Raw genomic sequence first — 72,089 nt, forward strand, 5'->3', positions numbered from 1 at the left:
ATTCTTAAAGTTCATAACACGGACAGCTCCTGATCTAACAAATGAAAATATCTGCCTGATACTGGAAGAATCTGTCCTACTAGTTCATGGATTTTATTCAATCATCAATTCATACATTTTGTGTGTTCCTTTACCTTTCTTTTTTGTGAGGCAATTGGGGTTAAGTGACTTGTCCAGAGTCACACAGCTAGGGAGTGTTACATGTTTGAGGCTGGATTTGAACTCAGGTCCTCCTGACTACAGGGCCAGTGCTCTATCCACTATGCCACCTAGCTGCCTCTCTTTTACTTTTTGATACTGTGTTGGGTGAAATGTTTGTGAGGCTTTTTTTCTTTTGAATTAGTTTTCTATTATATTCCTTAACTAGATATTGGGAAAGATACAAAGATACACAAGATCCAGTTTCTTCCTTCAAGGATCTTATAGTCTAGTGGGAGAAATTACATGCCCATAACAGGCAAAGTTGATGTGGGGAAGGACTACATTTCCCAGGATGGACCAATGGGTCCAGAGTTCCAATACTATTACTTGGGAGGAAAAAGCACTACTTCCTATGATACTTCAAGAGTATCTTGATTACATCGGGGGATTGAGGAAAGAGAGTGATACACTGAAGAAAATGGAGCTTATTGTTAGGTCTATGACCATTTTTGTTGTTTGTTCTTTGCTCTGGAAGAAGACCAATGACATCACGAGGGTGATGTCTTGACTTGCAGGTAAATGCGATATGAGTGGGGCAGAGCTGCACAAAATCATCAGCCTTTCTCTCCTCCAGAGTCATCGAAGTCTGGTGGCAAGACAAAGGTCAAGACAACTGGTGATAGCCCAGGATGCAGTGGGGGGACCTTGGCTTTTTTAAATTAAGGTCGTTCCCAGGTCTCAGTTTGTCTGAGGCCACATCTGCATATGAAGCAAAGGAAGTTTTTGAAAATGAGCAGTAACAGTAATACATTTTTATATCATTTTATTGTTCAACACAAAACAAGGAGATGAGTGATCCTGGCTGCAATAAATAAAAATTTAAAGAAAAATTGACAAACTACATCTGGGATTGGGAGCTGCAAGTAGTTTCTAAGGCAACAACAATCCAGGAGCTATAATGGATACAGTAGTGCCCAGGAAGATTGTTGAATGACTCCACCTTTCTCCCTGAAGCACTACATCCTACATTGAGGTTAACCCATACAGGAGTATAATCAGAATGCTAGAACTTTTTTTTTTGCCAATACTTTTCCTATTAGATTGGCTAGAGCTTGACTTCTAAGTTATTCTGCAGGAAGAAAGGGGTAACATGGAAATAAAGGGGGTAGAAGAAAAAGGAATGCAAGTGGTGCTTGTTCAGGAATACATCTGAGATTATTTTCTGCCCTTATTGAATGCTGTACAGTTTCTAAGTCTGAGTTAAATTCAGAAATTCATCATTTTCTAACTGGGTAGGGTTAAAGTGAACCAAATATATAAACTACCATTAAAAATCCCTAGTATTTGAATCTATTTCCAAGGGGGTGCAGAGACACACTTGTGCTTCACACAAATTAGTGGAATACAAATAAAAGTCAATATAAAGCAAAATATGACAAATACATTTTTAAAAAACACAGCATACTAAAAGAAATCAGAGGAGGAAGAGGTCACTTCTGGCTGGGGAAAACTACAAAGTCTATATGGAGGAAGGGTATTTGAGCTAAGCCTTGAAGGATGGTTAGGATTTCAATAGGCAGAGATAGGAAGGGAGGGTATTTGAGCTGGAGGGAATCATGTGAGCAAAGGCAGGAAAGACTGGGATGTATTCAGGGGATAGTGAATAATCCAGTCCATTCTTTAGTCCTCTTTGCATTCCTGTGAGGTAGAGAAAGGAAATGCCATGCATACCTAAAGATCTTAATTTTAGTTTGGGAATGATGACTGAAGGAACTGGAGCACATAAAAATTATTGCTCCTTGCCTGGAATACCCTCATCCCCACATCTTTATTCGTCTTCTCAGTCCTTCAAATCTGCTTTCATTACTCCTTATGGAAAAATCATTTTAATTCTCTTTAAAAATTCAAGTTTCTACTGTAACAGTGACTAGCCTGGCCCCCAATGCCTGAAAGCCAGGGGTATTACTTTTTATTCCTTCTCAAAGTTTCTTCAGTACCCCTAAGAAAGATTGAGGTATCTACTCTCTGCTCTTGGCTCTAGCCACCACTAATTTGTGTTCCTCCCATTTTAGGGGTCCCCTGCAGACTAGTTCCAATATTCACTTAACAGAGTAGTTTTTACAAAGGAATATTTACTTCAAGAATAGACAAATATTACCTGCCCCCAACACTTGAGGGATATAATCTCCTCTTCTACCACCCTTGTACGCCTTAGGAGAAGGGAAGTAGATTAAATTCACAGCTTAGGTCAATTTTATATAACATGGTCCCACCAAGTTCCAAATTCAAAGCCTGCTTGGGCTTGCATCCTAGCACCCTGGCTTCTGAGGACTTTCCTGCTAGGCTGACAGCAATATCTCTCCTGGAATCCTGCCTCCAAGGCTCCAGAGTCGAGGGTCTCTACCATCTGCACCTAGAACTGAAAAAGACAAACAAAACAGACAAGGCCAAAACCTCGAGCCCAGTTCTCAGAGCTATAGGGTCAAAAAGGAGAGGGAGAAGAGGGTCTTTCACCACCCTTCCTTTGCTGTGAATGAACAAGACATTTTCTCATTCTTGTGAACAAGAACTTCTCCAGACAAAGGGAGGATGAGGTGGAGTAGGTGAGGAGGAGAAGAAGCTGTCCCAGGCTGGTAGTTTTCAAAGATACAGCCTGTTTTAGCTATGCAATCATTGGACAAAGCTATTCCACCCATGTGATAGGGGAACAAATAATATCTTCTCCCAGAAACAGGTCCCTGGTGTCTCCCAAATGGGTTCCCATCTTGGGTGATCTGGACATTCCTCAAAGTCCAGTTAAACTTTTAGTGCTGTTTTGTTTTTAATTGTTCATATTGGAAGAAGTACTTACCATTTCAGAATACAATATACAAACTGAAATGTTTGTAAATTCACTTTCTATGACAGAGGCAGGTGTGGTGCAGAGGATAGAGCAGTGGACCTAGAGCAGGTCTTCGAGGCCGCAGGTTCCCCACCCCTAACCTAGAGTCAGAAAAACCTGAGTTCAAATACAGCCATGTGGCCAAGTCACTTAACCTCTCTCTGCCTCCATTTTTCCTCAAATGTAAATGAAGGTAATAATACCACCTGCCTCCCAGGGTTGTTGTAAAAATAAAATGGGATGGTATTTGGAAAGTACTTAGCAAATTTTAAAGCCGTGTAAATGCTAGCTAGCTGTTGAAAGAGCTGATGCCATTAGAGTTGGTTGCTACAAATTCAAACTACATCAGAAGTGGGGAAGAAAGCTTGGATCAAAAGATATTGGATAGACAACCTATGACACTTGCCTATACAGCAAATGGACATAGAAGTGAATTCAGAAATGGACAGGAAAAAGAAAGTGGAGCGGATTGTTTTGGGGAAATTGCTAAGATCTTTTAACGACTGCAAGCTTCTCCCTGTACCAGAGACCTATCTTTTTAATCTTGAGTTTCTTCCTGGGACTCTTTGTGATTATAAGTCACAGAGCATGATTGTCTCCAAAAAAATCAAAGTTGAGGGTCCCACAAAGGCCAACCGAGATGACTGTGAGGAGGCTGCAACAACATATAACTCAGAAGAAACCATATAAAGGTTGTTATCGAAGAAATGTATGATTGAAAGAGATGACTCAGACATGAGTGAGAATCAACTGATCGATAGCCTCCATGTTTCATTCGCATCCTTGTGCTGTCAAGAGAACATGAATGATGGTTCATGTACTAAGCACATGAAGTATGCCTCGCACTGTACTAAGTGCTAGGAACACAAATATGGAAAGAGGGAAATCCTTACCCTCGGGATCATATATTCTAATAATAGGAGACAGCACATGGGAGATTGGTGGCCAGGAAGAGATGTTTTGATCTCCAGAAGCAATGGTGCTATTGATTTGTTTATCACATAACTTGAGCTCTGACCCACTCTTTCAGAGCCAAACAGGCTACTTCTGCCCCTCAGAATTTTAGATTACTCTAAGGTGTAGTATGTCTTGTCTCTCAGCTACTGGCTTATACTGTACCACTTATGTTTCTCCTATTTAGGGGATCAGTAACTAGCACCCCAGTGTTATCTAACCATTTAACACCAGGTAGTTTTTACTAAGGAATTTCTACTTCAAAGACATATCAAAAACAAATGTAGAAACCTTTTCCCTTCAGCACCTCAGAGGTATAATTCCTCCTTATACTACCTTAGTCTAGGTGTAGGGGTGGTGGGAATAGGTGAAAAGGATTTGGCTCCCAACTTAGCTCAGTTCCCACACACACCATCAAGTTCACATCCCATCCTAAGAAGACATTGCTGTGGGCATCTGCTGGGCTGGAGTCCCAAAGTGCACTCTAAATAATTCTGTCATGCTCCTTGAGATGTCATTGCTGGTCTGGTTGCAAAACCCAGACTGAATTCCTGAATTCCTGGATTCGTATGGCTCACATTTCCCATCCTTTAAACTTTCAAGGTTGGAGACTCAATCCCTGTACCTAGAAAAGAAAAAAACAATGAAAAGATCAAGAATGTCTCATTTGTTGGGGTCCACATGGTCTGAGTTTGGGGGAGGAAGGAGTTCCTAAGGCTCTTTCTCCTTACTACATGGTCTCATGGGCAATGAGACAGCAAAGGATTTACCTTGTTCCTCCAGGATTGAAAGCGGTAAAGGGCTACAGTTGGGAGATGATTCTGACCTTTTTGAAGACACTGAGAGTTCCATCTATGCAACCAATGGGGTGGGGAAAACCATGTCCTCCCAACCACATGGTAGGTAAACTGGAGTCAGTTCCACAGTGCCTATGCATGCTGCAGTCATCAAAATTCTCCTGGAAGCAGCTCTCTGGAGTCTTCCTCCATACAAAGACAGCCAGCCGATGGGTCTACACATGTTTCAGACTGTTGTTACAGCTGTGTCCAGAGAAAGAGATAGAAAAATTTGGGGAGAAGGCAGGGAGTGTGTGTGTGTGTGTGTGTGTGTGTGTGTGTGTGTGTGTGTGTGTGTGTAGGGTGGTACTGATAAGTGGAAACAAGTAAATGGTGGGATGATCTCTGTGGATGGAATGGATGTGAAGGTAAAGCATGATATGGGATATAGGGATAATTAGACACAGAAGGCTACTAAACTGGTGAGTTTGTACTTTCAACAGTGGAGATGGCTGATCTCCAGGGAAGTCCCAAAGATCAGAGGATTAACTTTCCCAAGGAGTAGGAGTATAGATTTTGGAGGTCTGTGGTACAGAGGTCCAGGCCCTTTAAGGAAGTTGCTGGTTCAGACAGGAAGTAGCACCCATGCCAGAATATTTAGTGGACCTCCTGTGGTGAATTTATAGAGAGGCATGAAAAAAGTCACTCAGGATGGGTGGTCATGGCTGGTTTGCATTCTGCATTGCAGGAGAGAATAGCTACATCATTGAGATCAAAAATTCACCAGAGCATAAAAAAATCAAGAATAAAAGGAATAAAGAGAAACATTCTTCTGACCAGAACAGAGAGATCACAGAGTTTCACACAGATAAGCAGCTTCATGCCACTATAACACATTGCTTTCTTTGGCTTCCAACCCATATAAAGCAAAAAGAGTTGGGAGCAAAAAAGATCAGAGAGTAAGGTCTTTGCTCTTGGCAAATCAGAAGAGGGAAAAGGAGACTTTCCTTCAGTCATGGATTTAAAACCATTGGCAGTGGTGGAAGAAAGATTACAGGGTTTCAATACAACAAGAAGTCAGGAGTCATCAAACTCTACACAAACCCTAGGAAGGGTTTTTGACTGTAACTTAAGAGAAGTGAGGTGATTAGATATAGATATAGATATAGATATAGATATAGATATAGATATAGATATAGATATAGATATAGATATATAAATATATAGATATATATATCTCTTACAGAAGTGAATGTTGAAAACTAAAAATAAATAAATTAATAAAATTGGGGAAAAAGAAATTAAAAAAAAGAAATCTGAAAACTTAAAAAGAAAAGAAAGAAAGAAAAAAGGAAAAAATGTTATCATGCATTAAGACAGGTTCCAGAGACTCAATCTCTCTGGCATTAAGCATTATGGATTCAACAATTAAAGGCTGGTGACAAAAGGTACCACGATACTTAGGTATTTTTAAAATTTTGTTCTATATACTATTTAAAGACTTGTTATTCTCTTATGCTGCTATTTTTAGATGTTTTAATAAGGAATTCCATTTATTACTTTCAAAAAAGGATAATTGAACGGACAAGTATTCTGATCTCTAAAGGGCACAATAAACAAGTCATAACCATTTACCTAGTGACAATTTGCCCTAATTTCATGCATATTATTCAGAAGAAAGTCAGCCTCTTGAATGTTGGATTCACAAACCTAATTATAGAGTGATAATAACATCATACCCCATTTTCAACACTTACGCATTCCAGCTGTTCCATACTTTGCATACACATTGCTTTATCTTTACATGGGTCTGTTTTGTTTCAACTTGATTTAAGTTCCTTAAGAGGCATGACTATGTTTTGAAGGCAGCTATTTGGCTCAGTGGATGGAGCTCAGGGCTTGGAGGCAGCAAGACTTGAGTTCAAATGTGGCCTCAGAAACTTACTGTCTGTGTGATCCCATACAAGTCACTTAAGCTGTATTTACCTCAATTTCCTCATCTGTAAAATAGGGATAACAATAACACCTACCTCCCAGTGTTGTAGTGAGTATAAAATGAGATAATATTTGTGAAGTGCTCAGTATAGTACCTGGCACATGGTAAGCACCATGTAAATGTTAGCTATTATTATGTTTTATGATTATCTTGTTCCTCCTCACTAAGTGCTGTTATTGTGCCTTGCACACAATAGGCACTCAGTAAATGTTTGTTAGTGAACTGACCAGACCATTTGTCCTTGGTAGCTGAATCCATAATGCTTAATGCCAGAGAGATTGAGTCTCTGGAACCTGTCTTAATGCATGATAACATTTTTTCCTTTTTTCTTTCTTTCTTTTCTTTTTAAGTTTTCAGATTTCTTTTTTTTTTAATTTCTTTTTTCCCAATTTTATTAATTTATTTATTTTTAGTTTTCAACATTCACTTCCGCAAGATTTTGAGTTCCAAATTTTCTCCCCATCTTGCTCCTCTCCCACCCCAAGATGGCGTATATTCTGAATACCCCTTCCCCTAGTCTACCCTCCCTTCTGTCTCTCCCCCCGCTCACTTCTCTTATTCCCTTCCTTTTCTATTTTCCTGTAGGGCAGGATAGATTTCTATGCCCCATTGCCTGTATATGTTATTTCCCAGTTGCATGTGAAAATAATTTTTAACTTTTGTTTTTAAAACTCTGTGTTCCAAATTTTCTCCCTTCCTCCCTTCCCACCCACCCTCATTGAGAAGCCAAGCAACTTGATACAGGTTATACATATGCCGACATGCAAAACACTTCCATAGTAGTCATGTTGTGAAAAACTAACTATATTTACCTTCATCCTATCCCATCCCCCATTTATTGTATTCTCTCTTTTGACCCTCTCCCTCCTTAGAAGTGTTTGTTTCTGATTACCCCCTTCCCCAATCTGCCCTCCCCTCTATCATTCTCCTGCTCTCTTATTCCCTTCCTCCCTATTTTCCTGTAGGGTAAGATAGATTTCTGTACCCAATTGTGTATATTATTCCTTCCTTAAGCCAAATCTGATGAGAATAAGATTCACTCATTCCCTCTCACCTTCTCTTATTTCCCCTCCACTGTAAAAGCCTTTTCTTGTCTGTATTATGTGAGATAATTTACCCCATTCTACCTCTCCCTTTCTCCTTCTCCTTCTCCCAGTATAATCCTCTCTCACCCCTTAATTTTATTCTCCAGATATCACTCCTTCATCTTTGACTCACCCTGTGCCCTCTGTGTCTGTCTGTCTGTCTGTCTGTCTGTCTGTCTGTCTATCTATCTATCTATCTATCTATCTATCTATCCATACATATAATTTTTTCCTTCCAACTACCCTAATGTTGACAAAGGTCTCACGAGTTACAAATATCATCTTTCCATGTAGGAATGTAAACAGTTCAACTTTAATAAGTCCCTTATGATTTCTCTTTCCTGTTTAGCTCTTTACGCTTCTCTTGAATCTTGTATTTGAAAGTCAAATTTACTATTCAGCTCTGGTCTTTTCATCAAGAATGCTTGAAAGTCCTCTATTTCACTGAACATCCTTTTTTCCCCCCCGAAGGATTATACTCAGTTTTCCTGGGTAAGTGATTCTTGATTGTAATCTTATCTCCTTTGACCTCCAGAATATTACATTCAAAGCCCTCTGGTCCCTTAATGTAGAAGCTGCTAAATCTTGTGTTATCCTGATTGTGTTTCCATAATACTTGAATTGTTTCTCTCTAGCTGCTTGCAATATATTTTCCTTAGCCTGGGAACTCTGGAATTTGGCTATAATACTCCTAGGAGTTTTCCTTTAGGGATCTCTTTCAGGAGGTGATTGATGGATTCTTTCAATTTCTATCTTGCCCTCTGGTTCTAGAATATCAGGGCAGTTTTCTTTGTTAATTTCTTGAAAGATGATATCTAGGCTCTTTTTTTGATCATGGCTTTCAGATAGTTCAATAATTTTTAAATTCTCTCTCCTGGCTCTATTTTCCAGGTCAGTTGTTTTTCCAGTGTGATATTTCACATTGTTTTCTATTTTTTCATTCTTTTGTTTTTGTTTTACAGATAATGTCTTTTTTATAAGGGGACATGAAGAGTTTCAGACACCAGCTGCCATATCCAAATCCCCCATTTGGTGTTTTAAGAGCAAACTATAATTCTGTAAATAAAAATTCTGGTACCTGAGGCCAGCATGACAAATTATCTCCAGGACAAACAGTATGAAATGTGCCCTCAAATAAACTTTTTTAAGACAAATTCAGGCAGAGGTGGGAAAGAATGCAAATTTTGAGACATAAGGCCATGTGGTAGGACAGATGCTGGGACACTATGGATATGGTACACACTGAGGTGAACAGGAAGAGATGAGATTAAAAAAAGGAGTTCACTTGGGGTATACTTATGGAGGAATAGCCATCTTATAGCTTCCTATTTTAACTAATTATTCTCACTCATTAAGTGCTTAACCCAGTTGGTTTTTTCCCCCTACTGAAAAAGTACAAGTGTTGCTAATTCCTTTGCACTTTAGGACTCTGGGAAAGAGGGTCCACTTGCCTTGCCCTAGTTATAGCTCTTGCAAATTCAGAACTTTACACAGTGTGGGTTTATGGAAAGTTTCTGAAGACTTTGTTGAATTTGTGTATAATTAACCAGGAAGGAGGAACCAGTGGTTAACTAATCTGCATGTGTTTCTTTCTTGGTCTCTGGTCCCTGTCACCAAAACTGGCCCTGTGGTTACAGTGGAAACTCTGCAGTTTTTCAGATCCAACCACCTAGAGGGAAAAAAAAAAAGCTGCCTCTGCCTCAGTAATCACAGATCTTCCAAGGTCATGATTAGCTCCAGAGATCAAAGAAGGCCTTTTTTGCCCCCAAAGCTCGACTAAATGCACCCACTTTCTTCACCTTTAATCATTTCATTGGTTCAGGGCTGAAAATGGCCACATCCTTCAGGGTCTCACTTCCCTATCTTGGGCTATTCAACCCAAAAGACTTCTCTCCATCTTGTCTTCACCAAACCATTTCCCCTTTAGCTCACTTGCTGTCGAGCAGCAGAGCAAACAGCTGCTATCTTTATAGCTACGTGGCTAGTTGTATTTTTTGCTTCTTGGTGGATAGATGACGATGCTTAGGAAGAATGCTCTGGTGTCTTTCTGCCTGCCTCACTACCCTTGCCAGACCAGAGAGTCTGTCACATAAAATCCTCAAGATCCCAGTCCTCTTCTGACCTTCCTGGTATTTTCCCAAAGTGTTGTTCCCCTTGAATTATGGACCACAAAGCAAGATAGATTTACCTCAAGCATGATTATAAACAGTTCATTCCCCTGCCCAATAACCTATTGTTTTTGTCATTTATATTAAAAATAACCTATACCCTAACATTAAAGGCCCTCTGTCAAATACTCCTATCTTAAATTCATTTCTTCTTATTCATTGTTACTTGTTCTAGTTTCCATTTAACTAAGTTTGCTTAATAATACTCACACACAGCTTCTTTATTCATCTCTTCTTACCTTTTTAATACTTTGTATTGGTATTTTGCATTTGTAAAATAAAATTTTGTCATCATATCCCTAGTGCCAGGCATTGTGCCTGGTACATAGTAGTTGCTTAAGAAAGGCTTGTTGATTAATGAGTTATTCCATGCTCAAAAACTTTTATTGATTCCCTGCCCCTCCCCATTCTTCTCATAGCCTATAGAATAAAGCAAAAATTCCTCACTTTTTTTTTTTTGGTGAGGAAATCAGGGTTAAGTGACTTGCCCAGAGTGGCACAGCTAATTAAGTGTTATGTATCTGAGTCCAGATTTGAACTCAGGTCCTCCTGACTCCAGGGCTGGTGCTTTACCCACTGTACCACCTAGCTGCCCCTGGAATTCCTCCCTTCTAAAAAGCACTCTCTTACTCCTCCTTTCCTTTCTATGACATTCCATTAATTAATTTGTCTTTAAAAAAGCCTTTGCTCTTGACTTCAATCACTACATTGCTCTGCCCCATATCTCTTCAGCCCTAGTGTTTTGTTTATAACATACAGTAACCCCTTCCGTACAGCGACTTTCCCCATGGAGGTTTCAATATATCTCTGGTCAGCATAAGAAATCGAATGGAAATTTTGGGATGTTTTGCTTCCGACATGTGAAGGATAGCAGACAACACAGAAAAAGTTTAGAAACTCAGAAATACATAAAATTTATGTATTGTGTAATGTCAACATATTTTATCTTTTGATGCCATAATAATTTAGACCTCTTCTCTGGTACAAAAGGAGTAAAGAATTTTGTTCGTAGTTGGGGATGCTGTGCTGCTAACCCCCAGGGTGTGGAAGGGATAACTGTATTTGCTCCTGTAAGCTACTCTTGCGTCTCTAACTTCTTACTGGACATTTCTACCACAAAAAAATTAAAATTCAATCTGACCGAAACCTAACCTAGCTTCTCCTTATTTCTAGAAGTTCTTGACCCCTCCATCCTGGCTGTTGTGCAAGTAGAAGATCTTGGAGTAGGTGAATAACATTGAGTCAGCAGCTAAGTGGAAAAGAATACTGAATTTGGAGTTATATGACCTGGTTTCAAATCCTATCTTTGCCGCTAACTTCCTGTGTGACCTTAAACCAATCACTTGACTTGCCTAGGTCTTGGTTTCCTCATTTATAAAACATAAGGATGGGCCTAGAAGACCCCTTCCAGATCTAAATCTATGGTGCTGTGTTTAAAATGGTGTTTGAGGAAGATGATTGGTGCTTTGTGTTCCAGGATCCATTGACTAAGGCAAAGGGGTCTTCATTTTGCGAATTACCAGAGTAACCAGTCAAGACCTACGTGAGTTCCCAGATGCTCTTATTCTCTGAGCTGGCAAGGGTGAGTTAAGGCATGTACTAGAGCATCCTGTCTCGGAAAACTCTTCTTCCGCCAAAAGGGGAAGGTGAAACTGACCAGAGAATTACAAAGGCAGCAGCTGTTTGCTCAGCTACTGAGCAGAAAGTAGGCTAAAGAGGAAACAATTTGGGGAAATCCAGAGGAGAGTCACCTTTGACTCCTCCCTTCCACCCCACAACCAAATCCTTTCAGTTTTACCTGCATGGTGTCTTTCAAATCCATTCTCTTCTTTCCCATGGCTATTCTCCTGGTTCATACCCCATCAGCTCTGCCTGGACTTCTGCAATAGCCTCTGATCTTAACTTCATGCTCATCCCAATTTACTCCCTTATCTTTAATCCATCCCAGACTTGACTTGCCAGATTAAAACACTGTTTCCTTCCATTTGTGCCCTCTGCAATGCTGTTCCTCACATAGGGCACCCCATCTCCCATCTTTGCATAGGTTATCTCCCATGTCTGGAAGGCATTCTTCTCTCCTATTTACTTCTTAGAATCCCTTACTTCCTTCACAGCTCATCTCCAATACAGCGTCTTACATGAGGTTTTTCCTGATCCCCCTCATCTGCGTCACTGTCCCCATTATCTTGAATTTATTTTGTATGTACAATAATTACATGTATACATGGTACCTCCCATGATAGAAGGTAAGCTCTTTGAGAGCAGGGATTGTTTCATTTTTGTCATCATATCCCTAGTGCCTGGCACATAGTAGGTGCTTAAGAAATGCTTGTTGATTAATAATATATCCCATGCTCAACAACCTTTATTGATTCCTTGCCCCTCCCCACTCTTCTCCCATAGCCTATAGCATAAAGTAAAAAGTCCTTAGCTTGTCAAAGTTTTCCACGAGTTAACCCTCACTTGGCTTTCCAACCTTATGCCTCATGGCTCACCTACACATACCTCCTACACTCAACAGGACAGAGCTTCTGGGTGTTCTCAGAACATGTGCTGAACTATCCCAGTACAACCTTGTTATGCTGTTCTTTCCACCAGGAAATTCTCCCAGCATTCCCCACCATCTCTACCTGTCTAAATCCTACCTGAACTCAGATATAAGTCTACATTCTCCATTTTGTTTCCCCTCACCCCCCCCCATGTGACCTACCCCTGCAGCTTTGCTATTCTGCTAATCTAATTGGTCTTTCAAGAATTGTTCTGTAGCCCCGGGGAAGTGGTCGAAGGCTTCAAAAGAACTTTCTAACATTTAGAACTGTCCTAAAATGGAATGGGCCACTGAGGGATGTAGTACTTCAATGTTACTGTGTCCTCTGTATTTCTCTCTTGTGACTGACAACTCTTTTATGAGAGACAGCACGGGACAGTGGGTAGGGAGCTGGCATTAGAATCAGGGAGGCTTGGGTTAAAGTCCGGCCTTTGACATATATGGGTAATATGGTCCTGGGCAAATCCCTTGACCTCTCTCTGGCCCTTCAGAATGGTGCTTGTTTGTACCTCTCTTGTGATGCTTACCATACTCTACCTTATATTGTTTTTTTTTTCTTTTAAGTCTCTGGGAGTAGAAATCAGATGACCTTGTTTGGAGTCCCAACTCTTCCATCAACTCACTGTGTGAGTGAATTCAATGGGATTGAGTTAAATTCAATCTATATTTTAAGTGCCTCCTGTAAGTGAGATACTATGTTACCTCAGATGTGAGGAATAAAAAGTTTTATTTTGGTTCAGTTTTAATTACCCAGTCATTGCCCTAAAGGAGCTTACATTCTATGCAGGGTGAGGGATGCATATGATACATACGTAGATAAACAAAATGCGGGGTAGAATATGATGGGACCTGCAGAGGGACCCAGGCCAAATGCTTCAGGAAAATTAGAGTAGGGAGAGATCCTTTCCATCTTGGTGGTGGAGAGTGGAATGAATAAGTCCAGGGAAGGCTGCACAGAGGAGGTGGCACATCACCTGAGCCTTGAAGGAAGAGGACTCTGACAAGTGGAGATGAGAAAGGAGGGCATTTCAGGCACGAAGCTTTAGTTTCCTCATCTATAAAAAGAGGAGGCTGGATTTCTGCCATGTCCCCTTGAGCCTCAGACTCATGAGGCTAGATTGTAAACTTCTTGAAGACAAGGCTTTTCAGACTCCAGAGAGTCTAGCACTGTGCCTGTTATTGTTGAACTAATTAATTAATTTCATAGAAGGGTTCTCAAGTCTTTTTTAACATATGGACGTGTTTTGTCTCTTCTTTTACCCAGAACCACCTCACCAGTTCCTTTTGAACCTCCCACAACCCCATGCAGACTGCCCAGAGCACACTGTTATTAACTGACTCATCCCTCAAGACCTCTATTTGCTTTGCCTTTCAGACTCTGGTGGCATAATGAATAGAGTGCTAGACTTGGAGGCAGGAACATCTGGGTTCAAATCTTCTCTCTGATATTTACTAGCTGTATGACTATGGGAAAGTCACTTCACCTCTCTAGGCCTCAGTTGCCTCATCTGTGAAATGGATTATACAAGATAGCCTCTGAGATCCCTCCAACTCTTAGTCTGTGATGGGTCAGTCATAGGGGTAGGGACCAGATCTGTGATTTCATTGGTATTGGGAACTCCCAGATGAGGAAACTCTGTCTATCAGTGAATATTGGCACCTTCCTCTGCCACCTATAATCTGCTGATATCATTGGTTTTCTTTGAGAATGAAGGCCAAACAACAACAATCTCAGAGAGTTGCTTAAGATGACAAGTGACTTGACCAGGGTCATATTGCTAGTATATGTCAAAGACAGCAATTGAACCTCAACCCAGGCTTTCCTAATTCCAAGGTCAGCTCTGTGTTTTTTGTTTCATGCTGCCCCTCATAACAGAGCTGTCAGTTGTAATAGAGTCATATAGACCCAGCCATGTTGAATCACTGATTCTCTGGGCAGCCCATTCCACTTTGGGACAGTTCTCCATGTCAGAAACTTTTTCCTTAGATGAAACCAAAATGTATCTCTGCAACCTTCAGTCAATGCTCCCAGACCTGCCCTCTGGGTTCAAGTAGAGGAAGTCATAAAAGACTAAGCAGACTTACAGAATAGTCAAGGTATGAGGGACTTTGGAGACTGATTAGCCTGAGGAAACTCAGGGACAGTGATCTAACATTGTACAGCAAGCTGGGAGCAGAATCTCCCAGAATCCACATCTCCTGATTCGTTGTCTACTGTTCTATGCTGGACTTAAGAACAGCCTAGCCCCCAGTAGGGTCAGCCAGGGAAGCCAGTGGCAAATGGCTTATACCAGTCCAAAGAGATCAGGAAACTGGATATGAAAGAGCCTGAAGATCTCCTAAGCTTACCTGAATCCCTAGATTAAAAAAAAAATTTTACAGTGCAAAGTATTCTATGAATCTAAGGTCAGTTAGTTCAACAGGGGTTAAGGGCACCTGGAAGCTTCTTGAGTTGTTCTCATTCATCTGTTCTGGAGCAGACAGCCTCCACTCTTCAGGATCAAAGGGGCCTGCTTAGAGTCCCATCAGCACCCACCCTTAGCCCCAGAAGGTGGTTATCAGAGCTAATGAGAGTTACTCACCCTTTAAATGCTGTTTCCTCAGCCTCCAGTTGGCATTTCTCTTTGGGTCTTCTGTCTCCCACGGTAATTAAGTAATCAAGTAATTGCTGATGAGGGGGTGATGTGATTATGACAGAGTTGCCTAGCTCTTTCTTCATCCTCCCACAAGCTAATCCCCCCCTCCATGCCTCTGCAAGCAGAAAGATCTAATTGGCATCATGCAGGGCCTCTCCGCCCCCTACCCAGCCCCTCTATCTATTAGGAGCTCAGAGGACATCAGCTCTTACACCTTTCAAAAGGTCTGGAGCTCATAATAACCTAGGCCTAGGCTCTCTTGGGTTGTATCCAATTTCCCATCCACCCTTTCAAAAACTCCTACTGCACCGAGGAAGGAGGATTCCCCTGCTTTTAAGTCTTCTCTTCAGCATCACCCACAACCCCAATTTCAATCCAAGAAATATTTACTATGTGCCACACAGTGTGTTAGCGTTTAGGAATATGAAGACAAAAACAGACAGTCCCTGACTACAACAAGCCCACTTACTATTGGCCTGGAATCACTCCTTCCTCACCGTAAGAGCCACCTTCTACTTGAGGTCTTTCTTGACCTTTCCTCCCCTTCTCTCACAAAATTATTTTGTATCTATATTGTATATCTCTTCTATATCTCTACATATGTACATGTTGCTTACCCAGATATAATGTAATTTCCTTATGGGCAGGAATTTTTTTCTTTTTTGGGGGGTGGTGTGGTGGTATGAGGGAGAAAGACATATGTTTTTATCTCCAACATGTAGCAAAGAGCCTGACACCTAGTAGATATTTAATAAAATCTTCTCAATTGATTTTTTGATTGAAGGTAATATAACATGACTACAGATAAGCAAACACAAAATATATGAAAATGGTAGGAAGGTACTAACAACTGGGAAGATAAGGAAAGGTCTTGTAGAAGATGCAGTACCTATCTTTGAGCTTGAAAGGACCCTAAGGAGTATTTAATAACACGCTCATTTTACAAAAAATCAAACAAGTGACTTGTCCAAGTTCATGCAGCTGGTAAGTGACAGGGCTGGGCTTTTAGCTTCAGACTCTAATTTTAGGGATTTCGCTGTTGCTGTCTGATTGTAACCATAGAGTCCAGGCAAGTGATGGAAAAATTGAAGAAGGTGCAAGAGGAAGAAGTAGCTTTCTCCTACTTAGCTGGTATTTAAGTTGCAGCTCTCCAGATTTCTTTGTGGCCTGAGATTTGGCAGGATATCCTAGGGTCATTAATTATTGGCCTGCCCCTTCCCACTGTTGGAGGAAATGTGCTGTAGGATGATGAAGCTGGTGTTGTTCACTCAAGGAAAGGGTAGCTAGTCCTCCTCACAGGTGCTGAGGCCCTGCAAATAAGCCCTGCATGGGGCCTACAGAGATTGTGGGAGGAGAAGGAGAGAGGGGGCAGAGGCTGGGGGGTCCTTTTTATTGTTTCACCTTGCTTTGTTTTGTTTGGACTGGGACCCTGATAGAGGCAGGGACGTTTCCTCTTGGAGGGGAAGCCCCTTCACTAATGCATATCAGCAGGTGCTTTTCAATTTATATTCCTACAGAGTTGGCTGGGGTAAATGAGAAGCTGACTGCCTTGCTCAGGGTCACTGAGGCCATTAGGAGTCAGATTCAGGACCTGAACCTAGATCATTCTAACTCCAAGGTCGGCTTTCAATACACCATATCCTGGGCCCTTTCATGGGGGTGGGGCGGGGGGTGGGGAAAGGCCTTGGAATCAGAAAGCCTAAGTTTGAGTTCCAAATAGGTGGTACAGTGGATAGGGCACTAGAGTTAGTAAGGCCTAGAGTTAGGAAGACCTGAGTTCAAATTTGGCCTCAGATACTTTTTTAGCTGTGTGACCTTGGACAAGTCACTTAACCACTGTTTGTCTAAGTTTCCCTATCTGTAAAATGGGAATAATAGTAGTACCTTCCTCCCAGGGTTGTGGTGAAGACCAAATGAGATAATTAATTGTAAAGCACTTATTTGACACAGAGTAAGCATTACATAAATATTAGCTATTATCAATACTTATGAGCTAGGTGAGATGTTGACTAGTTATAACCTCTCTGAGCCTCAGTCTCTTCATTTGCAAAATGGAGATAATAGTACTTGGGCTGTCTCCACCACAGGATTATTGTGAGGAAAGAGCTGTTCTAGATAGGTACCACATAAGTAAAGAGCACTAGAGTCAGGAAGGCCTAGAGCCAGGAAGACCTGAGTTCGAATTTGGCCTCAGACACTTTCTAGCTGTGTGACTGCATACCCCCAAGGACAGGGACATGGTTATATATCCCCTGCTGCCTCAGCTTAGCTTTGGCCCCTTTACCAGCAGAAGAAGGGAGGAGGAGGTGCTTAAGATCATGAATTAGGGCTTTAGAAGTAATCTAGTCCAATCCCTTCATTTTACAGATGAAGAAACTGAGGCACAGAGAGGTTCAGTGACTTCCTTACAGCCTCACAGGTGGTAAGTAGCAGGATTCAAACCCTGGTCCTCTGACTCCAGATACACTGTTCTTTCCACTGTATCACTCTACTGCTTTTCTGGCCTTCTAGAAAGTGTCCATTGTTAGTACACTTCCCTTCCTAGCAGACAAAAGGGGGAAAGAATGTAGCCCAGCACCCACAGCTCCTGTCACAGACAAGCTAGTATCTTTGGCTGTCATTGGAAAGCTTCTTATCAGGCATGTGGCATGTCTAGGAGAGGGGGAAGGTCAAGCTGTGAGAGGCTTCAGGGTCCAAGCAGCTGGAGCCAGGGCCTGCACAATGCTGCCCAGCACCAGGCCCTCTGCCTGCCTTGCAGTGACAACAGCCAGTCTGGAGATAACAGGTTTTGTAATTAGAGTTGGCCCTCCCTACATGGAGTGGGCCATGGGAGAGAGGACGTACCCTTTCTCAGCAGATTGGTCTGAGGAGAGGAATGAGATTCTGGCTCCTTAAGTTAGAAGCTGGCCCAAGGCTGAACTGTAAATGTTAGAACTTCAAAGCTGGAGAGGGAGTTCAATCTCTGTTTTACAGAGAAGGAGGAAATTGAGGTCTATGAAAGTGAAAAAATTTATCTAAGGCCAAACAGCTAGCTGGGACAGAACCCTGTTCTGATGGACAGTCCAGGGCTTTTCATATAAAACAGGGAAGTTTGTCTCTGGTGCCTTCCACCTTCCCATTAAGCTGCCCTCACTCTCCTTCCTCCACCTCCAGCCACCTAGTGTATATCTCCACAGCATAAGACCTGAAGGTCAAATAATCCTCACTGAAATGATAACATGATAATATTAGCTGGCATGTGTATACACACACACATATATAGCACCTAGTCATTTCAGTCATGTCCCCATTTGGGGTTTTCTTTTCTCTTTTTTTGGTGAGGCAATTGGGGTTAAGTGATTTGCCCAGAGTCACACAGCTAGTGAGGGTTATGTGTCCGCGGCCAGATTTCAACTCAGGTCCTCCTGACTTCAGGGCCGGTGCTCTATCTATTGCACCACCTAGCTGTCCCCATTTGGGGTTTTCTTGACAAAGAGACTAGAGTGCTTTGCCATTTCCTTCTCCTGCTCATTTTACAGATGAGGAAACTGAGGCTAACAGGGTTAAGTGACTTGCCCAGGATTACATAGCTAGTAAGTGTCTGAGGCCAGATTTGAACTCAGTTCCTCTTGACTCCAGTATTGATGCTCTATCCACTTCACCACTAGCTGTCCATACTTTAAGATTTACAAACCACTTTATATACATTTTTTCATTAAGCCTCGAAATGACCCTGCCAGGTAAATATTACAGGTATTAAAGACATCCATTTTACAGGTAAAGAAAATGAGGCTGAGAAAGGTTGAAATTTTTATGCGGTTAGAAAATATACAACACTTCTCAAAGGTTTTTTCTTTTCTTTTTTTTTTTCAGCCAAAGACAAGGTTTGTTAGAACATCCATCATACAGGGCAGACTCTTAAGGAATCTAAGCATTTGTATTGCTAATGCAAGCAGGCCAGACTTTAAGAATCTGAGCCTCTTTTCTTTTTAATGGGGAATTTCCTTCAAGAAAATCAAGGAAAGCCCCAAATATGGCTAGGGACCTCTTGTATTGAACTTTAGAGAATGTGTGGTGACAGTGGAAAGAGGGCAGGATTGGGAACTGCAGGACCTGAGTTCAAATCCTGTCTACTACTTACTGCCTTAGTGATCTTGGACAAGTCACTTAACTTTCTGGGGCCTCAGTTTCCCCATCTGTAAAATGAGAAAATTGGATAAAATGATCTCTAAAGTCCCTTTCAGCTCTAAATCTGTGATCCAGAGATAAGAGTCACATATAAATGGGAAAGCATGGATAGGTGGGGTTCTTCAGTCTCTTTCATATCTATCTGAATTATTGAGAGGAATATCTAAGTTTAGTTCACAGATTCATCAGAGTTTATTGATTTAAGTATTCAGTAAAACCAAAGGGACAATTCCAACACTGGAATTTCAGGCACTAGGACACAGATAGTTTCCCTTTATTCCTCAATTTAGAAAACTGTAAGCCACTTTCAGCTCACATAGCCAGTCTTTCTTGTGTCCTTTAAAAGCTGTCTTTTGAAGAAACATAAGATCCAAGAATCAAGAGTCATTGAGATGGCAGAGACTTCAGACATGAGAGTATGCTTTTCATTGTCTTCAGGGAAGCTTCATTAAAACTACCAAGACGCTGAGTCTCATGCTCCCCAAATAGTGGGATGTGAGCGCCCAGGATGTCCATAATAGTTTAAGCAGAAGTTGCAAGAAATTTATAACTTCAAGTCAGAGAGCTGTCTGGGACAATGGTCTACAATTCGGTGAGACATAGTGGATTCAAACGTAGTTTAATTGGCTGTAGGTCCTACTTACCTGGTTAGCTCTTCTATGTTCCAAAAGAGTTTGGCCACTGGCAGCAAGACTTTCATTCTAGTGAGAAAAGTTGTGCACAACTAAGACTTTGGGAACTAACAAATACTAGGTATGTGAAAGGTCTGCCTCCTTTTCTAAAAGAACTGAAGCTTAAGACTCTGGACCTTAAGCCAAAATAATGATGGTCCAGATCACTTCTCTGATGGAAAGAGGTAGCATCTCAACTGAGGATTCCAGTTGAAGCCAGAAGCTGGAAGCAAAGAGACAATCCATGACCATCTGACCAGTGGAACAGGCAGAAACTACACACCACATGAGACCAGAGGGGTACAGACCCAGAGGAAACTGAGGCAAATGTAATGACAACATCAGAAGATATCTTGCCCTTCAGTGCGAGAGGTATTCATCTACTCTACTCATGTATTTTGGACACATGTTTCATAAGTATGTACACCTCCTTGCATAGTTCCTAGCTATGTCTTCTCTTCCCATTGATAATGTGTGCATTTGTGAAAGAGTGTCCCTCAGTTTTATAGGGGAATTGCTCCCCTGGACCATTGCAACAACCTCCTAATTAATCTCTCTGCCTCCAGTTTCTCTCTTTTCCAAATCATCTTCCACCCAACTGACAAAGTATTTTCTCTAATGTGCAGGTCTGATCATTGAATTCCTGTACTCAATAACCTCTAGTGTTTTCCTATTGTCTCTAGTATTGGCACATATAAGCACTAATATATTATTTTCCATTCCATTTGGTATTTAAAGCTCTTTACAACCTGGCCCAATCCTACCTATTACTTCTCTCAATGAATTCTATTATCCAGCCATGCAGGTCTACTTTCTGTTCTTTGTAAGTGATACTCTGTCTTCCATGGCTATGCCTTTGCACTAGACATCCTCCATGCTGGGACTGCTCTCCCACCTCATCTCTATCTTTCTGTAGTCCTGATTTCCCTCAAGATTCAGTTCAAATACATTCTTCTGTATGGGGCCTTTCCTGATTCCCCTCACCCTAGCTTCTAAGCTTTGTATTTATGCAAATATATGTGCTCTATATATACCCATATGTTGGCATATGGTACATATTGTCCCCTCTGTTAGAACAAGGGCTACTTGAGGATAGGAGCTGTTTTCCTTTTGTCTTTGTATGCCTGGAACCTAGCTAGCACAGTACCTGGTACATAGTAAGCACTTAGAAAGTGCCTTTTGATGGATTGTTCCTTTCCTTACTATGTTATTTTATCAAATGTCTTTGTTTTCAACTAAGTGTTCCCTTTGGCTGAATAGTAGAAGTAAATACATTAGTGGGGGCTCATGAGCTATTGTTTTGCAATAGATAGAGACACACAGAAAATCTAGAATCTAAGCTAACTTTTCTGAGGAGAGCTATGTGAAAGGAGTACTTCATTACATAAATAATGAAATATTTTGTCTATTGCATTGCTAAAGCTCTCTGGGGGAAAAGATCATACAGTCTCCTTTGGCCAATGCCACTTTTTAATTCTAGGAGCTGGTAGGTCCTATGAAAGTCAATGCATTATAGGTTGCTCTGTGGAGCATGGTTAATTGAAATCATCACATAACTCAACATCTGTAATTTTTTCTCATCCAGTTGTTGTTGTTAGCATGAAAAACAATGACCAGAAAACAAAGATCAATCAACCTAATGCTAGACAGACAGTATAATGTTTCCCCAACTGCATTTTTCTCTTTGTTAAGTGGTCTCTTCCTGGCTCCCTTCCCAACTACACATTATTCTGGGTATTGTGGATAAAATGGTGTCATTCTGTGCATGCAACTTCCTTTTCTCTATTTCTACCTGCTTTGGCTCAGCTTATGGCCCAAAAGGGAAATGGATAGGAAAGGGTAAACAAGTGGGCATTTCCCTCTTTCTCTGGGCAGTGCCAGTATTTACTGAGCTGCTAGGGGAGTAGTCAGGGGATAGTGTGGCATTACTTATGTTTTTAGGTCTTCCCTCCTCCCTCTTGAGCTGTGGCTCTGGACAGGAGCTGCTCCTTCTTGAAGGAGGTATCACATTCAGGGATGGCCACCCTACAACCTTCCCCACTCCCAAACTTCCCCATTTCTGTCACAGGCACTCCCATCTTTCCAGTACTATGGATGGGCAACCTAAGCATCCCCTTCAACTCCTTGTTCTCTTTCACCTCCACCTAGAAAATCACTTGTCAAAGCTTGCCATGTCTCCCAATTGTCTCTCATCAGACTTCTCTTCACTCACACTGCCATCACCTCAGTTCAGACTCACTCTATCTCTTACCTAGATTATGACAATAGTCCCCTACTTGGTCTCCCCGACTCTTCTACATCCTACATACTGCTGCCAAACTAATTTTCCTTAAATGTAGATCTTACCATTGGGTTCCTCTACTCCATTAGTTCCAGTGACTTAGTATAATATAAACTCCTTTGTTTAGAGCCTAAAGCCCTTTACAACCTGGCCCTAGGTAATTTTTCCAGCCCCATTGGATATTGTTCTCTCTCTTTCACTTGACAGTACAACTAAACTGGTCTTATCTCTGTTCTTCACATGACATCTATTTCCCACTTCTGTGTGTTTCCACTGTTCATGCCTAGAATGCATGCCCTCCTCAACTCTACTTCAGAGAATCCCTTTCTCCTTTGCAGTGCAGTTCAAGTACCACTTATACAAAGCCTTTCCATCCTCTACTTTGAGTGTTCTCCCTTCCTAACTTGTATTTCACTATTTTCTATATATTTGTATTTATTCACTTTATGTTTGTACTTGTTCACTATTTATATTTATAAGGATAATTCTGGACTCAGTCTTCAATCTAGAAGGGATATAGAGACAGACAGACAGACAGACAGACAGACAGACAGATAGATAGATAGATAGATAGATAGATAGATAGATAGATAGGGATATAGAATCCTAAGGATTCTAGGGTACTCTGAAAGGTCAGAAGTGGTTTTTCTCTAATGCTATTGGCTCAAATCCCATTCCAGTGTGTTCCCCTCTCCACACCCCATTAGCTCGTAGTGATTATTGCCCCTGTTCCATTTAAGCCATTTAATCAATTAACATCAATTAACTTTTACAAAAGAGTATTTATTTCAAAGATATAGCAAAAATAGAAATACCAACATTTCCCCTCAACACATTGGAGCACACTCTCCCCTATACCACCTCATTCTCTGGGGTGAGTGGGATCAAACCTAACGGAGTTTCTACATAGCAGTGATCCCACCAAATTCAAACCCAAATGCAGCATCACCACTGGATGAGTCTACATCTAAGCAACCAATGGTCTGGGTCCCAAAGGCCATTCCTCAAGGTCTCAATGTTGAGGGACTATTTTCAAAACCCAGCATAGACTCCATTCCCAGACCTCCTGGTTGTTCGATCTCCTGACCTCCTGAAGCTCACAAGCTCCTAGCAATCTCCAAGCTCCTTCACCTAAAACAGTAAAGAACAAAGGCTGAAGCAAAGAACCAAAGCCTATCTTCGCAGGCCAAACCTTGGACTCAGATGGGAGGACCAAAGGCCTTTTGCCTCCTAGCCCTGACTCTCTTCTCTCACTGGAATACAGCCAAGCAGGGAGTCAGACCAAAAGGACTAATTGGCTGACAAGTGCCTCTTGAATGAATTACAGCTCAAGCTTCTCAGCCAATCAAAAAGACTCCTCTTCATCACATGGTTAACACACCACAAACAGTTACAGAACCTCTGTGCATGCTCCAATCTCTCCAAGGCATTTCCGTCACACATAGTCCTGCATCCCTGGAAGCAGGCTCTCTGATTTCTTCCAGGAGGGTGAATTGCATAGGCTAAGCAGCTGATGCCTGCTCACCAGCTCTGTTACATGCTGCATGTATTTAGAGAAATACTTTGTGGTCTCCCCCAATTGAATATAGATTCTTTGTAAGTAAGGATTCTTTCATCCTTTGTATGTCTATCCTCAGTACCTATCATAGTACGTGTAATAAAAATGCTTGTTGATTGAGCCTCACAAGAAGGCCTGATGACAAGCATTGTCATTTCTGTTTTATAGATTTACAACTTCCTAGAGCTAGACAGGATCTTAAAAAGCCAAATCTGACCCCCCCCCATTTTATAGTTGAAAAACTGTGGTTCATGAAGGTTAAGTAATTTACACCGAATCATGTAACTGGTTTTAAAAAATCAGAGTCATGATTAAAGAAGGATGCTGGCTCCTGGCAAATTCCTTTCAATTCAACAAGAATTTATTAAATACTATATCAGATTGTGTGCCTTCTTAGGGAGGGAGTGGAGAGGGAGGGGGAGAAAAATTTAAAACTGAAAAATTTATGAAAGTGATTGTTGATAAATCAAAATAAATTAATAAAAAAAAGAATTTATTAAGTGCCTACTATGTGCCAGGCATAGTGCTAGGTGCTGAGAATATAAAACTAAAAGGAACGATTCCTTGCTGTCAAGGAAGTTATGTTTTACTTGGAGGAAGCCACATGCATCTCAGATAAATAAAGTTATTGCCTAGGGGTGAGGAAACTATGTCTTGGAAAAATTAGCTTTCAGAAAGCAATATTTACTTCAAAGATACAGCAAAAATAGAAGTACCAACATTTCCCCTCAACACATAGGAGCCTCCTCTCCCTTATGTCAGATATATCACTTCCCCTATATTACCTAGTGGTTCAGTTATTTCAGTTGTGTCTGACTCTCTGTGGCCCCATTTGGGGTTTACTTGAAGAGATACTAGAGTGATTTGCCATTTCCTTCTCCAGCTTATTTTAAGATGAGGAAAGAGAGGCAAACAGGGTTAAGTGACTTGCCCAGGGTCACACAGCTAGTGTCTGAGTCTTTTTGACTCCAGGCCCGGCACTCTATCCATTGCACCATCCAGCTTCCCTTATCACCTATAGTATACCTAATCCCATCTCTGATTCTTCAAATGGTCTTTTCTACCTCCTTGGCCTTAGTATCTTTTTATGAAAATAGGAATAGTTATTCCTCACTGCTTTCCCCTACTTCCAGTCCATTCCCTAGTATGTCAAGAGGCCTATTGAAATTATTTCTATAAAATGTTTTGCATTTCAGGGAAAAAAAGTCTGCAATGTTAAATTAACACAAAATGTTATTGTAGATTAGAGTGTAAACAACACAAGACTGGAAAGCAAGAGACCAAGCTTCTTGCACTGATTCTACCACTAACTACTCATGGGGCCTTGGGTCAGGAATGTGCTAGTGAATGTTTAACAACTGGCTGTATGGAGGGCAAAAAGGTACTCAGGAAACACTTTTTAACTTAATCTCATTAACATTTTCTCCATCACTTTCTTGAGGCCAGACGATCAACAAAATAATGAATCAGGCTCCGATGTGTAGGTTTGCCCATTTCTGGGGTGTAAATGTTCACACTGAAAATTTAACAGTTTGCATTTAGTCTTTTGAATAGTCTATTTGTGCTTTAGTGTGACCAGTGGATCCAGAGCTGGCCTGTTTTGTGAGAGGGGAAAAGATGACAAGACAGGAGGCCCCATGATAGTACTTCTTTCAGCGTGGCCTAGGTCATGTGCTGGCTTACCTTACGCCTCTGGCTTCGGGCTGGGCTGGGAAGCTTTAGAAAACAATTTTTCCTTTAAGCATCCCTTTGACAGCTTGTTCTTACTGAATGCCCTGGCTGGGCAATCCCACCTTAAGCATCCCATTTGTCCTCTCAGTTGTTAGTATGTGGAAGTTGTATCATACTCTCTCCATCCCTCCAAGGACACTCTTCAGACAAGCACCATCGTTGCTTCTCTTTGGGAATCAATGGGCTCTGTCGCCAGAAGTTTGAGCACACTACCAGTGAGAGCCTCCACTCAACTGCCAAGGTGGTCTTCCTAAAGAGTAGGTCTGAACGCATCAGCCATTTCCTCCAGGAGCTTCAGTCCATCCCTATTACCTCCAGGATCAAAATACAAAATCACCTGTTTGGTATTTAAAGCTCTTCGTAATCTGACACCTTCTTTCCTTCCTTCTTCCCTTTTTTTTCTCCCTCTCTCTCTTCCTTCCTTCCTTCCTTCCTTCCTTCCTTCCTCCCTTCCTTCCTTCCTTCCTTCCTTCCTTCCTTCCTTTTCACACTTCATGCCCCTCTATTCCTTCTATGATACAGCTACATTGGCCAACTTGCATTTCCTCACATGCTGTCCCCCACACTTGGGGTACTCTGCCCCCCCATCTCACTGGCCTCTCTCATGACTCAGCTTAAAGCCCACCTTCCACAAGAGGCCTTTCATGATTTCCCCCAGATGCTAATGTCTCCCCTTAAGACTGCCCTACAACTACATGTATATATCTTGCTCATACCTGGCTGTTGACTTCCCTTTGTGGATAGGGGCTGGTTTGGGGCTTTATTTGTGTCCTTACTTAGCACTGTGCCTGGCACACAGTAAGCTTAATAGGTGCTTGTTAACTAACTGAGCAAACAATACCAAATTTACAGATGATAAACCACAACCTAAGGCTTGAATTTTAGACTTAGAATTACCAACAGCAGCACCCAGACCCAGAGCTGACATTTCCTACTCCTCCATCACATCCCAGTACCTACTGTTGGACAACCCTTCTCCAGGAATGAGGGGATTGAGTTCATTTTTGGAGGATTAATAGTGTGGCTCTGGGGGCAGCTAAGTGGTATAGTGGATAGAGCACCAGCCCTGGAGTCAGGAGGACCTGAGCTCAAATCCAGCCTCAGACACATAACACTTACTAGCTGTGTGACCCTGGGTAAGTCACTTAACCCCCATTGCCCAACAAAAAAAAAAGAAATAGTGTGGCTCTGGGCCAAGGGTTCATAACTTGGGGTCCATGTACTGGATTTCAGGGGGTCTGTGAATTTGAAACTTTTAATATTTTGATAACTGTATTCTAGTATAGTTGCTTTCCTTTGTAATTTTACATATTTTATTTTATACATTTAAAAACATTATTCTGAGAAGAGAGTTATAGGTTTCACCAGACTGACTGCCAAAAGGGGTCTATAATACAGAAAAGGCTAAGAACTCCTGCTCTAGGACAAATCTATGGACCCATCACTATCCCTGAGACACTCTTTGATAAAAAATGTCTAGACTCTGCAATGGCATAAGACCAAAACTCAGACTCACTTTCAGAGAATCATTAGTCAGGGCTACACAAAACAAAAACTGATGGTATTATAGAGGAGAGTCAAAGCCACTGCAACTAAGTTTCTATGAGTTACTCAGTTATTCCTATCTGTTAAGCTCCAAACTTCTCCCACAGTGAATACCCCCCCTCTTTCTCTCTCTCCCTCCATCTCACACACACACACCCACACATACACACACACAGGAAAAAGCTCCTGGAGCTTCCACCCAGTGTGCAGCCCCAGTTGTACTTCTCCATCTCCCTGCATCCCTTGCCAACTCCCCACATCCTTAATTCCTAAACAATTAAGGTAACATTTTTTGTCCAAATCTCTCAACTTTTAAACTCTTAAATCCTAAAGCATTCATTTTGTACAGAGAATGACCTCAGTGTCAGGACCTGTGGCAAGGTCTTCTTCACAATGGGCTCCCCTCACATTTTGTTTCCAGGCTCACTAATCTGACTAAAAATATCTAGGTGATTAGAACAGCTGATGATGATGATGATAACAACAAAAACAACAATAATAAAGCATTTGAAAATAGGAGAAATAATGCAATATTAGAGAAGGGCAAATGTTATGATTTTAAAGACGAGAAAAGAGTCTATAAATTGTAGGCCAGTGACCTTGATTTCAATTCCTGGGGCAATTCTCAGACAAATCAGCAACTATAGGGTTAGTGAAAATCAGAAAGGGAAGCAGTAATTGCAACGAGTCAGTGGCTTCATCAGCAACAGACAATACTAGATTAACTTCATCTCCTTTTTGGAGAGGGTTACAAACGTGGTAGATAAGAAAAATGTTGTGCATATAATTTAATCTAGATTAAAAAAAAAGTATTTGATAAGGGGCAGCTAGGTGGCTCGGTGGATAGAGCACCAGCCCAAGAATCAGGAGGACCTGAGTTCAAATCCAGCCTCAGATATATGATATTTATTAGCTGTGTGACCCTAGGCAAGTCATTTAACCCTGATTGCCTCACCCCAAAAAAAAGTATTTGATTAAGTATTTTATACTATTATTGTGAAGAAAGTAGAAATGATAGAACAAAAATTACTAATAGAGTTGATGTCCAAGATAAGTATGAAGATACAAAGAGACCACCTAGTTATCGACGGTGTGTTCAATTCATATGGCCCAGATTAATTATGCCCTTGGGTCCTGAAAGAATCGACAAATATGATTACTGAGCCACTGTCACTGATGTTTGAAAGATCATGGAAACTTGGAGAGCTGCCACAAGTCTGGAGAAAGGTAAATGTCCCAACTTTCAAAATAGAGAAGAGAGAACAGAGCCTGCAAAGTGTAAGCTTGACTTTTATTCCTGGGAAAATTCTAAGTAGGGAGCAAAAAAAACATCTCACAAAGGAAAGGGCAGTGGCAAAGAGCCAGCAAGACCAAATCAAAAATAACCATACCAGACCAACCTCATTTCCTTTTTGAACAGGATTACTAACCTAGTAGATTAGGGGAATGCTGTAGATATAATTAGACTACATTTTGGCCAAAGCATTGGATAAAATATCTCGTATAATTCTTTGGTGAGGATGGCCAGACTGAAGAGTAGATGTTAATGGATCAATATCAGCATGTTAGGTGATCTTCAGTGGGTTACCCATTACCTACAGCTGGTTAATTTTTATGAATGAGTTGGATAAAGGCAAAGATGGCATGTCCAACTGATATAGAAATAACACTAAATTGGGATGGATGATTACCACAACAGACGAGAGGATTGGGATGCAAAAGACTCTTGACCACCTAGATCATTGGACTGAACGTAATATGATAGTAATACAAATAACTATACATAGTGCCTACTGTGTGCCAGGCAACTGTCCTAACTGTTTTACAAATAATATCTCATATGATCTTTACAACAATCCTGCAAAATGGATGCTGTTATTATTCCTTGTTTTACAGATAAGGAAATTGATGCAAACAGGTTAAGTGACTTGCCCAGGTTCACACAGCTAGGAAGTATCTGAGGCTGTATTTGAAGTCAGATCTTCCTGACTCTCAGCAGAGCACTCTACCCACTGTGCCACTGAGCTGCCTTAAAGGAATACAACAGGTTAAGTGTAAAGTCTTACACTTAAATACCAAAAAAAAAAAGAAAGAAAAGAAAAAAGAATTAACTTCACAAACATAAGATGAAAGAAGCCTGATTAGAAATAGATTTTCTGAAAAAATTCTGGGGGTTTCAGTGGGCTACAAGCTCAATATGAGGCAGTACTGTGATATGGCAGCTAAAAAAAAAAGCTAATTTAACCTTGGGCTGCACTAAGAGTGACACGGTTTAAAGGAATAGATGGATGAAAATCCCATTATACTCTGTCCTTGTCAACCATCATCTGGATTATTGTGTTCAGTTCTGGGGCCTGACATTTTATTTTATTTTTATTTATTTATTTATTTTTTGAGTAAAGAATTGTTTATTACAGTTCAGAACCAGGCACACCTCTTGGAAGACAGTGTGCCAAATACAGAAGTGAGAAAAAGTTTTATACTGTTAGAATGTCACGACTCCTCCCTTCCAGGCCCAGATTGGTTGATTCCTTTCCTGGTTATAATCTTCCTGGTCCACCCATCCCATGTTTCCCCTTGTCCCTCCCATGATCAGTTAATGAGGCTCTAATTCTGTGGGGGGATGTGTCAGCCAATATCATATCAGCTAATTAAGCATGTACAGTTCCAAAAGCCCATGCCCTTTGTCCTACTTAGGGCTGGTTAAAACCAGTTCTGCCCTCTAAAACCTTGGGGTCTATTAAAAGATTAGGGGGCCTGCCATTTTAGAAGGATGCTGACAAGCTAGACAGCGTCCAGGGAAGGACAAACAGAAAAGTGGAAGGCTTTGAGTCTATGTCTTCTGAGGACTGGTTGAAAGAACTGAAAGACTAATTAGCCTAGAAACACAAAGATGTGGCCTTTCACATGGAAGAGGGATCAGATTTATTCTGTTTGGCCCTGGACAGCAGAATCTGGAGCAATGGGTGGAGGTTTTGAAGAGGAAAATTTAGACTTAATGTTAGGGGAAAACTCTCTTACAAATAAAGCTCTCCAGGGGGCAGCTAGGCGGCACACTGGTCCTGAAGTCAGGAGGACCTGAGTTCAAATCTGACCTTAGACCAAATACTTGACACTTCCTAACTGTGTGACTCTGGGCAAGTCACTTAACCCCAATTGCCAAAAAAGAAAAAAACCCAACAAACCAAACAAAGCTATCCAAAAGTGGAATGGGCAGCCTTGAGAAGTGGTGGGTTCTACCACCTTGAAGGTCTTCAAAGAGACACTGAATGACCACTTACCAGGTAAGTTTTCTAGGGGAATTCCTTTCAAATATGGGTAGGACTAGATGGCCCCTGTGGTGCTGTCCAACTCTCAAACCCCTGTGACCCCAGATAGTGCTTTAAAGAGCGCAGTGTGCTTTAAATTGGTCATCTCTTTTGATCCTGGCAACATTTAGTTAGGTGCTACATGTCCATTTTATGCACAAAGAAACGGAGGCTCAGGGAAATTAAGTGGCCTGTTCTAGATCACACAGTCAATAAGTGTTTGAGGCAGGATTTGAACACAGGTCTTCCTGGCTCCAAATCTATCTATTCCCCCATTACCATGGCACAGATAAAACCGTAGAGCCAGGTTTCATGTTCAGGCCGCTAAAGGAGAGATACCACTGTGAGGCCTGAATTATGAGTTTGAAGGACCTTTAGATCCTTTAATTGATCCATGATGTCAGTAGTACAGATGGCCATTGAGCCATACCTTCTTATCTGGTTAGAGTCTTACAGCTTACATTCCATAAATTCTTCAAAGAGAAGCTAGAACGACGACACAGTGAATAAAGTGCTAGGCCAACAGTTAGAAAATGCTTCAGTTTTCTCATTTGTAAATAGGAGACAATAACCCTTGTAGTACCTAGCTTATAAGATTCCAGTGAGGATTTTAAGAGACAATGCATGTAAAACACTGTATAAATATTAATTGCCATTATTATTGTGTGCCATGTGCTGGGGCCTCCTTCTGATTCTTTCCAAATTTCATGGCTATCAGTCCAGTACTTAGTTTACCTATCTCAGTTAACTATCTTTGTTTACCTTTTTAAAAAAAAATATATCATTTCTGGGACCAAAGTTATTCTTGGCAACAAGTTCTGGTTGGCTTACTTTTTCCATTCATCTTTTCTTTGCCCTTTGGCAATGACATAATTTAGATTGTTGCTGAGGTTTTGAAGATATAGGATTCACCGTCCTTCAAGATCAATGGAAAAATAATGGTGTTCAAAAAATGGACTTTTATTTCTCAATAGATAAATAGTCAAAAGATATGAACAAACTGTGCTCGAAATATGAATTGGGAAATATCAACTATCATATGAAAGACTCCTTCCAGATCATAAATAATGAAAAAAGCAAATCAAAACAGCTTATTTTACACTCAAAAATATTGGCACAGAGGACAAAACATTTAAATAGTCAATGTTGGAGAGGCTGTGGAAAGACAGGCACCAATACACTGTTGGTTGAGCTGTGAAGTGGTCCAACCATTCTGAAAAGCAATTTAGAATTATGCTTTTTTAAAAAGTGACAAAAAGGTGGTTAAAACTTGACCCATAGATCCCATTGCTTGGGCATATACTTCAAGGGAGTCAAAGACAAAAAGAAAAGTCCCACCTACACCGAATATGTGTGTATGTATGTATGTATGTATGTATGTATGTATCTATCTATCTATCTATCTATCTATCTATCTATCTATCTATACATATATATAGATATAGATATATAGATATATATCACATCACTTTTTTGTGGTAGCAAAGAAAGTAGGTGCTCACTGATTAGAGAATGGCTAACCAAATTGTGGGACACAAATGAAGTACTATTACTACACTACAAAAAATGGCAAATAGGAAGAATTCAGAGAAATGCGGGAGATATAAGAATTAATGTAAAGTAAGGAGAACCAAGAAAACAATACACACAATAACTTACAAATCCAAGGGAAAGAACAGAAAAAAAAAATGAAACTGAAAACTGTGTGATATAATAACCATGCTTGACCCCAGAAAGGAATTGTGGAAGTACACCTTCTCCCTTCTTTGCAGAGGTGGAGGACTATGAGAGTGAGACATGATATGCCGTCAGCTATGGTTAACATGTCATTTTGCTGGTTTTGCTGAAGTGCTTTCCCCCCCATTCATTGCTATTCTCTATTACAAAGGATTGCTCCCTGGGTTAGGAAGTAGAAAGATTTTTTTTAAAATAAAGGTAATATAACAATAATATCTATCAATACTTTTTTAGAATAATGGGTTTTTTGTGTTAGAGAACTGTTTGAGATCGTGACAAACACTACACAGCTTCACAAATGAAATCCAGCTCAATCTCCTTCTTCCATTCTATTCTGCCCACTCATTGTCCTTCTGTAGAATCTGACTTAGAATCTTTCAAATGACAAAAATCTAGGGAGGCATTGAGTTCATCCTAATAAGAATATCTGACATTCACAGAGAGCCTTAACATTTACAAAGCACTTTACACACATCATTTCATTTGATCCTCATGACTACAACTCTCTGGGTGTGAGGACCACTATTATTTCTCTTTTACAGATTAACAGAGTGAGACAGTGAGAAGTTAGGTCACTTATCAAGTCCAAGGTTATAGGATCATACAGAGCTGGAAGAAACTTCAGGGACTACCTAATCCAATCCCCTCACTTGACTAATGAGGAAAGGGAGGTCTAAGAAGCTTAAATGATTTGCCCTAGATCACACAGGTACTCTCTAGAGGCAGGATTTGAACCTAGGTCTTCTGATTCCAGATTCAGCATTTTTCCCCCCATATCCTTGTTGCATCCTGGTAAGAGCTGTGCAATGAAATGTGAGTTCACTTACAGACAGTGGATTCAAAACCAGCTTCAGACACTTAGAAACTTGTGTGACCCTGAGCAAGACACGTAGCTTCTGCTTACCTCAATTTTCTTATCTGTAAAATGGGAATAATAATAGCACCTACTACCCAAGGTTTTCTGTGATGATAAAAGTGAGATAATATTTGTAAAAACGTGCAAAACCTTAAAGCTATATGAATGCTAGTTATTATTATTATTATTTATTATTATTATTATTATTATTATTATTATTATTATTATTATTATTATTATCTTAGGCAGAATTTCAAGCTCAGTTGTTCTGATTCCAAGTACAGGACTCTATTATCCAGTATGCCACATTGCCTCTCATGACAAAGTTTGTGCCTTTAAATTTGTTTTTGTTGTTCAGTCACTTCAGTTGTATCTGACTCTCCATGACCCCAATCAGAGTTTTCTTGGCAAAGATACTACAGCAGTTTGCCATTTCCTTCTCCAGCCCATTTTACATATGAGGAAACTGAGGCAAATGAGGTAAATGACTTTCCCAGGGTCACACAGCTAGTAAGTGTCTAAGGCCGTATTTGAACTCAGGAAAATGAGTCTTCCTAACTGCAGGCCCCAAACTATCCACTGTGTCAACTAGCTGCCCTAGACCTTTTCATGGGGTTCAGTTTTCTTTTTTTTTTTTCACTATATATGTATTCATTTAATGAAGAAGTATTTATTCAGAGTATAGCTATTTATAACAATAACCCCAGGTTCATATGGATCAGACTATCATGGTAAAAAAAAACGAACTCAGAAATGATTTTTCCATACATGGTTACTGGAGACCAGGGAGGCCAAGTGATAAAGCAGCTTGTTCTGCTGGACAGTGTTTTCTTTTTTTTTTTTTTAATTACTATTTTTTTTTTATTTTTCGCTTTCAACAGTCACTTCCATAAGATTTTGAGTTCCACATTTTCTTCCCATCTCTCTGCTCTCCCCACCCCAAGACAGTATGTAAATTAATATAAGCTCAACATATATATTCATATTAAATCTATTTTCACATTAGTTGTGTTGTAAACAAGAATTAGAATCAATGGGAGAAACTACGAGAAAGAAGAAATGAAAAAAGAGAGAGAAAGCAAATAGTATGCTTCGATCTATATTCAGATTCCATACTTCTTTCTCTGGATGTGGATAGCATTTTCCATCATGAGTCTTTTGGAGCTGTCTTAGATCTTTGCACTGTAAGAGCTAAGTCTTATCAAAGTTAGTCATCACACAACGTGGATATTACTGTGTACAATGTTCTCCTGGTTCTGCTCATTTCACTCAGCGCCAGTTCATACTAGTCTTTTCAGGTTTTTCTGAAGTCCTCCTTGCTCACCATTTCTTATAGCACAACAGTATTCCATTACATTCATGTATCACAACTTGTTCAGCCATTCCCCAATTGATGGGCAGCCCCTCAATTTCCAATTCTTTGCCACCACAAAAAGAGCTGCTATGAATATTTTTGTCCATGTGGGTCCTTTTCTCATTTGTATGATCTCTTTGGGATACAGCCCTAGAAGTGCTATTGCTGGATCAAAGGATATGCACAGTTTTGTAGCCCTTTGTGCATAGTTCCAAATTGCTCTCCAGAATGGTTGGATCAGTTCATAACTCCACTAACAATGCATCAGCGTTCCAATTTTCCAACATCTTCTCCAGCGTTTATCATTTTCCTGTTTTGTCACATTAGCCAATCTGATAGATACGATGAGGTACCTGGCAGTTGTTTTGATTTTCATTTCTCTGATCAATAATGATTTAGAGTATTTTTTCATATGACTATCGATAACTTTAATGTCTTCCTCTGAAAACTGCTTGTTCGTGTTCTTGACCATTTATCAATTGGGGAATGACTTGTATTCTTCTAAATTTGACTCAGTTCTCCATATATTTTAGAAATGAGGCCTTTATCAGAGACACTGGTGCTAAACATTCTTTCCCAGTTTTCTGCTTCCCTCCTAATCTTGGTTGCATTGGGACCAGTTTTCTAATCTAGCTTTATACTCTGTGGCATTTCAGACAAAACATTTTCTTTTCCTGCCTCAATTTCCCTAGTTACAAGATAGGGAAGATTAAAAGAGCCTTCTATTCTCACATTTTCAGGGTGAGAAATGACCTAGATATTACCAGTAAAGAGCCCAAAATGATGCTGAAGAAGATGCTTGATAAATACAAGGTGATGCTCATTCTCCAACCTAAGTTAGGCAGACCACTGATCCTTCAGACACTTCCTTCTCATTGAGGCTATTGGCAAACTCTGCTCCATATTCATTGTAATTAGGCCTGGACCTCATCCTAGGTTCCTAAGGGACAAGCGCATCTTGAGCACCTATCCCTTCACACTGGGACATTGCAGTAGGTACAACTCAGTACCCTTTGGAGATATGGATCTCAGGCCCTCTGAAGACAGAGCAGATGCTAGGGGAGGAGAATCATGTTGGAATGAAGGACAGCATCATAGGAAGAGACTTCTCTGGCACTCAGCCAGATCTTCGAGTTCTATAAGAAGGGTTGGAAGTCACTTAGGAAAGATTAAATTCAATTCACCAGACAAGTATTTATAGGATCTCAAAGGCTACATTGTTTAAACCCCGCGTACATTAAATGATTTTCCCAAGGGTACACAGTGAGTATGTACTAGTATGGGTACCCCCTAAGTGGTCCCCTCAGTGGATTCAATGGAAAAAGTGTCTCTGGGATGAACCAAGAGACCATTTCTGAGAGCAGTCTAGCAGGTAAAAGGCAAAGACTTTTCTTGAGTCCCTGGAATTCAAAGTTTCTGGACAAGAGATGCCAGATCATAGGCTGACTGGCTAGAGGTAAACAGGAAAGGGCCTAGTGAAATCACAGCAAAACTATCAGCCACATTAGCATTTGAGCTCCAGGGAATACATGGCAGAAGGGGGTGGAAAACAGACACTTCATTGTATTATTCATCTAGTCAAGAATTGTTTTTGGAGGGGCTGGGATGGGGGAGTGTTTCCCTTCTGAAGAATCAAACCGTGTCTTCCAACTTCTCCCGGAGGTCCTCAGGATGTAGGTATATGTTTGGGATGGTGAGCTATGAGAAAACTACCCATTAAGAAGATTAGGCAATAGAGTTTGTAACCCCTTCCATTCTGGAAGTTTCCAAAGCCTGGAGCCAGTGAAGAAATCATTCATGAGATGTTTATTTCATGACCTCATTGCCTCCTACAGAGAGCTTTGGCCTTGGAATAGTAGATGGAAAGTCTTCCCAGAAGAATGATGATGAACTGAACCTTTGAAAGAAGTGGTAGAAGATCTATAAGAGAGACCCCAGGTGAGTCAGTCTCTGAATACTTTCATGAGTGCAGAATGGAAAAAGTAGCACTTCAGTGTGCATGGATTTCACAGCCTCTCTGAATGGATAAGATGGAGTGGAGGCTGCTCAGGGTTTGCCCAGCTTTATTTATATAGCATCCAGTATACCTTTCATTCTGTACATCCAGTTAAATGTACCAAAATCAAGTATTTTGTGGGTTCTGAATCTTTTCCAAACCATACTTCATAAGCTCCCATTGGTGTGTTTTGCTTTTGCTAATCAGCCATAAGACACACTTAATTAGCAACAAAAGTATTTACCTAAAAAGCAATATAACAACACTAACAGCAGAACACCCCCCTATAAACTTTGAATCCACTCTTCCACAAATATACACACTCAGAGAGAAAAGTGAACCTTCACAGTAATCATGAATGGCATATCCATAAGAGGGGAACACATGTGGTCAGGAAACCTTCTTGGAGTCATACCTTATGGGAAAATGTGTTACCAGGGAACATAAATACAAGGTGATGATATCAACTTTGATGATGCTAAGCTGATATCTTCTACTGATGTACATACGCACACTGCCTGAAACACAGCAGGTGCTTAAGAATTTATTATTGATCGATTTATGTAACCGCTGTTCTCTGCTGAACCTATGGACCTTCTCTCTTCCAGGTATTGTTCTCCACTGATTCCCATCAGACATTATATCTCACACATTCTCCCTACCCCAGGGGTCTCTACCATTATCTTCAGGCTCACATAATACTTTGTCCAATTTTGACTATGAATACTGTGTTTAGTAAGCCTGTCCTTTGAAGAGAGGACTATTGCTCTGCCAATTGGCTGATTGTTCTTTATTTCAAAGAACACCAATGAAAGCATGAGGTGATGTCTTACCTTGAGCATGAATTGGATTTAAGTGAGGCAGAGTTGCACAGAATTGTCAGCCTCACTCTCCTGGAGTCATTGAAGTCCAGCGGCAAGACAAAAGTTTGGACGACTGACAGTGGCCTGGGATGCAATGGATGATGTTGGCATGTTCAATGTCTGACCAAGCTCTAAGTGCTCCACAGTGCCTTCTTTAGCCACCTTCATGGCCATTGGAGCAAATTGTTCTTATCCACCCATTCTGCTGGGGGATGTTTTCACATACTTGGATAGACATCCTCCTAACTCACTGATAGGTTTGAGGTTACCCTCAACTTGGTCCAGCCTGTCTGCTGAGATGATTTTACTGGGATGTGACCACTGCCCATACTATAGCTTCTTGGAGGCACAGGTGAGAGTTGGGTGAAGGTGGACACCAAAGGTTAATGAGCAGCCCTGAAAAGTCCTCACACCAGAGGTGCTAGTCCTCTCTGAACACCCCATAATGAGAAGAGTTCTGCACCGTAGGAAAGAAGCTATCACTTCCTCAGCCTGCCCTTTCACCCTTCTTCATTCAGTTGTGCCTGAGACATAATAGGAAGCTTTATTGTTTCTATGTCCTCTATCTACTACTGGTGTGGTGATTATTAAAACTTCAAAAGAAAGGCTACAACTTTCTTTGTTCAATGGTCTTAGCCAATAGCTGTAAGGCTCTTTTCAACTCTTTTCAGTCAGCTTTCCCAATCAAAAGTTACGAAACTCTTCTTTTCTTAACCCAGCTGCACCAGAAGAAAAAGAGGACTAGACTGAGATCAATCAGATCTCTTCTTTAACTCTTCTTAGTATTCTTCTCTTTGACTGTCTTGTCTCTTAGTTCGAATAAAAACATAACTCATGGGCAGAAAAGCTTTTGTATTCCTAAATCTTATCATGCCTTTTTGAATACAGTAAATATCCCTAGGGCTCTCTCTAGTCCCTTAAACAGAAAGGGAGCTGAGTGATATTTTGGTAAGGAAACTATTTTAATCTCCTCCTATCAGTCCTTCGGTTCCATGCAAATAGCAATGACTGTTCTGGACAAATAAAGCTGAAAGGCTGATGACCTTTGTCCCACTTAATTTTAATGACACAAACCAGAAACTATGACACACAGAGACTAAATCTCCACAGTCTCTATGATACCAGAGCCTGTTCATTCCCAGATCTTTCTACATTTACATCAAAGTTGACTCACAAGATGGGAACTTTGAGCTCTTTTTCTATTCAACTACATTCATAAGTAAAATGCATAACCCTCAATGGCAACATTTGTGAAGAAAACAAAAAAAAATGAGTTATACTAAAATTTTTGAGAGTCAGCATGGCCTAGAGGATAAAGAGGTGGCCTTAAAGGCAGAAGGACTTAGGTTCAATTTCTGCTTTTGACATATACTGGCTATATGATTCTGAGTAAGTCACTTAGTCTTTGTGTGCTCTAAACAATTCTCTAATGATATAAATTGTTGAAAAGGTGCTTACCTGAATACAGTCTGAGGAATGGACCCTCATTGGCCAGTCCCCTATTACAATTATACTGTGTGTTTTTAATTCTATGAAACTTGAATCTCAAAAGTCTTCCCTGTCCTCACCTCTAACTTCCACTACCCTCTTCCTTCCTCTTTTCCACATTTTTATCTTTTTCTTGCCTCTTCCATGCCAGACTAATAAAATCCAATCCAATAAACATTTATTAATTGACAAGTACGTGAAAGGCACACAGAAGGAATTTCTTTACTCGGGAGTTATCTATTATCAATGAAATCTCATGTCCGGTTCCTATCCCTATCCCTCTGGAAAGGTTTACTCCATTCACCTGCTTCTTCATCTCCAGCAGCTAGAAAAAAGTCTCAGAAGGAGGATGGAGGCAGAGTATGATAGTATCTGTGAATCTGGCACTGAAGGAGTTAACACCCACAGAGTCAGCCTTCTTTGTATCTGCAGAGAACAGACACCCAGAGTGACTAATATTTTGCCCACTCGTTTGTTTCTTGTTCTTTACTATGTACAAAGATTGAAGTCATCAATGAATGATGCAGCTGGTGTGAATGGATCCCCTACTAAAGGCTTGCATGCTATTGAAAGATGTAATAATGCCCTTCCTAATATGGATGGCAAGCACAGTAACAGCACTAATAGCAAACACTCTAAGAATTAATGTGATGAATAAGTGTATCCCACTCACCAACAGAGGTGTAGCAGTTACCTTCTGTGATAATAGGAACAGAAACATTATCTGTTCTCAGTCTCAAAAGTTTCACTTCTACCTAGAGTCACCTCTCTTGGATTAGATGTTTCTGACTGAGGGAGACTAGGCCAGAAAATGTGAACACTCAACCTGACCGATCAATGCTGCCAGGAAAAACAACCAACCACAGTTGCCCACTCACCCTGTGAAGCATGGCACGTAGAATAAAAACCCTATGAACACACAGATTTTGTTTTGGTCTTTTTATTCCCAATGACTAGTCTAATGTCTTGCATAGAGTTGACATTTAATAAATGCATGTTGGATTAGATTGAATTCAAATAGCATGGGAGATAGAAGAGACAAGAATGAATAAAAGTGGAGAAATGTGGAAGAAGGTTGTGGAAGTTAGAGGTGAGGATTGGGGGAGGCTTTTGAGATTCAAGATTCACGATAACTACAAACATACAGCGTATACATGTACTGGGGGACTGGCTGATGAAGACCTAGTCCTGGGAGTATCTGCAAGGAATCCACATGGGTATCTGGTGAGCTTGTTTCTGGGAGGTCATGATGAGGTCCAAGGGAGAAGCTCAGCTCTCCAGTTTAAGTGTCTTTCCTGCTTGATTCCTCCATGGTGATGAATAGGGCTTTTGACTGGCTGCTGAGTCAAAACAGAGTGTGTGGACAAAAAGCATTGGCCAGCCAAATCAATCTTTCTTTCCCTGGCTGTGTTCAAGTGATGAGAATGAAATGCTGTGTCTGAGTGAAGAGAGAAGTCTTGGGCTGTTATCTTCTTCCCCACCTCAATACATGGTTCTGCCATTGCTTCTATCTTTGTCTCTTATCCCCCATGCCGGTCTTATTCAACTTATGATGTGGGTATCTTATCCATTCTTGGTTTGCCTATGTTTTCCTGCTTGCAGGTGAAGGAATATTAGAGATAGAACATGCCAGGCTACAATCTTGTGAGCTTTGAAAGATCAGGAGAAACCCCAGGGGTCCAGGAACTGCAGTCTATACCAGAGTTTGCTGGCCCCTAAGCCTGGTAAGGTACTTTTGTAATCTCAAGGAGTGACCTGCTTGATCCAGCTGTGACTCTACCTCCCCTCACTCCCAACCGAAGGGAGGACTATTTCATTTGGCAAGAGAGTGACTTATCTAGTGGCTATGCCTCATTTGGAAATAAATATGATAGTCCAAATGATTTCTAGCAACCAGTTTAAGTTTGAGCTCAATGTCCCAGGGACTAAGGTAATAGATAAGAGAGTATGCCCCCAGTTCAGGAGAGATATTTCTATACTTTGATTCTATATTTTTCAGTAATTATCCCTTTATGAAGGCTAATTAATGTTAATTACTTAAAGGATATCCTGGCACTAATCACTGGGTCAATCAATGACATAAAAGAGCTATTAACTGGCATTGGGAATTCATCTTGGGGAGAAAAATGCTAGAATGAGGGTTTGCTAGCTTTAGAAAAATCACCCCAACCTCTCAGAACTCTGTGAGGAAATACAGATACCCCCTAAGGATTTGATTTACAGAATGAGTGGGAGTTTGGATAAGGACTTCCTGGGTCAATCAATCAATCAATCAATAAACATTTATTTATTTATTAAGGGCTTACAATGTAACAGGCACTATGCTTAACTCTAGGGATACAAAAAAGAAAGAAAAGTCCCTGTCCTCAAGGAGTTTACAGTCTAATGGGGGAGACAACATACAAAGAGATATTCAAAGCAAGCTCCGTACAGGAAAAATAGGAAATAATTAACTGAGGGCTGTACATGAGAACATCACCACAGTTCTTCTGATTATCAAAGCAAATACATCTTAGCACAACATATCTAGTTTTAAGATTGGACATAAATGTGAAAGGTGAATAAAAACACAAGATAATGCTAGCTAAATGCTCAATGAGTGGCCTGAGCTTTAGGTGCTTCAGGAATCGGCATTGGCTTTCTGTGGGACCCCTTCTGATCTGCCTCTTCAAATGGGGGAAATGCCCATTGCTCTTGTTCAGTCATTTCAGTTGTGTCTAACTCTTTGTGAACCAATCTGGGGTTTTCTTGACAAAGATATTGGAGTGATTTGCTATTTCCTTCTCCAGCTCATTTTACAGATAAGGAAACTGAGACAAACAGGGTTAAGTGACTTGCCCAGAGTCACACAATAGTAAGTAGCTGAGGCTGGATTTTGAACGCATGAAGATGAATCTTCCTGATTCCAGGCCTGGCACTCTATCCACCGTGTCACCTAGCTACCCATACCCATCCACCCACCCCCCGGCAAATTCTCACCTAAAGAAACACTGCTCCATTTAGAACCAGGTGTCTTGGCTGTACCTAGGACCAGGCTCCTAGGAACCCAAACATCCCTCCTCTCATTTCTATAGCTCCTTCCTCAAAACAGCCTAGGGATGGATGCAATGCTCTGGGCCTTTTCTATCCACCTCATATGAAAACTTGCCAGCCTGTGATGTTTTTCCTCAGAACTCTACTACATGGTAAGCAGGAAATCTAATTAATCTGGGCTAATATGCTAATGGACATAACTGTATTGATAATGATGACAAAATCCACATTTATGTAGTGGCTTCAGAGTTAGCAAGTATTTTACAAACATTATCTCATCTAATTATTTCAAGGAGCCTACCAGATAGGTGATGTGGTGGAAAGAATTTTGGTTCTAGAGTCAAAGTACTCTAGTGACAAGCCGCTGCATATCTCTTGACCTCAGTTTCCATCTGCAAAATGAGGAAGTTGGAACAGCGACCTCTGTGGTTCTTTCTAGCTTGAAATTCTGTGACCTCATACTTTACAGAAGAGGAACTGAGGTTCAGAGAGATGAGGAGGTTTATCCAAAGTCCAACAGATAGGTCAATGAATAGCCCATCTTGGGTAAGGTATTTGGATTTGAACAGGAGGTCTCTGGAAACAAAATGTCTTTACTTGAAAGAGTGATTTTGTTGACAGAAATTCAGGGCACAGGGAAGAAATTTTAGTGTCTTTCAGATCACAACATGTAGATAGCCCTCTGTTCCGCCTGCCCCTTAGCTTAGGGGTACAGGGAGAAGATTTAGGGGGAAAAAAAGGTTTTCTACAAAAAAGTACACGTGGAGAGGATATAGTCAATGGAGAAGTAGTTTACAGTAGAATTGTAGGAGACCAGGGTTTGAATACTGTCTCTGACATATACTAACTGTGTGACCATGATCTCTTCAGTGGGAACTGGTGAGTGCATAACATGGCCCCACTATTTTCAGACAAACCCAACCATGCTTTTACATTCCATTTTGGCCATTTTCTTGATTTCTTCCCTACCTGTTGGCCATTGTACCCTCCAAACCTAGACCTTGCCATCTACTTTCCTTCCCTGTCCCCTCCTCCTTAACCCCCACCCCACATATACATAAACTTTCTCGATGGGGAGCCATAATCAAATAAGTACTTCCATTGTTACTGAAAAAAGATGTGTCAGTCAACTCTTGTATCCTTCCACCATCCTAGTGACTTCCCAAACTAAAACACTCTTCTCTGGACACCACTCACCTATAAGTATTACTTCCACTTATTGACTTACACAGCCTCCCTTTGTATTTATATCCCAGTACAATACTTCATACATAGTAGGCACTTAATAAATGGGTTTAGATTTTCATTCATTCATTCATTCTTGAGGATAATAATACTTGGACAACTTTAAGAGGGACATAGGGATGCAATTAGCACAGAGACATCTCTGACCCTTCCTGTCCAGTGTTTCTAATGCCATCTTGAGACTTATTTGGGCCTCAATGTAATGTGAACAGCCTGACACTGGGCACCAGGAGGGATGATGCAGTTGGAAAAACAAATGGAAAGGATTATGTTTTTCTCTAACTTCAGAAAGATTCAGTAGAAATTTCTTCTGACCACGTGGGGAGTGGAGTACTCTGCCTGTACTCTTAGGTAAGGAAGAAGCAAATGAAATTCTATCACCCTAACTCTGCTAGGAGTGAGGAACAGAAACTTGTTTAAGAAAGGAATGGCAGGAGGTCTTTACAGCCATCTTCTAAAGGACCGTTTTGTGTTTTGCCAAACTTGGATGTTGGAGCTGGCTCAGATTGCCTTGTGAGAGCCAATCGTTAAATTTTTAGTGTGAGTAGTTATACCTTGGAAACTGGCAAATGCTACAAATCAGGGCCTGATTTTTTGTTATGTTGATTTCTAATCCTAAGGAAGTGATAGAGAATGTTAATAATGTAAACTAAACTTAAAAGTGTGTATTTCGTATGGTTTTTTTTCCAGAGAGCTAGTTGTTAAACACTTACCAGCACACTCCTGCCTGTAACTTTAACAAAAGAGGTGAATATATGAACTAGAACCAGAAGCATGTTGGACCTGGTTACCTTATTGTAAGAGCTGTAACACTTTGCTGAGGAACAGGAAGCAGATGGCGGTATAATAAGACAGTAGATGCTAGGGAGAGGCTGCAGATATAAGGATGAGGCAGCAACAACGGAGTAGTTCCTGGGCAAAACTAGGAATTGCAGAATGTGAGCTAGCAAAATACCAAAAGCAATTCAAGCCAAGAGCTGTCAGTCCCATAACTGAGGAGTAGCAAGGTAGAAAGGCACAAAGGGAAGGAATAAACTTGGACCTTGTCCTTCTGTACTGTGAGCCATGCATACCTTACAGGTTCACTGCAGGGCTATTGACTTGTAGCAATCCAGAGTCTTTTTCCTCCTAGAGGTGGGAAGGACTCAACTGGGAGTCAAGAGGAATTATTGAAAGTCAGGAGTGCCAGGTTTTTATTGTCTTGGTCCTTTAGAAGACCAAAGAAAACAAGGACACCTAGACAAGAATTAGAAACACATCAAATTCAATTGTTTCCAGAGATTGCTGTTGCTATTTGTCTTTTGTTCTCAAAGAGGACCAGTGACATCAGGAGGGTGACGTCTTGACTTGCAAGTAAATTGGATTTAAGTGAGGCAGAGCTGTGCAAGGTCATCAGCCTCACTCTCTACTCCAGAATCATCACAGTCTAGTGGCAAGACATAGATCAGGACAACTGATGATGGTCCGGGTGCAGAGAGAAACTCTGGCCTTTTTAAGCTAAAGTATTTCCCAGGTCTCAGTTTGCCTGAAGCAAAGCCCATTCAGTAATTAAAGGGTAGGTAAGAAATGAGGGAAAATATAGCCTAGTTTGCCTTCATAAAATAATCAGTCTGGGAGGGGAAGATCCTCAGAGCTTCAAATTCAAATGTTTCCCAATGGAATGTTATTCTTTGGGTAGGAGCATGAGCCATGTGAGGGTATTATTTTAAACTTTTAAAATTGAAGCTGGCCCCTGTCTATCCAGAGATCTACTCCGGGTGACAAGTTACAACTACCTATCCTACCTATGTCAATTATGAGGAAAATGCTTTGTAAACCTTAAAATGCTATAGAAATGTCATTTCTTTCATATATACGTGTGTGTGTGTGTGTGTGTGTGTGTGTGTGTGTGTGTATACCAATGTTTGTGAAAGAGAGAATGGTGGGGATGGGAGGAGAGCACAGAACAATTTGAACTCATTGAAAAGCAGTAGATATTATGTTCACATTTCAAATTGCCTTTCAGGTTTTAAGTTTGGGGTTAAATAACTTACTCAGAAGATGATCCAGGCAGCTACTGCTGGCCCAGATTAGTGCCAATGTCTGGCAAAGTTGGAGTTGCCTTCTTCACTAGGAAAACCTGATCTCAATGAGAAAAGTGACAGCCTTCTGTTGAATTAACTCAGAACCAGGTATTGTGAAGGGTTGGGGGTGAACAAGTGGAGAGGTAGAGATGAGATAGAAAGAGGTGACTAGGGGACACATAGCTAGCAGATCAGTACTTGCTGCACCTTTAAATCAATCCTTTGTCTTGGGGAAAAAACCAACAAAGTACATTTTACTTTATTCAAAAACTCTTCTCTTAAGAAAAGCACTCTACCTCCACCTGTGAAATTGATGAATATTCTTAAAGCCCACTGAGGAGACCCTGCTAGCCAACCTCTTTGCTGTTTCAAAAGGGATGGGGGAAGGGGGAAAAGTGTGTAGTGTAATGCTTGTGTGAATCAGAAGAGTGAGGAGAAGGGAGGAAAACTGGGAGAAGAAAGGTTAGTGAGAGAGGCGGAAGGAGAAAAAGGGTAGAGTAAAGGACAGACTGAAATACTAGCAGGCAAACTAGGATAAAAAGAAGGAGAGGTAAGAGTAGTGGGGAGGAAGGGAGAAAGAAGGGAGAGAGAGAGAGAGAGAGAGAGAGAGAGAGAGAGAGAGAGAGAGAGAGAGAGAGAGAGAGATTTTTTTCTTTATTTTCTCCTCAAAATGATGCTGGAGGGTGGGGCAGAAATACATAAAGAAGGAAAGAATGCGAATGAGTATAGTAAACATAGTAAATATATTATATTTGGGCCCCAGGGAATTTTTCTCCCACTCCCTGACCTTCAGAGAACAAACCCCAGAAATACTGACGCCATTTCAGTGCTCTATCATGAATGAAATTCTTCATTTAAAAAAAAAATGCATATGGGTGAGTTAGTTTTGTGCTGCTATCATTGTGACAACTGAAATATTAATAATATATTTATAAGCCATCACATCACGCTGTAAAATACAAGGCTGTACAAGACTACAGTTTGTAGAACTGTATCAAAACAACATGTGTTACACATACTTTGGTGAAATATTTTCTTTGTATTTGAGAAATACTGTGATAACCTAGAACACTAAAAACCTTTGCCTACCTCCCCCCTGAGTTGGATAAAGGTATCTGGGGAAAATTCACAGCAAGTTCTGAAAAAGGAGAAATATGAGAGCTCAAGCTGGATTCACTTTCCCAGTCACCCCACCAACAGCCTAGTGTCCAGGTAACACCTTAGCTATCGTATAATGGAAGAGCTGGAAGGGAAGTTCAAGACCTAGTCCAAGCCTCTCATTTTACAAATGAGGAAACTGAGACCCAGAGTAGCTAAGACTACTTAATGGCAGAGATAGGACTAAAACCCCAGTCTCTTGACTTCTGGTATAATGTTCTTATATGACCAGGTCTAGAATACTGTAAATAATGAGTCCATTACAGTGATCACTTCTTTGAAGTGCACTATTTCAAGTTATAATTATGTCAAATATGGCCATTGGTTCCAGCCCAATGGAAATATACAGTGCAAAACCATATCATGAGACTGATCATACACACTGATGGGGGCCTAGCTGTAGTAAATAACAACAAAATGCAAATCAGAGATTCCTGGGCTATAGTGACTTGCTGAGGCACCTTGGAAAAGACTTTCCCATGCCAGTAACTTTGTTTCTTCCCTTGTAAAATGAGAGAGGGTGATATCCTTATCTTTACCTACTGATCTCCCTGGCTTTCTTCAAGTCCCAACTAAAATCCTATGTTCTATAGGAAGCCTTTCCCAATCCCTCTTAATTCTAATGCCTTCCCTACCTATTAATTATTTTCTATTTATCTCTATATAGCTTGTTTGTATATATTTGTTTGTTTGTCTCTCCCGTCAGATTATGAATTCCATATGTCTTTTGCAGAAATTGGCTTTTGCCTTTCTTTGTATCCCCAGGTCTTACTTAACACAGTGCCAAGCAAACAGTAGGTGATTAATAAATGTTTATAGATTGATTGATAGTGGAAAGAGCACCAGATCTGTAGACAGAAGACAGGTTCAAATCTAGGCTCCATTACTACCAATGTGAACTTGGGGAAAAAAATCAATTAATCTCTCCTGGCCTTGGTATCTTTATCTATAAAATGCAGAGATTTGTCTATTGTAGCTCTAGCTCGTAAAAAAAAAAATGGTGCTATAGAAGCTCAAAGTTTTCCTGGGAAGGGCAGTATCATCCTTCAAGGTCCATCTTACATGCTACCTTTGTCCAGGAAGACTTTTCTGGTTTTCCCAGCTGAAAGAAATCTCTTTCTTCTCTGAACTCCCAAAGATAACACTTTGTACCACTGTAATTGAACTTTCACCTTCTATTTTGTATTATAGTTACTTGTGTACCTATCTTCTCTCCCTTAGCTACCAGTTCCTTGACGTTAAGGGCTATATGATCAGTGGTGTGCTGTTAAATGTTTAACAACTCCAAAAGAAAAAAAAATGTATACATGAAACACTTCTAAGTGTAATCTGAATTATTAAAATTTTCTCCCTCAGTTTCTTAGTATTAGAGTAGACTATCGACAAAACTATAAATCAAGCCCTAATTTGTGACATTTGCTAAATTCTGAGATGTAAATGCTCGTACTGATAATTTAATAATCAGCTTTCTTGAGTTAGTAGGAGCTAGATCAGCACACCCTGTATCTTATTAACTCATGTAGTCCCCAAAGCTACTAACATGATGCTCTTCATGTAGTCTAGACATTCAATAAATCTTTGTTTTTCTGAATAATGAATGAATGTATGATCAGGTGAAATAGTAAGATGCAAAAGGATCATGAAGACTACATTCATTGATTCATTCAACAAGCATTTATTAAGTGCTTATTATGTTCAATGAGCTTTCTTTGGTACCTGTCTATGGGAATTTCAGGGCAAGAGGAAAAGAAGGTACTTTGGATGGAACCAAGTACTATAAGAAAAGATCAGTCAGGGGAACATAGTGTGAAACCATGGAATCAGGATCACAGGATCTGGGTTTAAATCCTGTCTTTGTCACTTAATCCCTCTGTGATCCTGGGCAAGTCCCAATCTCTCTGAGCATCGTTTTCCTCATCTGTAAAACGAGGGCATTGAACGAAACAGTCTCTGAGGTCCTTTCTGGTCTTCAACCTGTGGTCCTTTGATTTATGATCTCAAGTCACAAAGGACTCAAACTAAAATATGAAATATGGACAGATAAGGGTCTCTTCTATTTAGGGGAGGCCTTAGGACCTCTCAGATAGTCCTAGAATAAGGCGGGGCAAAAGAGAAGCAAGGGGACATTGGCCCTCTGTAACAATACTATACGACGTTAACCCAGAGTTGGAACTTATTGTCCCAATTGAGAGCAAATGTCTGCCCCCTCCCCTCCCCACAACCATTCTCCTCCATATACCAAAAGTAAGACCAGGCCAGATGACCTCCGCTTGACAGGTCAGGAAGATTGAAATCTGCCAGGCCAGGGAATGGGAGGTACATTTACTGGTAGGACTCCCAGGGTTTGATGTTCTCCTAGTTCTATATGGCATTACCAGGGATTGAGGTATAAATGTTGATGTCAGGCTCAGAAGATGGCTGCTCCATTTGTCTCTACCTCTTCTTCCCTCCCCAGCTATCTCTCCCAGAAAAGAATAATCCTAAGCATCCCAAAGCTTTCTACACAGCCCAACTCAGGTAAGCATTTCAGGAGCTCTAATGGTAGAGCAGAGGCCTGTGGCTAACTTCCAACTGTGGCTGCTGGGTTGATCCTGGCTCACTGGACCAGGAGGCTGGCAGGCATTCTGTAATGGAAGAAATCCTTGATGAGATAGAACAAACACTAGATGAGTGATCAGGAGCCCTCAATTCTAGCCCAAACTCTGAAACTCCTTCGAGATAGAGTTTCAAGGTCCATAAAACAAGAATCGTAGATAGAGAGCTGAAAAATACTTCAGAGGCCACCCCTCATTTTACAGATTAGGAAATTGAGGCCCAGAGAAGTTAAATAACGTATTCAAGGTCACATGGGTAGTAAGCATCAGAAACAGGATTTGAACCCTGATCATCTGACTCCAGAGTCAATGCTTTTTCTACCATACCATGCTAACTCTCTGATGTGAGACTAAATTCTAAACTTTGATTCTGTGATCTGGAGTTGTCTGGTAGGTCCATACATCAGGTATAAATCTATATCCTAGGATGATAGGCTTAGAGCTAAAAGGGACCCTTCACATTATATAATTCAGTCCCCCTTCATTTTAAAGATGGAAAGACTGAGGCCAGATGATGTTAGATGACTTACCCAAGTAATACAGTCACTAAGTGGCAAAGCTAGGATTCAAACCCAGGTTCTCTGATTTAGATCTGGTGTTTCATTTTGTTTTTGTTTGTTTGTTTGTTTGTGTTTTGTTTTGTTTTTCCACTGTAAAATATTTCTTCCCTTTAGCCTGGAAAATTATTTCCCATCCACCCTCTGGGTAGCTGTCATCTTCAAGAACAAGTGAAGCCTCTCAATCAAATCTTAATTCAAAGAAGTAGGTCAAGGGAGAAATGGCCTGAGCACAGGGGTGGGGTGCAGCGGGGTGGGGTGGAGGTGCCCTTGGCTGCATTTCCTTAAATGATTTCCTCTTGACCTGCCCAGCCCTGCTTCTGCATTTCCACACTTGGTCAGTAGACACAAACCAAAACAAACAAATGAAACCCATGCAGCCCAAACGACTGATTTTCAGAATCCATTTATTATACAGGTGCAGCTGGAAAACTTAGCTTCTGTTTCTTTGTCTGAGTGACTCAGGAATAAAAGAGCAAGGGGATCTGTGCTACATTCAGTGTCAGGCCAAATATGGCATGGAAAAATACCAAAAACCTCTCTCTCTCTCTCTCTCTCTCTCTCTCTCTCTCTCTCTCTCTCTCTCTCTCTCTCTCTCTCTCTCCTCCCTCCCTCCCTCCCTCTCTCTCTCTCTCTCTCTCTCTCTCTCTCTCTCTCTCTCTCTCCCTCCCTCTCCCTCCAGGTGAGACAGAGAGCTAAGGCTACAATTAACTCTTCCTCAGCTCTTCCCCCACCTCATCTCCCAACTTCCTTCCCATCCTACCATGCCTCTGGCCTTCTTCTTCATCATCTGTCTCAGAGAGCCACAAATGAGTCAGGCACTAGCACCAGCTGAGACCTGAATATCAGGAGCCAGCAGCTCTGATCTGTGTGATCTGAGAACAGACTGAAATCTCCCCAGAGGGAAGCTGGACGTGTTCCCAGTGGCCAGAGAGGAAGGATTAGGGGAAGGGGAGACCTGCCCTTTGAATACCTTTTCCAGCAGAAGTAGGGAATAGCAGGGACCTTTCACATTTTGGATATTTTGCCAAAAGGCTTGCCATCAGGGGAATTTGCCAGGCCAGGAGGTCATGAGGTTTTGCCCGGGAAGAAAATCTAAGAGGCTCAGGCTGGGGCACAAGAACCTCTCTCTTGTGGCCCAAAAAGCACCAAATTCCCATATTAAGTTCATTAAGCCTGCAGGAAGTGCAGGCTCAAAGAGTTTTGTGATGGTGATGGAGAGCAGACCAAGAAACGGATTCTGAGGACCTATCGTAATGGAAAGGGAATACTCATACTTAGTTTTCATCCTTCTGAATACGAATGAGAAATATGAACATGTGTGTGCATGTATACGCTGCACATGTGTGTTGGTTGCAGAGGGGCTAGGATCAGAATTGATCAGTGGGCAAAGAAGGAACACTAATGAAACCCCACCCTGGATCACTGAGTTCAGGTTCATTGTGAATGCATAAGTGGATGTTTTTGAAATTTGCAGATGACAGAAAACTGGGAAGCACTGCTAATGTGCTGGATGACAGAATGAGGATCCAAAAGGATCTTACAAAATCACAGCCTCCAGCAGCCATGTAGTTCAACTTGTACCCAAAAAAGGTAATTGCATGACCATATACGTGAAATATTCAACCAACTTCTTGAAGGCTTCCAAGGAAGGGAATCCCACCACCTCTTCAGGCAGCCCCACTTCACTTGTGGACAGCTCTGAATTTTATTAAGCCTTTCCTGACATTGAACCTAAATTTACCTATTTTCTGCTTCCATGCCTTGCTTTTGGTTCAAATCTAATAATCCCCTTTCCGTATGACAGTGCTTCAAATACTCGAACACACCTATCAAATCCCTTCCACCACCCACCAAGTCTTTTCCTCTTCAAGTCAAATCTCCCCAGTTACTTCACTCTAACCCATATGACAGGGACTGAAGACCCTTTACTATTCTGGTGGCCCTCCTCTGGTCAGTCACCAGATGATCACTGTCCCTCTTTAATCATGGTGCCCAGAACTGAACACAATACTCCAGATAAGATAGGGCTACCACCTCTCTGTTCTTAGAAGCTATGAGTCTCTTGATACAGCCAAAGAATGAACATGCATTTTTTTATTGGCTGCTATGTCTTACTGTGGACTCATATTGAGTTTGTAGTCCACTAAGATACCCAGATCCGAGTCAGACGAAATGCTGCCTGATCATGTCTCCCCGATCCTGTCCTTCTGAAGTCATTTTTTTTACTAAGCAATGGGGTTAAGTGACTTGCCTAGGGTCACACAGCTAATAAGTGCCAAGTGTCTGAGGCTGGATTTGAACTCAGGGCCAGAGCTCTATCCACTGTCCCACCTAGCTGCCCCTATGAAGTCAATTTTTTGTATTCAAGTGAAAGACTTACTCTTTCTCCCTACTAAAGTTCATCTTATTAGATGCATCCCTATACTGTACCCAGTCAAACTCTTTTTGGATGTTGATTTGGTTATCTAAAATATTAGCTCTCTCTGCATACCCATGTAAGTGTCACTTGCAAATCTAATGAGCTTTCCATCTATGTCTTAATTCAAGTCACTGATAAAAATAGCAAACAGGACAGAGCCAAGCCCAGATCCCTGAAGACCTCCTTCCACCTTAACATTGAACTATCAACTATTACTTTATTCAAAACAAGTCTTAACTTTACTCAAAACTGGTCATCAATCCAGTTCTGAATTTAGTATGCATCTCTCTATCTTCTCCACAAGAATACTATGAGCTATATTATTAAAAGCTTTGCTAAAATCTAGATCAATTATATACACAACAATCCTCTCATCAACCAGCTTAGGACCTTGTTGGAAGAAGAAGAAGAAGAAGAAGAAGAAGAAGAAGAAGAAGAAGAAGAAGAAGAAGAAGAAGAAATAAAGGCAGTCTGACATGATATATCCATGCAGTCTCTTTATAATTAATCATTGCTTCTCTTTCTAGATGTCCAACAGCTTTCTCTTTAATGTTCCCTACTAGAATTTTTCCATTTATTGAAGTCAGATTCACTGGCCTATAGCTTACAGATTATTCTCTTAGGTTTTAGAAAATCAGAACATTTGCCCTTCTCTAATTAGTCAGTCAGTCAGCAAGAATGTATTGTTTCTACAATGTGCCAGACATTGTGTAAAGTGCTAGAGATATAAAGAAATGTAAAAACAGTCTCTGTCCTTAAGCTTACATTTTAATTGAGGAAGATAAGGTATAAGAAACTGGGTAATGCACATATATACACACATGCATAACATACATGTGTAATCTTTTACATAGATATACATATATGCATTGTGTATATGTGTGTGTGCACGTAGGTATATGTGTGTATGTGTACACTGACCGTAAATGGAAGATAATCTCAAAGCGGAAGGCACCACTAGTAGTTGAGGAGATGAAGAAAGGCCTCCTGAAAAAGGTAAAGTTGAACCAATTTTGAAGGAAACCAGGAAAGCCAAAAAGTGGAGGTAAGGAGAGAGAGCATTCTAGGCATGGAGGGTAGTCAGGGCAAAGGCACAAAGATAGCATCTTGTGCAACGAATCGCAAGTAGGAAGTAAGCCACTGTATCTGGACCCTAAAATACCTGAAGGAGAATAAAAGGTAAGATGTTTAGAAAGGTTGAAAGGAGCTAGGTTGTGAAGGGCTTTAAATGTCAAATGAAGAATTTGTGTTTGATTCTAGAGGTAATAGCAGGCCACTAGAGCTCATGGAGTAGAAAGGTGATATATCAGGTCTATACTTGAGGTAAATTCCTTTGGCAGGTGAGTTGAGTGGGGAGAGATTTGAGGCAGGGAAAACAATTAGAATGTAATGCATTATTCCAAGATAGAAGTGATGAGGACCAGAACTAAGGTGGTGGCTATGCAACTGGAGAAAAGAGGACATACATAAGAGATGTTGTAAAATTTGGCAATGCATTACATATATTTTTTCTTAACATATTTTTATTTCTCTTAACATATTTATTATTTCTCAATTACATGCAAAAAAATTAACATTTATTTTTTAAAGTTTTGAGTTCCAAATTCTCTCCCTCTTTCCTATCCCTTCCTCCTCCTTGAGAAGGCAAGCTATTTGATGTTGATTATATGCATGAAGTCATGTAAAACATATTTCCATATTAGCCATATTGCAAAAAAAAAAAGCACAGACCAAAAAATAAAACAAGAAAAAATAAAGTTTTTTTAAAAAAGAGGATACTTCTGTATTTTGAGTTCACTAATACTCTCTCTAGATGTAGACAGTATTTTTCATCATGGGTCCTTTGGAATTGTCTTGGGTGATTGTCTTGATCAGAGCAGCAGTAGCTAAGTCTTTCACAGTTGATCATCCTTACAATATCGCTATTACTGAGTACAGTGTTCTCCTGACCCTGCACACTTCACTTTGCATCAGTTCATATAAGTCTTCCCAGGTTTTTCTGAAACCATCCTACTTGTCATTTTTTATAGCACAATAGTACTCCATCACAATCATATACTACAATTTGTTCAGATGTTACCCAATTAATGGGCATTCCCTCAATTTCCAATTCTTTGCCATCACCGAAAGAGCTGCTATAAATATTTTTGTACAAATAAGTCCTTTTCCCCTTTTCTTTGATCTCTTTGGGATACGACTTAGTAGTGGTATTTCTGGGTCAAAGGATATGCACACTTTTATAGCTCTTTGTGGGTAGTTATAAATTGCTCTCCATCATGTATTATTGTCTCAATTTTTCCACATCTCCTCCATCACTTGTCATTTTCCTTTTCTGTCATGTTAGCCAATCTGATAGGTGTGACATGGTATATCACAGTTGTTATAATTTGCATTTCTCTAATCACTAGTGATTTAGAGTATTTTTTCATGTGAATATTGATAGCTTCAATTTCTTCTTTTGAAAACTGCCCATTCATGTACTATGACCATTTATCAAGTGGGGAATGACTCCTATTTTTATAATTTGGCTGATTTCCCAATATATTTGAGAAATAAGGCCTATATCAGAGAAACTTGATGTAAATTCCCCCCCCCCAGTTTCCTGTTTTCTTTCTAATTTTGTCTGCATTGGTTTTGTTTGTGCAAAAGCTTTTTAAGTTTATGTAATCAAAATTATCCATTTTACCTCCTGTGATCCTTTCTGTCTCTCGTTTGGATGTGAACTCTTCCCTTCTCCATAAATCTGACAGGTACATTTTCCCATGCTATGTTTTACTTATATCAGCCTTTATGATCTTTTATAATCCATTTTTCACTTATTTTGGTATATGATGTGCGATGTTGGTCTATGCCTAGTTTCTAACAAACTGCTTTCCAGTTTTTCCAGCATTTTTTGTCAGATTGTGAGTTCTTACCCTGAAAGATTGGATATTTGAGTTTATCAAACACTAGATTATTATGGTCATTAACTACTGTGTATTGTGTACCTAATCTACTCCACTGATCAACCATTCTATTTCTTAGCCAGTTCCAGATTATTTTAATGATTACTGTTTTATATTATAGTTTGAAATTTGGAACTGCTAGGCTGTCTTCCTTAACATATTTTTTTCATTGATTCCTTTGATATTCTTAATCTTTTCTTCTTCCAGATGAATTTTGTTCCTATTTTTTCTAGCTCTATAAAATAACTCTTTGGTAGTTTGATTTGTATGACATTGAATAAGCAAATTGACTTAAGTAGAATTGTAATTTTTATTCTGTTTTATTGTTATATTTTATCATATCATTTATCACATATATTATAATTATATATCATATCATAATCATATGTATCATAATATTTTGTTATATCAGCCTACCCATGAGCCATGACTATTTCTCTAATTGTTTAGATCTGTCATTGTGTATGTGAAAAATATTTTGTAATTGTATTCATATAATCCTTGTGTTTGTCTTGGTAGGTACTTTATATTGTTTGTCATTATTTTAAATGGAATTTCTCTTTCTCTTGCTGCAGAGTAGTGTTGGTAGTATGTAGAAATGCTGATGACTTATGCGGCTTTATTTTATATCTTGCAACTGCTGAAATTGTTCATTGTTTCAACTAGTTTTTTTTTAGTTGATTCTCTAGGGTTCTCTAAGTACACTATCATCTGCAAAGAGTGATAGTTTTATTTCCTCATTGCCTCTTTTTATTCCTTCAGTTTCTTTTTCTTGTCTTATTGCTGTAGGTAGCTTTTCTAGTATGATATCAAATAATAGTGGTGATAATGGACACCATTGTTTTATTCCTGGTCTTGTTGGGAAGGCTTCAAGTTTATCCTCATTACAGACAATCCTTTCTTTTGGTTTTAGATAGACACTACTTATCATTTTAAGAAGGACTCCATTAATTCCTATATTTTCTAGTGGTTTTAATAGGAATGGGTGTTATATTTTGTCAAAGGCTTTTTAAATCTATTGGCATAGTCATATGATTTTTGTTGCTTTTGTTATTGATATGGTCAATTATGCTAGTAGTTTTCCTAATACTGAACCAGCTCTGCCTTCCTGGTATAATAGTGCATGATCTTTGTAATATAGTTCTGTGATATTGCTAGTATTTTATTTAATTTTTTTCATCAGTATTCATTAAGGAAATTGGTCTATAGTTCTCTTTCTGTTTTTGCTCTCCCTGGTCCCTGTGTCATAAAAGAAATTTAGTAGGACTCCTTCTTTATCAATTTTTTTAATAGTTTATATTGTATTGGAATTAATTGTTTCTTATATATTTGGTAGAAATCACTTGTAAATCCTTTAGGTCCTGGGGATTTTTTTCTTAGGGAATTCATTAATGCCTTGTTCAATTTCTTTTTCTAAGATAGCTATTTAAGTATTTTATTTCCTTTTCTGTTAATCTGTACAGTTTATTTTCATAAATATTCATCCATTGTATTTAGATTGTCAGTTTTATTGGCATATAACTGGACAAAATAATTTCTAAAAAATTACTTCAATCCTGTCTTCATTGGTGGTGCATTCACTCTTTTCACTTTTCATACTAATAATGTATTTTCCTTCTCTTTTTTTAGTCAAATTAACCAAGGTTTACCTATTTTATTTTATTTTTTCATAAAACCAGACCCTAGTTCTATGTATTAGTTCAGTGGTTCTTTTTTTGTTTCTTAACTTTTGTTAATCTCTCCTTTGAGTTTCAAGATTTTCATTTGGTTCAATTGGGAATTTAAAATATTTTTTTTCTATTTTTTTAAAGCTGCATGGCCAATTTATTGATAAACTCTTCCTCTCTTTCACTAATGCACACATTTGAAGATATAAATTTTCCCCTAAGTACTGCTTTGACTGCATCCCACAAATTTTAGAATATTGTCTCATTTTTGTCATTCTCTTTAATGAAATTATTTATTGTTTCTATGATTTATTTTTTGACCCACTCATTCTTTAGGATTTGACTATTTAGTTTCCAATTAAGTTTTAATCTATGCTTCCTTGGGCCTTTATTAAATGTAATTTTTATTGCATTATGGTCTATAAAGGATGTATTAAATATTTCTTCTTTTCTGAACTTGTTTATGAGGTTTTTGTGCCCTGTCAATTTTAGTGTCAATTTTTGTGAAGATGCCATGCATAGCTAAGAAAAAGGTATACTCCTTTCTATTATCATTCAGTTTTCTCCAGATGTCTATCAGTTCTAACTTTTTAAAGATTCTATTCATCTCTTTAACTTTTTTTTTTTGTGAGGCTATTGGGGTTAAGTAACTTGCCTAGGGTCACACAGCTAGTAACTATCATGTGTCTGAGGCCAGATTTGAACTCAGGTCCTCCTGACTCCAGGGCCAGTGCTCTATCCACTGCACCACCTAACTACCCTCTTAACTTCTTTCTTGTTTATTTTATAGTTAGATTTATCTAACTATGAGAGGAGAAAGTTGAGGTACCTCACTAGTATAGTTTTATTGTCTACTTCTCCCTGTAATTCTTTTAATTTTTCCTTTAAGAATTTGGATGATATGCTATTTGATGTTTTTGTGTTTGGTATTGATATTGCTTCATTGTCTGTGGTGCCTTCTAGTAAGATGTAATTTCTATGTCCCTTTTAATTAGTTCTATTTTTTGCATTTTCTTTGTCTGAGATCATGATTGCTACCCCTTCCTTTTTTACTTCAGCTGGAGCATAATAGGTTCCACTCTAGCCCCTTATTTTCGTTCTTTGTGTGTCTCTCTGTTCAAGTATGTTTCTTATAAGAAACATATTGTTGGATTCTGATTTCTAATCCATTTTGCTATCCACTTCCATTTTATGGGTGAGTTTATCCCATTCACATTCACAGTTATGATTGCTGACTGTGCATTTCCCTCCATCCTATTTTTTTCTATTTATCCTTCTTTTATTATTCCCTTATTGAGTTTTTATGCTTCTCTTGAGTCTTGTACTTGAAAGTCAAATTTTCTATTCCGCTCTTGTGTTTTCATTAGGAATGCTTGAAAGCCCTCTATTTCATTAATTGTCCATTTTTTTCCCTTGTAGATTTATACTCAGTTTTGCTGGGTAGGTTATTCTTGGTTGTAATCCCAACTCTTTTGCCTTCTGGAATATCATATTCCAAGCTCTCTGCTTCTTTAATGTGGTAACTGCTAACTCTTGTCTAATCTTGACTATGGCTCCATGGCATTTGAATGGTTTCTTTCTGACTGCTTATAATATTTTCTCCTTGACCTGGGAGCTCTGGAATTTGGCTGTAGTATTCCTGGAATTTTTCATTTTGGGATCTCTTGCAGGTGGTGTTGGGTGGGTTCTTTCAATTTCTCTTTCACCCTCTGATTCTAGGATATCAGAGCAGTTTTCCTTGATAATTTCTTGAAATATAATGTCTAGGCTCTTTCTTTGGTCATGACTTTCAGGTAGTGCAATAATTATTAAATTATCTCTCTTTGATATATTTTCCAGGTTAATTGCTTTTCCAATGAGACAGTTCACATTTTCTTCTATTTTTTTCATTATTTTTTCATTGTTTTATTATTTCTTGATGTCTCATGGAGTCATTAGTTTCCACTCACCCAAATCCATTTTTTAAGGAATTATTTTCTTCTGTGGACTTTTATACTTCTTTTCCTGTTTGGTCAATTCTGTTTCTTAAGGTGTCATTTTCTTCGGTATTTGCTTGTGTGTCTTTTGCCAATCTCTTAATTGTCTTTTCACAATTTTCATTCTTTGATCTCATTTCTTTACCTAATTTCTCCTCTACTATACTTATTTGATTTTGAAAACAATATTTTAGCTCTTCAAGGAATTCTGGTTGGGCTTGTGTCCAATTCACGCTCTCCTTTAAGGCTTTGTTTATAGCTATTTTGACTTTATTGTCTTCTTCTGAGTTTGTGTCTTGACTTTTCTTTTGTTGTTGCTGTTGTTGGCTTATCTTTCCACTTTATTTCTTGATTTTGAATTTTATGTTAAAGTTGGGCTCTGTTCCTAGTGGGGAGAGATAGAAAAGAGGCATTGTCTCAAGCTTTAGGCTTTTTCACGCTGTTGTTTTCAGAGCTAGTTCTAGGGTTTCCCTCTCCCTCTCCCTCTTTTGTGCTTCCAAGGTGCTATGATCTGTGAAGACGTATGGTCACTGCTCTTCTGGTCTGCACTCTTGTCCTTACCAAGAAAGGGTCCCTGATTCTTTAGGATTGCAATTGATACTGCTCCTTAGGGCCTCTCCTCCTTTGGGACCAGAAGTAATACTATTCCTTAGGGTCCCTGATCCCTTGTGATCAAATGTGATATTGCTCCTCAGTGTTCTCACTCCCTCTTTACCAAAAGTACTCCTTTTCCCTCCTGGACTATGACCCAGAAATGGGCATAGCGATTTTCTAAACAATGTCTGGTCCTATGTCCAGTGTTAGCGCAGGGGTCCCTTGTAATCTCTTTCTGACCATTTGCCAGGTTCCCTCACCATCTCTGGTTTGAGAGCTTTCAAAACTGCTGCTACTTCTGTCATCACCATCTAGTCCTACCACTGGTGTTTTTTTTTTCATGTGGGCTCCAGGCCAGCCTCCACCCCTATGTCACACATCTTGGAGTGTGTGTGTGTGTGTGTGTGTGTGTGTGTGTGTGTGTTTAATCTAAGTTGGCTAGTGAATTCCCTATTCATCCATATCAGTCTCTTCAGACATGTACCATTTTTCTTCTTCTGGGGAATTATTTAGATTTCAAGTCTTTAGATTTCATTCTTAAGCATCTTCCATTCCTCCTAGACTGATTTCATCTGAAGCATTTTAGTCCATAGGATAGTCCTATCTACCTTCTAAATCCCTTGAAGTCTGTTTTCCCCTAATATAGAGTACATGTCAGACTGGATTTATTCTCTTCTGTGACAAACTCTAGGAAGAAGGGAGTAGTTACTTCCTTTCCACCATTTATACCTCAGCAGCAAGTTAGTTCTTCCCTCATAATGAGAATCAAATCTAGAATGAAACTTCCTCAAATTGATTCTTCTAACTTTATCTAGACAAGATAGTATGTTGGGGCAAGTCCAGGAAGATGACATCAAATGGGGGATTAATACAAAGTTAATTTGGGCTCAAAAAATGAAATTCACAAGCACAAAATGAGTGAGGTATAGCTATATAGACAGTAGTGGAGTGCACTGTGTTTACAGGGTGACATGGCAGCCCAAAAAGCTAAAGCAAATTAAGGCTATATTAAAAAGATAGAATTCTGAGGTAGGAAGGTGACAGTCTTGCTGCACTCTGTCCTGGCCAGACCATATTGGGAGTCTTGCATTCAGTTCAGCTCTGGGTACCATGTTTTAGGCAGACCATTGATAAACTTGAGTGCAATCCAGAGGGTGACCAAAATGGGGGACTAGGGATTAAATCATATAAAGGCAAGAAAAAAAATTTCACTCTTTCAAGAATTTTGGTTGGCTGAAAGAGGGAATTTGGCATAGGCCCAGCAGGGTTAGAAGCAGGATAGATTATCAAGAACAGTGATACGGAAGGTAGGCACCTAGACAAGGGAGCTATGGACAGGTCACACTTTGAAGGGACTGTTTCATGATTTAAGAATATGTCAAGCTAACTCAGTAATAGGAAACGGTGCTTATGACTTACCTCAACCATAAGTTTCCTTCTTTAATGTCCTCCCCTGATGAGTCATCCTGACTTGCTGGTGACCCTGGGTACTCAAAGGCTATGCCCATAGAGCAGCAGCTCTAGCTGGAAAGGTTTTGAAAATGGGCCTGGCACCAGGCTGTGTGTTTGTGATCTGGGGGCTGCGTGGTTAAGTACACAAATGTTCATCATCAGAGGATTGGCTGCCCAGTGTTGATTATGTTATTGGGAGGGTGGGGGGGGGGGGGGGGTGGTACAGCAAGTCATGGAGATAAAATGGACTCTTGGAAAGAATCCTGGATTTGGATTCAGAGAACCTGGCTTAGAATTCTGGTTCTGATAATCATATATTGGACAAGTTGCTTAACTTTTGGCCTCAATTTCCTCATCTGTAAAATAAGGGATTAAACTAAGTGATCAGTAATATCCCTTTTAGCACCAAGTCTATGATCCTATGAAATTCAACATGTATATTTCAAAGCTATCCAATCTGTCTGTTTCCTTGCGTTTTCTTCAATGCATTTGCTAAAAATGTGTCAATGACTCTCTTTTCTTTCCTTTTTCTTTTCTTATTTTTTTTTAATTTTTTTTCTTTTTTCTTTTCTTAGCAACCCAATTACTATCCCTCTCTCTATTCTGTCCCTCTCTTTCCCAAACTAAAAAAAGGGAAAACAATATCCTTTTAATAAATATGCATATTCAAGCAAAACAAATTCTTACACTGATTTTGCCTGAAAATGTATGTATCATTTTACACTTTGAATTCATCACCTCTTTGTCAGATGTAGATAATGCTAATTTCTCTGTGACTTTGACAAGTCACTCTTTGGGTCTCAGCTTCCTTATTTATAATATGAAGGGACTTAATTAGGTTAATTCTGATGTCCTTTCTATCTCTAAACTCTATAATCTTATAACGGTCTTCTGTTAAGGTAGAGAACGGTTGAGATGTGCATCAGCAAAGGAGATATCCACACCAGGCAATCAGGGGTCCTTGAAGTACTGAAGAACTCTATAAGCATTTCCCAGAATCACAGAATTTGACAGTTGGAAGGAACCTCAGTAGTGGTCTGGTACAATCCACACAAGGAAGGAATCCTTGCTATAAAAATCCCCAAACGTGGTCAGCCAGCCTTTACAAATGAGTTATCATTAAGGATTCCTTAATCCCGTTTGCCTCCGTTTCCTCATCTGTAAAATTTGCTAGAGAATATGGCAAAGCACTCTAGTATCTTTGCCAAGAAAACATCAATAACACCAAATACGGTCATGAAGAGTTGGGCCCAACTGAAATGACTGAACAAAAACAAGGATTAAAGGACTCAAAAAAGGGAAACCTCACTACAACTTGAAGCAGCCCAATCCACTTTTGGGCAGCTCTAATTGCTTGGAAGTTTTTCCTGACATCAAGTCTAAATTTGAGCTTTCGAGCATAGTTCTCCGAGGAGGTAAAGGACAGATGGAAAGGTCTCCCATATACAAAAATATTTATAGCAGCACTTTTCATAGTAGCAAAGAACTGGGAAGAAAATAGGTGCCCATCAACCAGGAAATGTTGGTGTAGATGATGTAGTAAATAGAATACTGGATCTAGAATCAAAGAGGCCTGAGTTTGAATCCAGCCTCAGACACTAACTGTGTGACCTTAGTTAAGTTACTGTCTCTCAGTTTCCTCATCTTTGAAATGAGAATAATAATAGCACCTACCTCCTAGGGTTGTTGTTGTGAGGATAAAATGAGATAATATTTGTGAGGTCCTTTGAAAACTTTAAGGCAGTATACAATGCTAGCTATTATTATAAGAATATAATAGAATGTTAGTGCATTCTGAGAAATGATTAATATGAAGTCAAAGAATCTTGAGAAGATTCTTATAATAACTGGTGCCAATTAAAGGAAGCAGAACCAAAGGGACTATTTACACAATGACCATAATCATAGAAATAAAATGACCCTGAAAGTCTTCAGGACTCTGATCAATACAGTGAAAAACTATGACTTCAGAAAATTTGTGGGGAATGCTTTTTTCCCCTCCCCAGAAAAAGCAGCGTACTAGCAGTATATAATAAGGCATCCATTTTCCAATATGACCGATGTATTGATTTGTATTGCTTAGCTGCCCTTCTTCATTACAAGATTGGACTCTGTGGTTGGAGACAGATGGGGAAAAGAGGCAGAATCATTAAAGAGCAACAGTGGCTTTAAAAAGAATATCATTTAAACATTTTTTAAGCGTGCACAGCCCATGCCCTGAAATTTTTTCACGTTCTGGTTATAATTTAGTTGTGTACTCCAACTGGTTGTGTGGGCTGAAATGCAGTAGATCTCATGGGAAAAAGATACTACTGGAGAAGAGAAAGCCAGGAAAGCCTATAAATACAGAGACAGGGCTTTGGAAAATAAATTCCCCTTCTTTTGTCCCCAGGTAGTAATAGAAGAGGACAGCTTGGTGGCACAGTGGATAGAGTGCTGGGCCTGGAGTCAGGAAGACTTATCTTCCTGGGCTGAAATCTGGCCTCAGACACTTAGTAGCTCTGTAACCCTGGTCAAGTCAATAAACCCTTTTTGCCTCAGTTTCCTCATCTATAAAATGAGCCAGAGAAAGAAATGGCAAACTACTCCAGTATAATTGCCCAGAAAAATCCTAAATAGAGTCAGGAAGAGTCTGGCACAACTAAAATAACTCAACGACAACAACTATAATAGAAGCAAGTAAGAGAAAATAAAAGCTACAGGAACCTAGATTAGGGCTTTGGGAGTGGAGAAGGAATGGGACATTCATGTTACTCCAGTTTCTCAAATCAAACCACATGGATAATTAACTACATAACCTATGTGGATATCTGGCCCTTGGGTGAATAATAAGTTTGTCACATTCACATCCTTTAGAGATAAACAACAACAAAGTATAGTGGAAATAGCAAAGCACAAGGGTTTGGTATAAGCTTTGTGCTTTGTAGCTCTGTAAGCAAGTCACTATATTTCTCAGCTTCAGTTTCCTCAGCTGTAAAATGGAAATAATAATATCTGCCCTACCGACCATAATGGGTTGTTGTGAGGATCAGAGGAGACCACAGATGTGAAAGTCCTTCATCAAGTTGTTATTACTATTACATTATTATCATCATAATGTGATTCTTCTCATCTCTTTTGACGGGGTTCAGATAGATATGGTTATGAAACAAGTTACTGTCTTGCTATTTTTCACTTATATTTAATAGTCTATGAAATACTACACTGGTGGAAGAAATAATTGCTTTCTATAGTTACATAAAAGTGTTGGGCCTGTGGCAAAAGCAATATCTTAACCCCTCCCTCTGTGCAGGTGAGGCTTGTTTAAAAAGTACTAAGACATTCCGTGAGACTTGTTTGGCTCAGGGGACTCACGACTCAGACTGCTGACTTCACTTCCTCATCATGGGAGTACAACGTAGCCACCTAAGGTGAGAGGAAGCATGTCTTAGAGGTTTGACTGGTAGACAAAGATGGGTAATGCAGGCAAGGTTGCTTTCCTCAGCTGAATCACTTCAAGATGTCATCAAAGCTTATCGTTGTGGACTCTCCTTCTACTATTATGGCTAAGTAAATCTCCTTTTGCTAACTGTTTAATGACTTATGAATGTCCCGCTTCATTCCAGCATCAAACCCAAACTACCTAGGGACTGGCCTGAGTCAGGCCTAGAAAAGAATAGGGCTATAAGTCTAACTCTGAAAGCATCCTCAGTAATGTGAGTAAGCTCTAAAAGCACACAAGATCCCAGCAACAATATGCATCTCAGTCTGTTCCCAAGTGATTTTGATCTACTCTTCTAGATCCCAATATTTTAAAGGCTTTTCATTCTGTGTAGCTTGGAAATGATGCATATCTGAACTGGTAACATCTAATAAAAATACTGTTCTTATATTTTTATGAATCAATATTCTGTCCACATAATTGTAGGAAACTTCATGATAATGGTCTGGTTTTAGTACCATTTATTGGTCGGCTTCTCAAAGATATTTTGACATCTGTATTTGTAGTGTAAGGATTTGTCATCTGAAAGGCCATGACAGATAGCAAGCTACTATAGCCAGCTATATTTCTATCTACCAAGTCATATCTTTCCAGGTGTTTAAAAGGTGCAAAAATTTTTCAGCCTGCATAATTTTTTCCATTTCCCTGCATAATCTATGTTGATTACTAAGCTCAACCTCCTTGAGGTTGACTCTCCTATAATTTCTCTTGACAGTGACCTGACTTTAAATTGCTATGACAAATCTCTCTGTTTCCACAAACAAACCTGTGTGATTTGGTAGGGGCATTTTTTTGTCGACATACTATTGCCTGGGTTCATAATGATGTTGCCCATGGAGGGCCTTTTGGCTCCATTCTTTTATCTTGGATCTCAGCTTTTTCATAGGCTTCATCCTGAGGCCAATCACTTTCAGTTACATTAGACAAATCCAATAGAACATACTTTTATCAACCTTTACCATTACTCGGTGAAGTGCTGTCTGCTTATTCCAAGAGTATTTTTGTTTTTGTCACCTTTGTTTCAGGATGCTTCCCATCTTAGAAAGTCCTCACAGAAGTTCTACCCCTTGAAAGATCCATCCTTGAGAAGCTCCATCCCATGGTATGGAATCACGGGACTTTGCCTAGCTCCTTTGGCAGTGGAAAGAGATGCTAATAAAGTTTCCCCTTGCTATAAGTTCTCAAGGCATAAACAGAATGGTCACTTGTCAGTGATGTTGTAGAGATTTTTTTTTTATTAAAGCATGAGTTGGACCTCTGTATTATCTGCCAACTCTAAAACTCTGGGATTTTGTTCCCCAAGGACAGTGATATTTCAAATGCCCCTGAATCCACCAGTCTTTTCTTGCCCACACCTCCCTACTTCCCTGAATAAGCTGAAAGTAACTGAGCCACTGTTCTTAAGGGCCATGATGTTCCCTGCAAAAGACGTGCTGGGTAAGCAAGCGTGGCAGCCTCCATCCTACAATTGTTTTAACTCACAAGACCTCTTACTCACAGCACACCGCAGCCCAAAGACTTGATTACCAAAGTCAAATGAATGAATGGAAGATATCCAAGATTCTTGAGCACCAGCCTTCCCAGCACGTGGGCTTCCATCCTGGAAGCATGTCAAGCTTTTCCTTCTAATAGCATATCCTCTGGGTAATCATAGATTATTTATAGCTCTTCTTCTGAGCTTGGCTTGAAGGCATAAGAAAGTCTTTTTCCTTGATAAGCAGAAGTGAGGGGCTATCCTCTTGAGGCTCTCTTACCTTCTACTCCTCCATGAGTTTCACTTCCTCTGGCTCACATTGGTGGCTTCCATAGGCTGATATAACCTGAATCTGATTGACCAGTGGATGGAACAATCTTATTCCTCAATAAAGTGTGATCCCAGGCCTGGAGTTAATAATAGCCAGTCAGAGGATCTGGTAGCTGTGTTTGTACAAGCATGGTATAGCGGAAAGAATGCTGTCTCTAGAGTCAGAAGACCTCGGTTCAAATCCCATTTCATACAATTGTTCTTTGTGTGACCCTGACCAACTTAATTTCCTCATTCCTAGGTTTTCTGATATGTAAGATGAGAATGTTGGACTAGAAACCCTCCAAGGGCCAATGCTTATAGCAACCTTTCCATGAATATAATCCTCTTGAGTTGCTGTGGCTGAAAAAAATTCACTGCCTAGTGGCCAACCCTCTGGGGATGAGTTTTTTTAAATCTAGCTAGGCAAGTCCTCACAAGACAAATAAACAGTCTGTTTTGGGGCTTGTACTCAAAGTCTTTCTGATTTTATAAGATCTATTGGAGCTTATGTTCAACTGGCATAGCCTTCAATAACCCAGGATCACCTCCATTCCATGAAAAAGCCTGAAGAGGAGAGCTTTGCTAGAGGCTGATACTAGGTACTTTTTTATTGTTGGCCCTTATTTAAAAAAGTTTGATGTACAAAACCCAAAAACAACCTCCTTCTCCTCCCACCCAATTTATTAACTTGATAAATTGGGAGGTGGAAGGGAATGGATTGTAGATCTGCCTTTGTCCTTGTCCATACTGCCTTGTGCATGTATATAGAAATGGCCCTGTTAGGCAGTGGGAAAACTGGTGCAGTGATTAGAGGAGCCTTCAATCAGTTCAACCATTCTAGAAAGTAATATGGAACCATGCTTCTAAAAAGAGACTAAAATGGCCATGCCCTTAAATATGCATGCAAGTATGCATGCATGTACATGTATACACATGTGTATATAATATATGCATATATGCAAGGCATATATCCCATAACTACTGAATATATGTAAGTGTATATGTGTATATATTTTTCAAGACATATATCCCATATCTATTGAATATATGTGTGTATATTTTTTCCAAAGCATATATCCCATACATATTGAATATATGTAGTGAATATGTGTGTATATTTTTTCCAAAGCATATGTCCCATATAAATTGAATATATAGAATATATATTCAATATATGCATATACTTATTTATTTATTTATTCAAGGCATGTATTCCATATGCATTCCGTGTGTGTGTGTCTTTGTGTGCGCACATGTGCGTGTGTATGTGTTCAAGGCATATATCCCACATATATTGAATATGTGCATGCACAAAGCAAATTTCCCATGTGTATTGAATATATGTATATATATTTTTTTTTTTCAAGGAATATGGTCCCAAGGAGGTAAAAGACAGAAAGGTTTCATGTATACTAATAAATTCAGAGTGGCAATTTTTGTGGGAGAAAAGAACTGGAAATAAGTAGATGTTCATTGATTGGGGACTGGCTAAGTAAACTGTGATACATTAGTGTAATGGAATATAACCCTGCCATAAGAAATGATGAATATAAAGAATTCAGAGAAACATGGGAGGATGCAGAAACTGATGCAGAATGAAGTGATCAGAACCAGGAAAACAACATGCTCAGTGACTACAACAATGTAACTGGAAAGGAAGGAAGGAAGGAAGGAAGGAAGGAAGGAAGGAAGGAAGGAAGGAAGGAAGGAAGGAAGGAAGGAAGGAAGGAAGGAAAGAAGGAAGGAAAGAAGGAAGGAAGGAAAGAAGGAAGGAAGGAAGGCAGGAAGGAAGGCAGGAAGGAAGGAAGGCAGGAAGGAAGGAAGGAAGGAAGGAAGGAAGGAAGGAAGGAAAGGAAGGAAGGAAGAGAGAAAGAGGGAGGGAGGAAGGAAATACTTTATGATTATAATGATGAAGCTTGGTCCTAGAGAAGAGTTGGGAAAATTTATCTGGGTCCTCTCTCTGCAGAGGTGAGTGACTGCAGGGCATGTAATATTGTTAATATTGCATATTGTTTACCTGTTATAGCTGCTGGAATGTTTGATTTTGGTAACCTGTTCTTATTTCATTTTCTCTCAGTGTTTGTTATAAGGAATGGTTCAAAGAATGGGGTGGGGGTGGGGAGAGGGGCAGGATTTTTAGTGAAATGAGTGTGGTAGTCATTAGACTAGTTGCTATAAGGCACAGTAGATAGAGTGCCAGGCCTGCAGTCAGGAAGACTCATTTTTCTAAGTTCAAATCCGGCCTCAGACACTTACTAGCTGTGTGATCCTAAGCAAGTAACTTAACTCTGTTTGCCTCAGTTTCCTCTTCTGTAAAATAAGTTGAAGAAGGAAATGGCCAACCACTCCAGTGTCTTTGCCAAGAAAACCCCAAATGGGGTCACAAAGAGTCAGATACAACTGAAAACGACTGAACAACAAGGGATTAGATCTGTAATTTCATTGATATAGGAAATTCCCTCTGCTAAAGCAGGTTAGTACCTTCTCTGAGATTTATGGTCTTAGAAAGTTTCTGAGATCCTTGAAAGGCGAAAGGACTTGTCTAAGGTCACCAGCTAGTTTGTGCCAGTAGGTATTGAACTCTTCCTAGATTTGAGGATGCATACCGCACTGCCTCTTGTTGATACAAAAATAGAAGATATTGATAATTTTAATAGCCCTATTCAACTCCAAACCAGAGTCAAAAAGCTGAGAAGCTGGGAGCAAAAGCATGATACTCCAAGCTCCATTGGTTCCTTTAATATTTGTTTGTGGTTGACTTTGAGCCCAAAACAAACAATCTTGGGCTGCCCACTGAGTCCTTAAACCCAACCAAAAGGCATCTGGCACATGTGAGCTCTCTAATGGCCCCATACTCTCCCAGGCAACAGGAGGCAGGCATAAGGAAAGGTTCCCTAAAGAACATGTAATTTAAAGAGCTCTGGAGATGACTCAGACATTCCAGGCTCGCTTTTATTTTTCCTTTTTTTGTTGTTGATGTGTGAAATATAATTTTAGTCATTTTTTCTGATGACTTTTGAGTTTATAAGCAGTAATTATCAACTTGGGATCACAGACCATCCCTAAACCTGTCCACATTGCAAAACTTTGCTTTCTTCCAATTCCCAGGCTTCTTTACAGACAGTCAGTTAGGACTTGAGGCAGGAGGACTTGGGCCCTAGAAATGTTCTCCTGTGGCCATCTGTCAAGCAAGCCTGAAGAGAAGATGCGCGATACAGCTGGGGAAACTCGAGTCCCTCATGCCTTCTCTCGCCTTCATCTTTTCTAAGACTGGGCTGCTTCTCTGCTCTAGGAAGCAACAGAGAGAAGAACAAATATTTTCATAGTAGATCATAGATTTTAGAGCTAGAAAGGACCTTAGAGGCTATTTGATCCAACTCCTTCATTTTGTAGATGAAAAAACTGAGGCCCAGAGAATGTAAATGGCTTACCTAAGGTCACACAGGTAAATCGCAGAGCTGGTATTTGAACTCAGATCCTTTGATGCCAAATCCAGAGCTCTTTTCACTGTGTACTGCATTAGGGAATTAGACACCTGAGGAATTGGTTTCCATGATGCCTTTGTGGGGATGGGAGGATGAGGCCCCCAGAGATGTGCCAATATCATGGCCATTGCACATTGTCCCCTTCTCATTATGCCACAGATAGGTCAACAAAGTCTTTTTTTTTTCCATTTTATTTATTTATTCATTTGTTAGCACAAGCGATTAGTAGATCTAGACCAGTAGGCTTTGGAAATGATCGCATTTAACCCTTTGATTGGACAGGTGAGGAGACTGATATCCCAAGAGATGAACTTTCCCAAGGTCACATGGCTCGCTCCAGATAGAAAAACTCCTACAAACCCACTTCTCAGAAGCCAAGACACTATGACAAAACATAGCTAGAAGAATCACAGAACGTCAGAGTTGGACAGGACCTCAGAGGCCCCCTTGTCATCGCGAAGGCCTGTCAGCTTCACCTTTGCAGTATCTCTAGAATACATCCCTTTCTCTCCTTGGACATTGCCACCACTCTGGTGCAGGTCCTCCTCAACTCATACCTGGACTACTGCCTCGTGGTGGTAGGCAGTGCCTCAAGTCTTTCCCCTCTCCAATCCATCCCCCATTCAGCTGTCAAAGTGATTTTTTCCAAAACTGAAGGTCCTTTCATGTCACACACACACACATACATACTCAATAAATTCTAATAGCTTCCTATCACCTCCCTGATCAAATATAAAATCCTCTGTTTGGTCTTCAAAGCTCTTAAAAATCAAGCCCCACCCTCCACATTTCCCATCTTCTTGTACCTCACAGCCCAGTGACCTCCTTGCTCCAATAAGACGCAACACCTCCCAATATCAGGCATGTTCACTGGCCATGGAATGCTCTTCCTCCTCATCTCTGCTTCCTGCCTTCCTTCCAGGCCCAGCTAAAGTCTCATCTTCTACAGGAAGCATCTCCTGATCCCTCTTAATTCTAGCGCCTTCACTCCGTTGATTATTGCCAATATATCTTGCAAATAGCTTGTTTGTATATATCTGTGTGTTGTCCCCTCACTAGATTGTGAGCTCCTTGAGAACAGGGACTGTCTTTTGTTTTTCTTTGTTCTCCCAGCACTTAGAACAGTACCTGGCACATAGTAGGCACTTAATACATGCTTTTTCATTGACTGTCTGACTAATCCATCCTATGCACCTGAACTAGACTCAACTGATCAGATAAAGACGTGGGTTCTAGTTCCAGCTTGTCTCACTTACTTGAAAGCTGTGTGACCTTGGGAAAGATCGGGTGATAGTCGAAAGTACAGTATGGTCTAGAGGAGCTGGTGTCAGCACCCACCCCTGATATTTACTCCAATGAGTATCCTTGCTTAAGTCATCTAGTCTTAGGCCTTGGTTTCTTCATGCATTAGAATGAGAGGATAGGACTCTAAAAAGGGTTGGATGTTTGTAAAATGGGGGTATATCTGAGATCCCTTCTAGACTTTGATCCTGTAAGAGAGACAGTCCCATACCGATGGGCTTTGGGATTCGCATTACCCTCTATGACCAGATGATAGGTAAGTAAGGTTCACGTCAGCTCTAAAGGTCTATGATTCAATATCTAGAAAGGGTCAATTTCTATCTAATTCAATATCTAGAAAGGGCCATTGGGGTATTACTGACATTTTAGGACTTGTTTCTGCAAGCATGGCTGCTCCAGAAGTGTTATTTGTTGGCATCTAGTGCTGTTGGTAGCACCTAATTCCAGCTTAAGAACAATGATCCCTTACCTCCTTGAGCCCCAATCCTCATATGTCAAATGAGGTAGGTTGTACTAGATAATCTCTAGATTCCCCTCCAGTTCTAAAATGTACCGTGACCTCCCCAGCTCATAGTCTTTCACAAGCTAAATCCTCAGAGAATTCTAATCCTGCTTACCCTGAATCTTGCCTCACACCACCCTGATATCCACCCACTCTTGGGAGACTTTGCAAACTGTCAGCTGGTCCATTAACAGATTATAGTAGGGGAAACTGCTTCATAGGCCCCAAGAGGGGGAAACCTAGGGGCATGAAGGAACTTGGGAGGTTAGCCCAGAGAGTTGCTGGAGACTAGAGAGACAGAGAGAGTGCTGGCAGGTCCGGCCCCACCCTAATTCCAGGGGGGTGACCTCATCCCAAGGCAAGGCAGGCAGGTCTTGGCTCATAAGCATCCTGGGGGAGGGGCTTCAGGGATGGTCCTAGGACAGGACCAAGTGCTTCTCAGGAAAGAAGGGAGAGGAGAAGACTTTCACACCAGGAACTGTTGAGCCCTAGGGACTATAGAAGCTAAGGACTGGAGCTGGCCCTCTAGGGTGACCATCCCCCCTGCTACCTCCCTTGGGTAATGCCATATAGAAATGTTTCTTATATTTATCTAGTGCTTTAAGGTTACAGAGCACGTTCACATTTGAGCCTTACAACCCCATGAAATAAGCGAAGGAAGTAGGGTCAGACTCACCATAATGAGGTTCAGAAAGGTTACCCTGGTCAAGGGGTGTGCTGAAGCAAGTTTGAACTGGCTCGAGAGGGGCAAACACTACAAATCAGGGCTGGATTAATTGTTTTGTTGATTGCCTAGACTCCAGAAAGTGACGGAGAAAATGATAATCATGCAAATTAAACTTAGAAGTTCATGTGCATTTTCCTCCCAGAGAGCTGGTTGTTAAACATTTACCTGCACACCCTCATTTCAGTCACTTACTAACTCTGTAGCCCTGGGCATGTCACATAACCTCTTGGCCTCAGTTTCTCATCTGTAGAATGGGGATGATAATAACACTCACGTGACTAGGTTGCTGTGAGGGTCAAGTGAAATGTTGTATGTAAGGTGCTTTGCAAACCTTAAAGAACTATATATGCATATCAACTC

General features: G+C 40.2%; 1 long non-coding RNA gene across 1 annotated transcript; it reads left to right on the forward strand.

The window, feature by feature from the left end:
* The first annotated feature begins 16,410 nt into the window (after nt 1-16,410).
* LOC110206433 (uncharacterized) lies at nt 16,411-39,662 on the forward strand. The gene is made up of 4 exons (XR_002323916.2): nt 16,411-16,803; nt 17,553-17,607; nt 36,229-36,331; nt 36,998-39,662. It is a non-coding gene; the product is annotated as an uncharacterized LOC110206433 (long non-coding RNA).
* Nucleotides 39,663-72,089: the final 32,427 nt, after the last annotated feature.

This window comes from Phascolarctos cinereus, unplaced genomic scaffold (genome assembly GCF_003287225.1).
Source record: "Phascolarctos cinereus isolate Bilbo 61053 unplaced genomic scaffold, phaCin_HiC Scaffold_2;HRSCAF=192, whole genome shotgun sequence".
NCBI classification, from domain to species: domain Eukaryota; kingdom Metazoa; phylum Chordata; class Mammalia; order Diprotodontia; family Phascolarctidae; genus Phascolarctos; species Phascolarctos cinereus.